Source organism: Passer montanus, unplaced genomic scaffold (assembly GCF_014805655.1).
Source record: "Passer montanus isolate IOZ18808 unplaced genomic scaffold, ASM1480565v1 scaffold13, whole genome shotgun sequence".
Taxonomy (NCBI): domain Eukaryota; kingdom Metazoa; phylum Chordata; class Aves; order Passeriformes; family Passeridae; genus Passer; species Passer montanus.
In genome coordinates this window covers 6,012,509-6,073,456 of record NW_024359832.1, presented here as the reverse complement: position 1 = coordinate 6,073,456, position 60,948 = coordinate 6,012,509, and the positions used below count along the sequence as shown (strand labels likewise).

Here is a 60,948-nt window from a genome sequence, read left to right as displayed (position 1 = left end):
CTCCATTCTGGTAATATTACTACTTTAATGTGATTTATAACAAAAGCAAAAACATACTAAAGTATTTTTACTTTAAGAAGGCAGCACTAAAGAAACTAAAATGGAAATCTGTTGCTAAAGTATTCAGTGAAGACCAGACTGAACACTTTAGCCAAACAGCACAGATTACATGCTGTATGTTCAAGCCACTCCAAGTAAAAACAAGCCAAGTGTAGACATAAGGAGAGGCAAAGGAATGGGAGAAAAAAAAAAAAAAACCAACCCAAACCAGCACATATATAACAGGTGATTATGGTATTGTTTGAAAAAGTTGTGTGAAAATTTGAAGGACACAAATACTTGAAAGAGCTTCTATTATGTGATTATAATTTTCTAATCAAAAATCCTACCTATTGAAATCAAGTCTCTCCTATTTACAGTGTTAACTGTGACAGTGAGAAATCTGCCAGTGCCCAAATTAGTCTGGTATTTTCATGGTGTCAAATGCTGTAATATGTACAACTGGCACAGAACAACATAGTTTCATGCATCAAGTGCCAGCAGCTACACCCCTCTAGCAGTGCAGTTTAATGGAGGCTATCAGACTAGAGCATACTGAAAACCTCTCTCTTCCTCTTTTTTTGGCAACCTTAAAAATACAAAGACACAGTCATTACATTGGAATTTACATGACCTATTTTTCCAAATGTATGATTAACACATTACCAGCATCACACCCTTGAAGAAAAACGATTTTGTTTTCTGATACTTGTCCAGACACTGAACACATGAAGCAAGGAAACAGTTCCTGGGACATGCATGAAACTGTCACTTGACATGACACGCACACACAAATTCCAATCAAGGCAAATTTTCCTCCAGATTTTTTGACGTGTACAATGGCAGTGTATTGAATAATTATTTATTTTGCTTTTGTGAGTCATGGCAAGAGACAGCCTTTTTGAAGTTTACGAGCACATCCTCTGGATGACTATGTATAGGCTAATATGTATTGTATTAGACATGTAAATGTTTGTCCTTGTTTATTTAAATATTGCACACTATGTATCTACAAGATAAGTACTGAAATGGCAAAGTCACAGGCAAACTAGCAATGCCTAAACCAATTTATTTCCCAAAACATTAAATGTTTTGAATATGAATTTCAAATTTACCTTACTTTTATTGAGAAATAACTACACTGAGAAAACCTACATAAAAAACCTAATTTGCCTCTTTATTGTTGTGCTACCAAATAGCCAGCACTCTGGGATTGTGATCCCTACCATCTCTAGACAAATTACCCCAAGCAGCCTTCTGCAGTTTTCACAGGACAACTGTGTTGAGCTACCCATGCATACATAGTTCACCCTAAAACCAAATATTATCTTTTGCCCTTGCTTATTCCTTATTTGCATTAAAATTAAAAGTTACATCTACAATGGAAACAATTGGGTCCTGGTAGCAGAAGGAGGCTCTCCAGCAGGCCATTAAGGAACCAGAAGTGGGAGTACCTGTGGCTGAGACACAAAGCTGGCTGTGACTTCTTGGTCTTTCTTGTGAAGCATCTAAGATCAAGTGCTAAATAAGCAGACTTTTAGTAGTCTTCTGAAGGCCACGTCTTCCATGTTTCTCTCTTTGAAGGGAAATGAAGGACAAATGAGTCTCAGTGATGCCACTTCCTTTGAATGGGATGAATCACACCATGAGGGATCTGCAGCTTGGCAGACAACCATACTCCCCTCACGGAGAACCAGGCAGAAGCATGTAAGCATGTTTTGTCTCAAACATTCTGACTGTTGTGACAGGAAAGTTGTGACTGTAAAAGAGGGTCCTGAGGAGGTGGGGCAGTGCTGTATGAAGCCAGCTTTCTTTGCTGCCTTGAGACTCACGCTCAGTGTGCCTGCATCAAGACAGGGGTGAGTCCCCCACTACAAGGCTCCTCACTACAAGGGTCACCACAGACCTGTAGTCTCTAAAGGGCTTAGTATTGCATGCATGAACAAAAGAGTGCAAAAATGTGTTTTATGTAACACATGTGCACCAGATAAACTGTACAAGAAAGTGGATTGGTCTGTCTCTTCCTTCTCTCTTACCCCCAATCCAGACCACTAGGGAACCTGAAATGTTGTTAGGATTGGGAGCATATTAAATTGTGAGTTTGTTAGCCAACACTTCTGAAACCTAAAGGTTGTTGCGTGAGTTGGGAGCTTGTTGAAGTTTGCTGTAAAAGTTAAGGGCTTGTTAGTCAACATTTTTGAGACTAAATATCAGGCTATTTGCTGGAGTTAAAATGATGATACACTATGACATAAAAGTTCCCTGACACATGGATTGGTGTGTTTGTTCAGTGTGATGAGAAGTTATAAAGAACATTGAGCACCCTACCAAGCGGGTCACGACACCCCGTTCTCTCCTTCCACACGTGTCCTGCTTCTGTTCCCCAGGAAGATCACAGTGGGTTACCTCCAGCAGATGTCCTCCTGAGGCATTGTGCCCTGATGGGAGGTGGCAGATGGCAGGGAGCTATCTCAGACAATGGGGCACAGGAATCCATCTCCTGAGAACTGGATGTACAAGCTCGAAGTAGTGGAGGCCCTACCTATAACCTTGCTGGGATGGGCAGGGAGACAGAGCCGTCGAGGATGCCTACAGCCATGTAATGAAGTCCTGTTCTCAGACTTCAGTAATGGGTAAACTTCACAGGTAATTTTCCAACTATATTTTAAAGCCCAGTCAAATTTCTCAAATCAACAAACGTCTATGAAAACTACAGAAAAGTTCTCCCAGTAAAATCTTCTTATCTTGAGTGTTGTTTGGCTTTTTGTTTGTTTGTTTTGTTTTAAAAATAATTTTATTTTAGGAAACCCTTTTGCACCTTGCGTATGAACACGTGTTGATAAATTCAAAACTCTTGTTCACTTAGTTCCTTTCACGGTGACTTCACAACAGTTCTAATTTAGGGCTACTTATCATCATTTCAGTCCATCAAGAGCACATCTCTCTTCTTTAATTTCTCCATAATCTTCCATTGTCCATCTCCATCAAGTGTCCATTGCTTATTGTAGATAATGAAGCCTCCTCCTCCTAATCGGCTGTTTCTCTATTCTGTTGCAGCTGGTAACTTCCACAGCAATCACTGATACCAGACACTCCTCAGATTCCTTAAAACTCCTTCTCCCCCGTTTACATGCCATTTCCTCTTCGGTATGAGCCTGCAGACCCACGGCGTCATTCCAGACTGTGCGACCTATCCTCAACATTAAAAACTGCTTAGTACAACTGGGCGGCAGCAGCAGCAGCAACTAAACACTCACGCTTTTTGTTACAAGTGTGAAACCTGTCACTACACGGCTGAGCGATGTCACGGCGATCCCCGCCGTTCCTGAACGCACCCCCGTGGTACCGTACCCAGCAGCCCTGCCGCTCCTCCCGCGCAGGTTTCCAGGCCGGAGCGGCCCTCAGCCCTCAGCGGGCCGGGCAGGGGAAGGGGCGGGGGCGGTGCGGCGCCTCCTCCCGGGCTGCGCTTCCGCGGGCGGCCGGGGAGCGGCGCTGTGTCCCCGCGGCGCACGCCCCGCCCGAGCCTCCCCTTCCCGCGGCCGCAGCCCCGCGCCCGCCGCCGGCGGCAGCGAGCGAGCCGAGCTGAGCTGAGCCGAGCCGAGCGAGGTAACGGCCGGCGGGGTCTGGCGGCGGGACCGGGGAGGAGCCTCGCCCTCCCCCCGCTCCCGATAGGGCGCGGAGTTGTTCGCCGCGGTCCCCCGGGGGCGGGAAGCGGGCGGCCCCCGCGACGCGTCCCGTATGGCGGCGGGCCCGGGGGACCCGTCCCCGGCGTCACTGCAGAGGAGTTGCCTGCGGCCCTTCCGCCGCCGGGCCGGGGCCGCCGCTCGGGCCTGCTCTCGCCGGGGCCTTCGTGTGGCCTCGGCGCTCCCCGGCGCCGTGGTGAGCGCCGCGGTGCCGGCGGCCTGCCCCCCTCTGCCCGTCACGGAATTGCCCGGCCTTCTGCGGTAGTCGCAGTGCTGCCCTGCGTGCAGCTGTGGCCGCTGAAGGAAGCGTCAGGGCCGGGAAAGGCTTCGGCCGCCAGCCCCGCAGCAGGCAGTGCGGAGTGTGGTGAACTTCGTCTCGCGAAGATAAACTCACCCCGTTCAAAATGAAATCAAAAGATTCTAAGTACTCTGAGGGCTTGCTGGTTCTTAGCAGTCGAGAACCGCTGTTTATCGTGAGGTTGTTTGTGACCTTTGTAGCATAGTATCCCTCCGTGCTTTGGACAGGATTTGCAGTTTTGCTGATCAAGTACCATAAGGTCACTGGAGAAGCCTGGCTTCAAAAGCGAGGGAAAAAAATACATATTTACCAATACTTTTCTCAACTCGTGTACTGAAAGACTGAGGACAGTGTGACTGTTAAGAGACACTTACATGCTGTTTTATACAGTGCATTGACAAAGTTTAGTCTGCATCTTAGTCTTGCAGGAGAATCTTACAGTGAAAAGTTGAGAGTAACTCCTTTAGAACTGCAAAGAACTCCAAAAGTAGGGAAAGTTTTGGATAACCCGTCTCTAGTTGTGATTTGAGAGCCAAAGGCTGAAATACAAATGGAGAAAATTACAGAAAGGCAGAAAAATTTACGTATGGTATAAGTTTGTAAGGTTGAATGTTTCAACCCTCATTCTTCCCGGCACAGTCACCCTGGCTGGGACTGGGCTTGCTTGTGTCACATGCTTGCAGCACGTGTGCCGTTTGGGTTCCTGTTGACTGTGTGAAGAGCTGGTGAGGAAAATTTAACAGCATCAAAGCACACGTTAAAATCCTGTATTTTATTTTTCACTAAATACAGGCTTTTTCTTACTGTCTCTTGGTTTTTGTTTTGTTTGAGCTATGGAGTTGCTCTTTATTTCTTGTTGCCTTGTTTACACTTTTTTTTTAAATTCTCTTCCTCTGTTGTAGTAATGCATTTCATCTGGGGAAGCCACTGATACAGGGGGAATATAAAAATGTTACATATGGGACTGGGGGATTTTAGGTCTGAGGTGTTGTGCTCTTGTCTTTCACTCCTGCCTGTGTACTAATTTGTAATCTAAGTGGCTGACACCGTTGAATTACTATTTCAGGAATGTTTATAGAACTAAATTTACATGCAGAAGAACTCCATTAAAAAAATTATCCTTGAATTTTAATCCTTGTGCTCTTGTCTTTCACTCCTGCCTGTGTACTAATTTGTAATCTATGCTAAGTGGCTGACACCATTGAATTACTATTTCAGGAATGTTTATAGAACTAAATTTACATGCAGAAGAACTCAATTAAAAAAAATTATCCTTGAATTTTAAGAGGTTGCTGTCTTAGTTTTTTTCACAGAGGCTCTGCTACTATAAAAAATGCCAGTAGGGCATTAATTAGCTGTCAGTTATACTGCCTGTCAGAACTGAGTAAGGCTGAGTTTTGCATAGTCTCTGGAAGCATGATGTGGGCAAGTTGCAGCTCCAGGACTTCAGGAGTTCTCTTTCCTCTTTCCAAATACCTCTTTGTGACTTGTAGTGGGGAGTTGGAATAAAATCTTAAGCAGTAGTACTGATGGCAGGTGTGGAATTGCAGAAGCACCAACGTTACCACAAGATTCATCTTTGTTTCAGCCTGCAGCATGGCTTTGGAGGCTGGGCATAAGTCACAGTAACACAGCTGGGCTGTGTGGAGTCTGCACTGGGGACAGCCCAGGTAGCCCAAGAGCTCAGCATATCCTGCAAGGTCTCCCCTCAAAGCCAAATTTGCCATGGGAAATCCTTCTTTCAGCGTGCTTTAGAGGGCTGTGAGCTGTATGGGAGAAGGACCTAGAAGGCAAGTTCTAAAATAATCAAATATCTCTAAACACCCCTAGAATTGGTAGGTATTTTGCAGATACTCTTACTATTTTCTGAAAAAAAGAACTCCACAAACTCAAAACAAACAAAAAAAAAAACCACCCAAGCAACAACCTTGTCCACCTAAACAAGGAGAATAACTGGTTGTTCATTTATTTTTTTGTCATGCTGCATACCTGCACTCTTCATAATACTAAGGTCACTTGCATTTTTTTTGGCCAAAATCGAAGCTTTGTCCTTCAGTGCACAGCAAAAGGAAGTTCCTTTCAAGCAGACCTGGTGGTGGAGAACACACTCACTGGTGGCTTTCCTCCTCCCACATCACTGCTTTAATCGTATACATCCAGCAGATTTGACTGTCCCTTTCTGGGAGCTCCATGGAAAGGCTCTAGCAAGAGCAGCTTTGTGTTTTGGTAGGAAACTGCACAATGTGGAGTTTCACAGCTTCTGTCACCTGTGAAACACTAGGTGACTTCCACTGCAGGTTGACTTCTCATGGCATGGCATGTGCAGCAGTTTTTGAATCCTTCCTAAGAAACACGGCTCTGTTCTTCCTGCAGGCTGTGTTTGCTTCATAAGTGTCTATCTCATCTGAGTTTGTGCTGGCTTTGTACTCTTTAACATTGTGTGTAGTTGGATGAAGCTTTTGTTTTGTTCTCAAAGGGATACTTATTTTTTGCAGCAGCTTCCAAAGAATCTGTCTGACCTGGAACAGACTTAAAAATCACAAAAGTGGAAAAAAATCCTAGCAGAACAGATTGCATAAAGCAGGTGTATGCAGGTTAGTTAGGAATTAGACCTATTTGTCAGTGTATTGCACTTTGACAGAAATTGATATGACAAAGGAGGACCTTTGTTAAAACTGTTGAACAAGACCTTGGAACAGCCAGTGGGAATGACACAGAGTGGAAGAAGAGTAGAAAAGATCCTTGAAGTGTTTCCAGAAGCACTGTCTTTAGCTGGGTATAGATTTTCACATTCAGTAACAAAGTGGCTTATTCTCTTGCTGACTGCTGGCAGAAATGGAGGACAGCAAACTATCCAAACTATCCCAAACTATCTCTTTTGCTACTCCTACACTTAGTGAGAAAAATCTGCTGGAAGGCATTTCCTGGTTTTTTCTTTCCTTTTTTACCTTCAGGTTTTTAGAGAGGTGACTCTAACATTGTCCAAAAAAGAAAAGCTTCTTATTTTATAAATACTAGAAAGTAAAATGGATTCCCGTCAGTTTGATTTCATCAGCTGCTTTTCCTCTTGTGCTTGTATATAAATACGTAATAGTTTTTCTCCACTCAGGAAACGTCAAAGTGCAAATGAACAAATGTGAAAATTACCTTTGTTGAAAGGTTGTTCTGTAAAATAATTGAATGGCTTTTCAGCTTTTCCTGATATGGTTTTTCTGAAGCCACTTTGTTGAGCCTTCAGAAAATAACTTTCTATGTCTGCAACATGTCCTTTGTTTTGTAAATTTGGATTCGCATCAAGTTCGTGCTTAAGTGAAGTGCTTTGTGTGTTTTGATAGCAGTTTTTAATTCTTTGTAGCAGTGGAATGAAGTTAGATGTAAAATGTGAGATGGGTATCTCCATTTCTTGTGAAGAGTATTTAGGCCATCAACTTGTCATCGTTGTTTCAAATTCTTTACCTAATTTAGGTGTACATGTTCAGTTTGGTTTTGGTGGTTTTTTGTGTGTTTGGGGTTTTTTTGTTTTTGTTTTGTTTTTTGGGTTTTTGTTTTGTTTTTGTTTTTTTTTTGTTGATGTTTATTCTTTATTATATTTTGCGTGGTGGTTCTGTTGCTGTTTGGGGGTTTTTTTAAAGTTTGTTTGGAAGCACAAGACTTGTGAGGAGCTCCAGGCTAATATGTAAACTGGAATTGTCAGACTTTGAGTAGACCTAACATCTCTGGTATGTACACAATGGATTAGGAGTTGGCAGTCGCTTTGATGAACGATGTGAGGTTCTTTAGCATTAGTAGGACTTTACAAATAAGCTGTGTAAGTAACATAATCTTATTTTGATGTGCCAGATTTTATTTGCCTAATTTCCCACATGATGGAATCAATCTAGTCTTCACCAGCATGGATATGTAAGCCTTTTCAAGATGGTTAAGAGCTGTGGCGAAGAACCAAGTGGAATGACAAGTGAGGAAACTTACATTTATTTCTAGCTAATTCTTCTGCTATGTTATTTCATTACCTGATGTAAGTCAGATTTTTTAGATAAGAAGTCACGTAAAAACTGAAATCAGGTAGATGTTGTTATCCTTAGGAAAACTTACAGTTGAGTTCAGCTTGAAATGTTGGGTACTTATTTAAGATATTAGCTGTACTTAATCTACTCAAACCTATTAAGTGTATTGCTCAGTGTTAAAACTCCTTGAAGTGAGCAAAATAGAAATTTTAATTTGTATTCTGATTATTCCTTTGTCAGGAGGAAGCAGCCACTTCTGCTGACATCTGATTTGTATATTAGAAAGTATGGTTTCCTGACAGAAGAGTGCATTATAGTTTTTAACAGCAGATCTTTATTAAATGTGCCGTCAGTGGTGGTTTTGGAAAGATGAGAAAGAACCCACTGTGGGGCAACTCTGTGAAGCTAAAGATGTAAGTTCTGTGCCATTGCTATTATATGTATTACAAATACAATTTTTTTTTCTCGTTCCAGCTTGTAAGTATATGTGTGCATGTGTTTATTTGTTTGGTTTTTTTTTAAAAGCCAGAAAGTTCACATGGACATAACATGATTAATTAATTAAGAAATAGTTCAAAAACCCCCAAAGTAAACCAGACTAAAAAGCTGTCACCACCACCACCACCCAACCAAAACCAAGCCAACCTCTTTTATGTGTGTGGAGGTGACTATCTTAAAGTATTCAGAGAAATTTAAAAATATATACAAATTGGGCAGCTTCGCTCATATTGTTTGGCTCTTGTGTTGTGTCAAGGCTAGAGGCTTCCTCTGTCCTTAAAAAATGAAGAGAAGTAATACTGATAAATTATTTGCCATTTGAACTTGGTCACAGTTAAACCAAAAGTGTCTCATGCTGCTTAATGCTTTTAGTAAACATTCAGTAGTGGTTAGAACACTTCTCTGATCTGTTTGCTTAAAAAATAAGGCTTTGTAATGACCTCGAAAAACTTTATTTACTGCTGATGGTTTCCTAATACAACCTCTTTGATTCAAAGAGTTTTGTGAATACTTTTGGTATCAATTATAACTCAGTTAGAAAGTGGTTTAGTATTTTTCTTCCTCTATTCTATGTGTTCTGCCTGCTCTCGAATACTACCTGTTTGCTTCTTTTCCTATACTTGAGACGTTATGTGTAATAGGAATTGCAGTCAGAGCATGTTTTTCAGCAGCATGTTCTTACAGGATTGATCATTATAAGAGAGCTGGATTCAAACACTGACAACACTTGAAGTGTTCTGCTTAAAGTCTGTTGCTGCACAGTAATGTCAAGGTGCATGAATAGCTTTCTCCCTTGCAGGATCTTTCCTTTTTCAGTGAACCTCTTTGAGGAACAATCACATTTTTTATCACTGGCAACATTGTTTAAGTTAGGACAACCTTTTCTGCTGGCTACAGCATGAATCAATTAGACACAGAAGTTTGAAAAACAAGACCTGCTGTAACTTTTTTTGTGATTGTTGAATACTTCTTAATGACAGTGAAGAATGGTATAAGGATGGCTAATCAGAGAGGTGAACCAAAAAAAAGTGTGATAAAAAAACCAGCTGCAGTTGTCCCAGCTCAGTCTGGCCAATTAGTATTTTCCACTATGGTTTCTCCTTTATTTTTTGGAGGTCTGCTTCTTCCTTTTCCTGTGTATTGTTTTCCTTGTCATGCATTTCAGATTTCCTTGACCTTGTTATTGTTTCAGACATCCGTCTGGTTTGTCTGTCTAAAGTCCATACACACATAAGAGAAACTCCTGGGATCCTAGAGTTGTCTGTTTTGCTTTTGTAAATTTTTATGACATGAGAACATAACAGTCAACATTCTACTAAATGTTCAATCTCTTGGTTGTTGGAAGAGATTGATAGAGGATAATGGAGAAGTGCTGTTTGAATCTGGTACTAAGCTGGCATTGTCATTTGTGTGCCAATGATCCAGGGAGGGAAGGACTAAGTGAAAATGGAAGTTCTGCCATTGATTTATCTGCACATATTGGTCATCACTGGCAAAATACCTGTTTTATATAAAACCAGGTATTTTATGGCCTTCTCAGTAATTGTTATTGGTAAATAGTGAGTCTCTGCTGTAATTTCAGATTTCTGAGCCTTACTAAGGTTTGCTTCTGAATAATTATTTGTAAAAAACATAAATTAGTTTATTATGATCATCACAAGAACTACACAGAGCTTTGATACTGATACAAAGAAAAAAGGAAGACTATGCTGTACTCCATGCTTGTATTTCAATTAATAAATGCTTTCCTTTTCTATACAAGATTAATGCAGTAATTGCATTTATTATAGATGCTGTAATGTTGTAACAAGATGTGTTCAAAGGCTTCACAACAAAAGTGTGAGGGGTGGACAGAAGCCTCTTCTTGCTTTATGGTTTATACAGTTGTAAAGTGTTTTTAACAGTTGAAAAAAACTCCACACAGGCTGAGGCACTTCTGGATGTCACTTGGTTCAACCCAGCAATCAAGTCAAGCAGGAGTGAGGCATGCCTGAAGCGTGCTGCCCAAGCCCTGACACAGCCTGGTTCAAGCAGGGCTGTTTGGCCAGGTTTTGAGAATATGTGGGGCTGCAGATTCCACAACCTCTCTGCCAGTGTTTGAACACTGAAGAACTCCTGTTTATTCTTAAAATATCATGGGTGGGGGGAAGTCAAGAAAGACTTTTGAAGGATTTGGAAACATGCTTCCAGTAAAACATCTTCCAGTACTTTCATAAGAGTAGTTTCTGAATGTTAACTGAATGTAGATGTTCCATAATGTTAACTGATTCTCAGTAGCAGAGGAATATTTGTGAACTGGCCACCTGGCATTGCAAACTTTACTTCTCTAGATTTCTCTTCTAAGCTACATTTTATTTGTTCTCTCTTCCAGATGCAGATTCAGTGTCTAGTAAACTGGAAAATAAGGCTGCTCTAGCATTTGAAAAGAAATAAGGCAGACATTCAGAAAATGCTTTCCTGTATGCTTATGTATATTTTTGATCTTTTATCTGCTTAAATAGAAGACATGGAAATGTGATTATGTATTTTATTAAATTTTTTTTCTGTTTTTTTTTTTTTTTTTTTTTTTTAATTTCAGGTCTGCAATTTCTGTTTGGGCTGTTCCAGTTAGGAGAGCTTTTTTTGTGATTTTTAAGCTTGGTGCTGTCAGCCCCATGTGAACAAACCAGAAAGAAAGCACGCCGGGTATTAAAAAACAAAATGCCACGGAAGAGGAAAACTGGTGGGAGTCCTTCTCAGAGGAATGGCAATTCTGACAGAACTGCTGTTGCTGTATCCCAGGGGGACCCAAGCCACTTAGTGGCACAAGCAATGCATTATGTCAATAAGGAAGAGCTCCTCAACAGCATGTCAGAGATGTTTTCTGACCTAGATCCTAGTGTGGTTTATATGGTTCTGTCTGAATGTGATTTTAAAGGTAAATAATATGCAGCTGACATTACAGTTTTGTTTCATGTGCAGATAGCTCTTAACTGGTGCAACTCCAGGAAAGTTGGTGTGGGTGTTGCAATCATATTTGTGGGTTTAACTTTTTATAAGTAGGTGAGTAATAATGTTTTGAAATTTTATAACCATGTAAGATTCTCCAAATTTAACAATGTTCTGTGAGCCTGGTAAATGGAGCAGTGTGCTCCATAAATGGAGGTACTGTTTAAAGTTGATTGTTGTGTGACACAGAGCAGGCAGTGGTGGAGTTGTGAGGAGAATCTAGTTTTTGCAGTTAGTTTCTGTGCCATATCTGCAAGATGCCTAAGCTGTTTCTGCAGGAGGGGTATTTTATGTTCTAGATCACAATTTTTTGATGGTATGCCATACGTGGTCCTGACAGCATTTGCTTTTCCTTAAATACTTGAACTGAGCTTTTGTTTTACATTTATTTTGCATTGTCATCTTGTTGTGTCCACTAAGGATTAGTTTCTGCAGGACAAATTCTGTTTGTCATGTTTAGTTCTCTGCAGCCTTGCTGGAACTAAAAAAAGGAACGACTTTCTTTCCCTACGCTCTCCTGACCTACATACCCAACTCTCCTGGCATACTATTTTCATATTTATGCCCAGTCCCTCCCAATCTTCTGTGGTTTTAAAATTCCTCTGTATGCAAGGTCATTTGCCTATGATAAAAGTACTGCATGAGGTGCAGGGGAATAAGCCATATATAGAGCATTTTAATCAATTTGTATTCATATGATCAGATGTGATTAGCTGAGATTATTGTAAGAATGTGTGCTAAGAAAGCAGATTTTGGCATTTTTTTATATGTATGAAAGATAGGTAGCCATTAAAAGGACTGTTTTTATTACCTAAATTGTGCAGAGTTTATAACTTAAGAACAAATGGGAGACTGCTGTTAAAATTGTTGTTCATTTTAAAATGGAATTTGATGGAATTACTGATTCATGCTTCGAACTCTTAATAAGATTCAACCTTTACCATAATAACAGTTTTATCTAAAGCTTATTGGAGAATGCAGTAAACATGTAGAGTTCATAGCCTTGTACTGTAAACAGTAGTTTAAAAATGGAAAGGTTAACATATTTGAGTGCTAATAAGTTGTTTTCATACAGTAGAGAAGCTGGAAGGATGACAAAGATTTTATTTAATGAGCGCAGACAGACTTAAATGAGCTTAAAGTTTTTGCTAAGCTGTCTTTCAGGAAAACAGAAGCTTGGCTTTAGGGCTCAGATGATGTTTGTGCCTGCTTTTCATTTTGTTCATGTTGATCACTGGCACCCTCTACTCAATTTATGTATTAATGAATTAATGCAGATGCTGGATTTTTCAGGCTGTATTAGATAGGACATTTTAAAGTGGGCCATAGTGAATGTACTTTGCATACTTATATCTCTTTCATCCTTTGTAGAGTTTTTTGTTCATTTTACACTATTTCAGCTGTATGAGATAGATTAAAAATAAGTATCCATTTAAACATCCAGCTCTGATACTTTTCAAGTTGAAATTTGTAATTTTTAGACAGCATTTCCATAGTAATTTTTAAGTTTATTAGGTTGTTGTTTTTCAATATGTCCATATTGAATTCTGCCTTTACTTCTAATGAGAAATAGATCGAGGGAGTTTCAGAAGCTATGTTTAAAAGTGAATTACTGAACTGTCTTTTGATTGTTTCTTTCGTTGTAATAAATGCTTCCTCGAGTAAAAAACTGCCCGTGCATCAGCTTGGGTTGGTTTAGTTGACCATGCTTTATTCTGTTTATCTTACCCAACAGTAGAAAACGCTATGGATCATCTTCTAGAGCTGTCCACCCATGCCACAGGAGTAGCATCTTCAAAAACCTTGGGTTTTGATTTAGCAGCATCATCATTACATCATGTTAATCAGCAAAGATCTATTGCAAATGAAAGAATGGGGGAAGGTACTGCAGCACATAGTTATTCTGGAGCAGCAATAGAAGAGGTCCTGTCACCTGGTGTGCAGCTGACTGGAGAACTGGATTCCCTACTAGAAAATGCCTTTCAGAGTTACAGCTTGAGTGAGGAATTGCCTAATTCTGCAAATGACCAAATAGTACATGAGCACCCTGTGGAACAGGATGGTTTTACCAAATTTCCTGAGTGGGAAAAACCTGATTCGGTTTGCAATGTCCTACCTTTTCCACAGCAAGCAGAGGCAAATAATGAGGTTTTAGAAAACTTCTGCTGTTCTCAGCCACCAGTGAATCAACTGAGCATCCAGACAAGCTCACCATCTACATCAGACAGTTTTGCAGAGATACTGGAAGATTCTGATATGTTGGAAACACATGTTCAGCATGATGTGGCTTCAGAAGTATACAAACTATCAAATGGAGAAATATCATGTGAAAATTCTGATCAGACACAAGATACTGTTTTGGATCAAAGTAGTGTGACTGTTGCTTCTTGTGGGTCCTCCCAAAGGCCTATGGAACTTGGAGTAGCTGTTTCTGGAGATCCTAATTCAAGGCACCTGGAACAACATGAAGATGCAGTGATTGCCTTTAGCAGCTACCAGAGTGCTTCTCTTCCAGAGGCGTATATCCCTCCTGAAACATCCAGTTTCAAACCACAAAAACCTGCAGATACTCAGCAAATTCAGCAGGGTTATAACTTAAATTTTCCTGCACCATCAGGTCAATCTCAACAACACTGGAATCTCATGGCTCCCGTATTTTACCCATCCAGTGGAAGTCACAGCTTTGTAATTCCTGTGGCTGCCAGTCCAGCGCAGTGGAGACCTGTTTCTTACTGTAGAACTTCGGAAAAAGGACTTTTTCTTTCCTCCCCAGTGGTTTCAAATGCCTGGGATGGCAGCTCTTCTCTGAAGGTATGGGGAAATCAAGATAGAAACTCAAAATTGAGCCTCCCGCAAGCACAGCAACCACGTGTTTGTCACATGATGAGAAAAAAGATGCAACTAATAGGTCAAGTACTTGTTCTTCTCAGAGGTGTTCCAGGATCAGGAAAATCATATTTGGCAAGGTAGAACATTTATATTGTGAGCTTCAAAAAAAAAAATTGCTTAATCGTGTACAGGATTTGGCATAGGCAGAGACAGTTTTTTGACATTTGTAAATAGTAATGCGTAAACCCTAATTGCAAGCTACACAGTACATGCAGTGTGATGGATAACAATAATTGCTGAGAGCAGAGCTGCTTGCAGGTCCTTTCCTAGTGGAAATTGAAATAGGAATGATGAGCTTTAACTTCTATCACTGAACAAAGAAGCTTGTCAGCAGAGTATCATTGTTGTAGTGTTAGGTCTGCTGTATTCTTTAAGTCCCAGTTTATTTTGAGTGTTTTCTTGGAATAACACTGATGGAATATGCCAGGTCTTTACAGGCAGAAATTCCCCTTCCACTGTGCGACTTCTGTGGTGTAAGTAGTATATGTGAAGCTTCTTGGGGGGGGGGTGAATTTTTCATTCCTTTTCTTATTCTCTGAAAACCTAGATTGACCCAAGACTCCTTTTGACTGACACCTGAAACATGTGATGCAGTTAAGACAGGATATTTGTCAGTGTGAAAGTATGTCACTACGTGTAGATGGAAGAATACCTCCCTTGATGTTTTGAAATGAGAGACTTGTAGGGAAACTATATCAGCTCTTTCCCTTAGATAATCCTCAGCCTTTGGAAAAAACAAAGGAGGGAAATTAGTATAGATCGTATTTGCTTGGAGGTTGATTTTTTTTTTTCCTCTTACCTACATTTGCTGCTTCCATTCCAAGTAATTTTAGTTTTGTGCAAGAAAAAAAAGTATTTGAGGTAGTAGACATTGGAGCTTGGAGGAGACGGGAAAAAGCTGTTTATTTCTTGATCTTTCACAGGAATTTGCTTGAGGATAATCCAGGTGGAATCATTCTTAGTACTGATGATTACTTTTACAAAGATGGACAATACCATTATGATCCTGATTGCTTAGGGGAAGCACATGAATGGAACAGGAAACGAGGTGAGATATAAATAAGGGATTAGCTTGCTCACTTACAGTTCAGTGCTTGTGTGCTGTTTAAAAATCTGCCTGGCTTGTTACGTGACAAGCATTTATCCCATCATAGAAGTATTTTGTAATATGTGTGGAAAAAGAATATGAGCACAAACTCAGAAGTCATCTGTTCATTGTGTGTATTGCAATTAGAAATGCCACTGTCTTTATCAAGAGTATGTTTTGTGCTCAGATTTTGTCATGGTGTGTTTTTTGGGTAGTCTCCCATTTCTAGAGTTGTTACCTACACCATCTCCCAGAAATATTTCTTCTGAGATGATGCATAATATGTATATGCAGTAAGTAATAAGGATACAAATAATACACAGATAATCTTCCTGCTCTTAGTTATCCTTTTTTTTCCTCTTGTACACAAAATCATTGTCAAATTTAAACAAAATTATAAGAGCAAGGCAGAATAAATTATTTTTCCCCATTTCATAATTGGGTGGGGTTTTTTTGACAGTGACCATAGAAGAATTTTGACTTACCATAGAAGAATTCTTTTTAAGCTTTTACTTGCTAAATTTGAATCATGATCCCTTTTCTGCTGTCAAATTTCTGCTAGTGGAGAAATGAAACAAATGTGGGATTCAGCAAGAACTGTGATTGTTCAGACACATTGTAACATGGCTACAGAAACATGGTGCTGTGTCTCAAAGTTAGTGGTTCTATACATTTCATTAATGTGTACTTAAATTACAATAATTCTTTTGGTTTTTCATATTTTATACAGTTTACAGAGTGGACTAATCTTAAGACTGTTTAAAGCCAAGAATTTTGTATGCAACAAAGAAGTCCACTTTAAGGTGATCATGTAGTTTTTTTTAGTTTAATTTACTGATTGATTAGTCATCTTGATGCATTTTACATCTGCATTTTCATTCCTTGATTATCATACATACATTAATTCAAAAGCTAATGCCATATCTCAGTAGCTTTACATGTGAGGGGGGATTTCTGAAATAAAGGGCCTTGAAACAGATCAAGTTATGGCAAGAGTTCTTTACACAGTGGTTAATCATTATGGATTATCTGCGTAAAAATAGAACAAATTTAGAGAATGAGTATTAATATGTTCACCCTACTGTAATGAAATTAACTGTATTGCATTGTTTTGTACATATGTATTTTTCAGCCAAAGAAGCATTTGAAATGCGACTCTCTCCTATAATAATTGACAACACAAACATACAAGCATGGGAGATGAAGCCTTATGTTGCTTTGGTTAGTATTACAATTTGACCAATGTGAAAAGAGATTATTGTCTAGCATGGCAACAACATGTTTTAAAATGGGCATGTTTTTCACAGTCTAGCTGCTATTCCACAAGGAAGTCTGGAGTAAAAAAGCCAGTGTTGCATGGAGTCATATTGCCCAGTGTCATGTTGTGTTGACGTGACTCAGTGTCATGTGGTATATGAGCATTAACCTGGCCTAGTAACCAAAAGCCAAAGCTAAGTGCTTTGTTCTTGGGGCCAAAAGCAAATGTCGTTGAAGAAACTGGATTTTGTTCCTTTTTTATATGATCAGGAAAATTAGAAGCTGCTTTAAAAATGCAATCAACACTAATGACCAGGTGGTGTGTGAGGTTCTGTAAAACTTGAAAACTCAGTTCCATCCTAAATATAACATAGAGGCAGATGCCAGTTGGAGGCTAGAGTTACCAAAATTTCTAGCTTGCTTGAAGTTATGCAGATTTACTTAATACTTTTCGTTGAAGTGATCCCACCTTTCCACATAATAGTTTTTAAATGGACATCACCACTTTTAGAGTCTAGAGTGTATCTTGCTAGTAATCATTGACCATATTGGTTGGTATTATTATAACAGCATTATTTTATGAAATTGGTTCTGGTTAACTGAAATAATACATTGCAAAAAAGTATTATAATGTAGATCTGGGGTTTCTCCTTGCCTGTTACAGAAACACAGCTGAGAGTGTAGTTCATATAATTGACAGCTTTTGAGTGGATACCTTACATATGCTGCATGTGCTAATGGCTTAATGAACAGTGAGACTTTGACACACATAATTTTTGTTAATAAAATGTTTATTTTATTATCCTTGCATTTATTAGCAACTGTCAGATTAGCAGTTCTTTTGTAAGTTAGGTCTTTCATTTTGCTGTATACTGAAATCAAGATGCAACAAGAGTTCTTGCAGAAGTGCAGTGTTTGGTACAGTGATAAGAATATTTTCTGAGATCAGGAATGGGGAGAGACAGTACAGTACTTGCAGTGTTTCTTCTGATTAGACTTTAGGCTTCTTTTCTGTCATGATGAGACTGAGCTATATAGAAACCATTTACTTGCACCTTGGTCAAGTTTCCCATGTGGCCCCAATAGCTGTGCTAATGTAACTGAATTACTTGTCTTGGAGCTGGTTCGCATCTGGTCAGCTCTGAATGTAAGCTGTGCACTTTCCTCTGTCTTGGAGAGGCTGTGTAGATATGTGCATGCTGTATCTGGAAAGAGATGGTGTTTTGCAGTATTGTCTAAGAGAAGACACATCATGGCACACATTTAATTTTAGGGTAAGACTACATACACATTTTTTTTTAAAAAATCAGTTTATATAAACCAAAGTGCAACACTGAACAAAAATGTTTATTCCAAATGTTTTATTCCATAAGTATCAAAAATACAAAAATCAGCTTTGAAAGAAGCAAGCTATGCATATAGTGTGCTTTGTCATAGACATAAGAAATGGGTGATGTGGCATGTTCTGTTTTATATTATATCTCTTTTATTCAGGCTCAGCAGTTCAAATACAAAGTAATGTTCCGAGAACCAGACACTTGGTGGAAGTTTAAACCAAAAGAACTTGAAAGGTAAGAATGTAAAGGAAAATAACATACTGGACAGTACAAGCTATTATTTTTAAAAAGGTGCCATTTAGTACAATGGCTAATGAAGCTATCTGTCAAAATTTTTGTGATAATAAGTAGCTTTTTTAATGGTATTTTTTGGACTTTTTGGTGTATGTATGTATTATAAGATCTGTCACTTCAATTACATGCAAAAGATACTGTTAGCAGTAGACGCTGTCGTGTTTTCATTATTAGAGTTCTTTGCCTGTAAGGATTAGTGACTGTTCCTTTGGGTCACTGAGGTTGCAAAAATTATATCATGTTTGGGCTGTTTTTGCATCCTGGTCCGTTGCTTTAGTTGAAGTGTTTCTGCTGTCATTGAATTTAGGGCAGTCAGCACCTTGTGGCCTAAGAGGGCCAGACCTCTGTGCATCATCATTGTTGTTTACTTCTTCTTTAGCAGGACCTTCTATTACTTAGGGCTGAAATCAGCAAGACATAAACCCTATGTAAGTGAATAATAAAACATAAGAAAACATAATGAGAAAATTGGCTAGATGCCAGGTTCAAATGTTGTGTGTCCAAAGTGAAGGCTTATGTCCCTCTGGGGAGGGACTACAGCTCTTTGATGTCCTTGTTATGACTTGGATGCTGGGATAGAGTGCACTCTTAGCAAATTCACAGGTGATACGGAACTGAGCAAGAGTAGTTTATTCAGCCTTAAGCACAGATCATTGAAGAAGAATAATTTTGTTGTTTTCAGCTACCTTCTGAAACATTATAAAGACTAAAAAGAATTGTGCAGGGATAGGACAAACCAAACATCATCAAGTTGCAGCTCAAGATTACATAAAAGAGAAAAGCCCAACATTTACTTTAAAGGTGGTTAGGTACTGAAAGAGTTTGCCCGTAGAGTTCATAGGCTTTCAGTTATTTCGGATATTCAAAATCAGACAAAAAGCTCTAGGCAACCTGATCTAGCTGTACTTCCTCTGAGAAGGAGACTGAAGTATGGAACTTCAAGAGGTCCCTTCCAACAGAAGTTATTTTGTGATTTTTGTTATTTTGTGATTGTCATCTGAATTTGCATGTTTAGCTGAACGTTGGCTGTTTTTTAAGTTAGGTAAGGTAGATTACTTTCCTTCTTAAAATAAAAGTTAAACTTTTTCTTCTATTTTTTCAATTTCTCTTTTACTGTCCTTGGCAAGATTCCCTTGTTCTAGGTGGCACTGCAGCAGAACACAGTGCTAATTGGTGCCTAACAGAGTTAGTGAAATTTCTGGCCAAAGGGTGTCTGGAATAATAGGTGAATAGGTTTTCTTCAAGGATCAGTGAGTTCTTTATTTAGCAAAACCAAGGAAAGAAGGCTGAATTCAGAAGTCTTTTGTACACAGTTTAGTATCCTGCATCACTGTCAGGATCTGATATAGTGTGTTTTCTGAAACTTATTTGAGGAAGATGCATTACTAGAGCAGTTTTAGGTTTTAGTATTATGCAAAGCATCCAGCTGCAGTACAGAGACCAGATGGGTGGAGAAGTGGAGCAGCAATCTGTCTTGTGTCCTGTTTGCAACGCCTTAGTGCACTGATATGGACAGAATTGCTTTTTCACAGCTTTTCATCTGGCTCCCTGAATTCTTTGGTTAGTCTTGCTGTAAATTTATTAAATTATTCTCCTTTGTCATTGTAATACAGAAATCTAAAATGGCTTTATTTTTGTTGGTTTTCAATTCATAGGAGAAACATTCATGGTGTATCTAAAGAAAAGATCAAAAGAATGTTGGAACGGTATGAACGCTGCCTTACTGTTAGATCAATATTGGACTCTTCAGTTCCAGACAAATCAGAAGCTGCTGGTTGGAGCGAAGATCCTCAGGAGGAAAGCCAGAGGTTAGATAATCCCTACATAATTTTTTAATTTTTAAGAATTTCAGGATTTTCAGAAATGAGTAGTCAAGTGATCTAGTCAACTTTCCAATGCTTTTGAAAGCCTCCCATTATGGCAGTGTTACTTTTCACAGAAAAAGAAGCCAATCTTGACTGACTTTCTATTATTTCAGAAATGTGTTGTTGGATGTATGCTATAGATACAAAGCACTTAAAATCTAAAAATTGTTTTTTAGAAAATGTTGTCCCAAATAAGAACAAAATACAATTTCCAAGTTCGTATGTTGATGTTAGATTATATCTTGGTGGTAGAAGGTGGATTCTTTGTGCAGTAGTAACAGGTTTTACTTGCTCTTCAGTATACTTGATTTAGACTTGCCTAGGTTTCTGTTGGCTGTATCCAGGACTGTTCTGTAGTTGCCAGTGTGGATTGTGGTAGTGTAGTGCACAGTGTCCTGCTCAGGAATGGCACTCCCCAGTTCAGTGCCCCCACTGAGACTCCCAAACCATGCACTGCTCATTTGCTCCCCCTTCCTCTTCCTGTTCCTGCTCCAGCAGCCACGTGAGGTGGTATAGAATAACCTCTGTGTTCTGGCCAAAACTAGGACACCAAGGAAATCAGATTTGATTTCAGTTATTATTTCACTTGGGTTTTGCATGCGTGATGTATTTGAAATGGTAATTAATGGTGAGGTGGTATAGAATAACCTCTGTGTTCTGGCCAAAACTAGGACACCAAGGATTTGATTTCATTTATTATTTCACTTGGGTTTTGCATGTGTGATGTATTTGAAATGGTAATTAATAGAATGTAGTTGATTGTGAAAAATGGTTTGACAAGAAAAGGCACATTCTCTCCTAGTTAATGTCTAGACTGTCTTTAGGATTAAGCCAACAGGAGAGAGCAACAGTCATTAGATAAAAGTACACATACCAGACTTGCTGATCTGAATGTCTGTCAGCAAAGTGCTTTGATACAAAACTGAATGCTGGAAATGGGATGGGGGGGAGATTGACTCCTGAGTAAGTGTTCTTAGCCCTGTGCTCTAGTAAGAAGGGGATACTTACTAAAGAAAGTTCGTCTTTGCTTAGCTCCTTTTTGTTGAGGAGTGTTGGAGTTACAGCTAGTTATAAATTTGTTTTGCTTTCACTAGAAGTTGAACTAGGTTAAACTCTATAACTGGAGTTAAAAATGTGGACAAATGCTTTAAGGAGGTTTGAAATGGGTTTATATTTCATTGCAATTTGTCTTTCAGAGAGAGAGAGGCACATTCTGAAGCAAAGGAAGAAGAATGTTTTGCTTCTGGGGTGGAGCCTATTGAGTTAGCTGAAGCTGATAAAACTTCTCCCGGTATTTCTCTAACATTAGAAAGTAGTTGTGACCCCGAGCATTTTCATAAAGAGGAAAAAGAAATTGAAAATATCTCAGCGGAACACAATTCTGAGAACAGCACTGTTCAAGATGACTTGGAAATTAATTTGTCAGATTGTGCCAAAAGAGAGCTGTCCTTGGAGAAGAAAGAAGAAAAGGGATTAAAAACAGAAGAAAATACTGAAGCAGAAATGGATGAGGTTGATGTGATTCCAGCTGAAGAGACTGTGAACTTACACACAGGTGGAGCTGAGGAACACAGTGATAACAACAGTCTCAAAGTTCAAACTGCAGTTGAACAATTGGGCAAAATATGTATGGAACCAAAATCAACACAAATGAGTAACACGGTGGAACCAAGCAGTTTGGCTTTTGATGCATCAGAAAAATCAGAACTACTAAACTTTCTGGGTGACTGGCCCATGGAACACACAATGGGACAGAGAGTCAAAAGATCTAGAAGACTAGAAAAATCTACTCTGAAGAGTGATAAGGAAGGTGAAACTCCCAGTCAGCAGCATTCTGAGATAGGCAAAGAGCAAGTGGGCCTGCCTGAGACATGTACTGTTGAGAAAGGACATGAGGACAAAAATCTACCCTGTAGCTGTTACTCTGTTAGTTCAGATAAAGATACACCAGAATTGCAAATGTTAGGATATTGGCCTGTCTCAGCCTCGTTAGAACAGAGACAGCAAAGGTCAAGGAGAATGAGAAAGACGAATTTAAATCCGTGTGATGAAGACAGAAATATTGAAGAGGACACTAATATGAATGATCTTGAAACTGTACATGTGATTCATGGGTCGCCTGTGAACACTGAAGAGCAACCAGATACAAGGAGTTTGCCTGTGCACCAAGATGAAATAGTAGCTAGTGAAACAGTAAGTGAGGAAAAATCCCAGGAAAGTAAGAAAGCAAGGAAACATCACAAATTAGCCCTCACTTTTACAAACAGCAGCTTGCCACATCCCAGAGAAGAGGACCGCTTGTCTAAGCTTAACCTGGCAGAAGAGAAACAGGAAACAAACTCACATAGGCAAAAAAGTAGCCATTCACAGACTGAATCACAGGACTTTGCTCTCCTGTGGAGATTAGAAAAGAAAATGCTTTTTCCTGAGACAACAAAAATATTGCATGGCAGGTTAGATGGCTTCAAACCCAAAGACATAGGTAATGTCTCAGATTCTCAGGAAAAAATACCCTATCGAGTTACATATGATAAAAGTACTTTTGTGGAGGAAAGTGAGCTTATCAATATTGATGAATCTGAAAAACTAGATACACTCTGTAAGCTCTTTGAGTCTGTTTCATTTGAAGCTCTGAAAGATCTGTATGAAAGATGTAACAAAGACATAGACTGGGCCACAGGTCTGCTGTTAGACTCTGATGAGAAGTTACGTAAAGCTGTTGATACTGAAAGCTTTCAGGTAACCGAGGCTGAGCCAGTGGTCACAGACCTTGATTTAAAGGCAAATATAAACTATGATGAGAATCTCAAAGACTGCAAACAAACCCCACAAGTACTTGGGGCTGGTGATACCTTGGAGACTTTAGAAGGCAAGGACTCATCACTCAGCACTGCAGAAAGTAGGGCTGCCAAGACAGAGGTGACAAGTGCTGGTGTTTCTGACTTGTTCACTGCTACCTCATTGGATAATTCAGTGGAACTGAAAAATTCTGTGGATTCAGGCCCTAGAACTAACACAAGCAACTCAGCAGCAGGTGTCATTGAGCTGTCTGTTTCAGGAAAGCAGAAGGGAGGGAGTGAGAGTCCTCTTGAAGAAACTGTAAATAAGCCATCACTTTTACAACTTGATGCAGGTTTGCCTCATGATCCTAACACAACTTCTACCAATTTGAAATCTGAATTAAACAATGAAAGTGACAGTAAGCCTTCAGAAAGCAATGCTGAAAATTCCCAAGGGACTGGTTTGTCACTGGAAATAGATCGTGCATCTCTTGTTGGTCCTTGGAGCAATAAAGAACTGGAGATGGATAAAGAAACTTGCGAGAATTCCAAGGAGATATGTGGTAAAGAAGAAATTGACACTCCAAGCTGGGCTGCAGCTAAAGCCAAGAGACAAAGCCCTCTACCAGCATCACATGCAGCCTTCAGTATAGATTGCCTAGAACTAACATTGCCTCCTGAACTGGCACTCCAGCTGAAAGAGATATTTGGACCTGTTGGCATTGATGCAGGTATGATATAATTATATACATGTTTTTATGAAAAAAAATATTTTAGTAGGAAACCTTTCTTTCTTTGTCTGTGCTTTTTTCCCCTTCATGCTTGATTTTTAGGGAATAGATTCCTGTAATTCTTCGTGATACTGGTGGTTGATGTTGTTAATGTAGAAATGAAACTGAACTAAGCATGGCATAAAATACAAGTGCAGTAGTGCTACCTTCTGCCTTTGTCTTTTTGTACATGCATATACTTCAAAGTAAAAGGAAAATACATTGGCTTATTTGCATTCTGTGCAACAGGCCTTTGAGCTTATATTCAAACTCTGAAGAGATATTCAGATGATAAGGAATATGCAAATTGTGGCTGATTAGGAAAGAAGGGAAAAAAACCTTTTGGCATCAGTTAAGTTGGGGAACAAGAAGATGGATGGTTAAGGAAGATGAAGTGTGGCTGTGTACTTAAAAGATGACAACAGACCTGTCTGCTGGCAGATTATGGTTAAGGAAGCCATAAACAGATTGAACATGCATCTCAAAAGTTAGAGTGATAGAAAAAGTAGAAAAGAAAATAGGAGGAATGTACAGCTTGATGTTTTTCTCTCTTTTTTCCCCACACTTTTTCTCTTTTTTTCTTGTTTCCATCCTTCATCCTGAAGATTGCTTTATGTGAAACCCTGGATACCTGATTTGTTGGTGGGTTTGACTGCTGGCCTCTTTGCCTTGCATGAGTACCTCCTTAAAAAAAAAGAAGTTTGTTCTTTATAGCAGAAAAGTGTTTTATTGTGCCTGAAGTATGCCCAGAATTTTCATTTGACGCATACATACTTGTTGCGTTTTTTATTTTTGAAAGGGTGAGAAATACCCTTTTAGGAAAAAGAGCTTTTGTTATGATGCCATGATAATTTCTGCTGTTTCCTTTAGAGTTTGGGGGGATGCTTGGAGTTTGTTTCTCTGAGTTTGTGTTGGAAAGGAGGGATGTGACTGCTGTTGGGCTGTGGTGGGTGTGTTGTACAGAAAAGCAGTTGCCATGTGGATTGCAGTGGAACAGGGAATCACAGTTTAGTGGATGAAGCTGTTGTTTACAATTAACAATGGCTTTGTAAAGGAAGGGTCTGCTAGAAAAACTGAAAAGAGGAAGAAAAATATTGTTGTCCAGCTAGTCATATTTCAACAATATGTTGTTAATGTTGTTTCTTTCCTACCCTTTTAGAGTGTTTAACACCTGAAAACAATTTCTGTGGAATGCATTTTTTTGTTCAGAAGTTTTTTCAGGCATTACCAGTTTATGTAGATTCTCTAAAGTTAAAATTCATAAGTCTAGGATACTGTACCTTAAGTGCTTACTTAAGTTTTTATAGAATGCTTTAAATGAATATATTCTCTTTGTTTCCCCCAGGATCACTAACTGTTGAGGATTGTGTGGTTCATATTGATCTGAATTTGGCAAAAGTGATTCATGAAAAATGGAAAGAATCTATTCTGGTCAGTAGATTTCTTGCTTATGATACATTGTGGCATGCCTGTATTTTTTCAGACCATTTGTCTGCATATGTCTTGGTCTAAAGGTGTTATCTTTGCAAGAACAGTGATAAAATGCAATAGTAGTTTGTAAAATGTGTGGAGTGTATCAGTATGTCATAATCATTGGAGCTACTGAAAGATGTTTTAAGGATGTCATGAATGCCTCATTGTGAAAACAAGATTCTTAAAAAAGAAGGATGATAGTGCACAATTTCACTACGGGACTGATGAAAAATTCCACTGGCCAAAAATCCTTATCCTTTTTTGACCTGTAAAAACAATTCTTTTATTAATTATTCTCTATACAAAACATCTCCATGTGCAATAATTGAGATAAGCTCTCTAACCTGTGTTCCTTTACAGCTCTGTGAAACTTGGAATGCCTTTTGGCAAAATTTTTGTTTTGTTTATATAATTAAGGCTGTAGAGTCTTAGCAGTGGGGCATGGTTCTATGGTTTGATGTGTTTTTAGAAAGATAATTCTATCTTACAAATTTCACTTCAGAATTATTTTTCCTGAATCTATTTCTTTTAAAAATACTGAATCTTTGAGGATTATTGTGACACCTTATTTTGAAACTGCTTTAATTAGAAGCTAATACTTGCAAAGTTTTCCTGCAAAATTAATAACTTATAACATTCATGATTTTACTGTTTTTATTTAGAAGCGTCAGAGGAGAGATGAATCATGTAAGTTGTCTGCAGAAGGTATGTCATGTATTTCTTTTCATTGTAAAAATTCTTAATGTTCATTATAAAGGTATTTAATTATTTGAAAATTAAGGTTGCAAATACTCCATTCGTTGAAAAATGATGACTTTATTAGGCTAAATTTCATTGCCTTTGGATCCATTTACCAGCCTCTTGTTATGGTATGGGGGAGGGGAGAGGAGTTAATTATAAGCAGAAGCACTAGTTCCAGATAAAGCCTATAATTTTGTGTCGTTCAGAACACTTTGAGAAGCTCTGGTTGAAGCAGACAGCTGGTTGGTAGGAATTCTCTGTGGCAAGAAAAGGAACAGCCAGAGAATTACTATCAGAGTAAGATTTCTGCAGGTGAGGAAAGGAGGTCAGGAATACAGCACAGCCATGTTGTCTGTCAGAGGTGTTTTTAGCAGGAAGATGGATGCCTTGTTCAAAAAGTGTTAATATCTCTTGCAATCCAGTTTTCATTCTGCTCCCAGAAGAAATGTCCCTCTATGGCAGAACCCCACTGCAGACTTGGACTGCAATGTGGGTGCAAACTAGTGACCAAACAATGCTGTTGCCATTAACTTGTAGAAGTAGAAAACCAGATTGTTAAGCGTCTGTCCTTAAGTTGTAGAAGAAAGGCAGGTAAACATACTAGTCAGTAATTCTTTTATAAAAGCAAACAACTCCCCACTTAATGTATGTGCAAGGTGATTTGCAGCTGTGAGATACATCTTAGCACTTGAAAATTTGGTGAGGAAGTCTGATGGTTTTCTTTTGTGTCACAAAATAAATAATGATCAGACAGTCTTTGGAAAATGGAAGTGAAGAAGGTGAAAGCAATGTATTGGTTTCTATTTTAGCATTAATAGTCTTGTTTTAACAAAACTCAAACTGTATAGGTTGAAAAACTTGTCAATTATTTTGGCATTGCATGTATATATAACCTAATAAGTGTTTTGTCACCCTACTTTTACTGCTTTTGAATGTCCTACAGTGTTTCAGCAGATAGATGCAGATGACTCAGAAGTGCTGTTATCTCAGAATGAAGACAACAAAATACAGAAGAAAAAATCGAGCTCAGCTGTAGACACATCTAATGATATACAGACAAAAACCCCAGCAACATCAGACGTTTTTCCATTTATGGATCACTGGAATGCTCAGATTCAGAAAGTTTCTCTCAGGCAAATAATTTCTGAAGAAATAGCGATGCAGGAGAGAGAGGACCTGGTATGGATAGCACCATTTTTTTAATGTGGTTTGGATTCATTACTGTTAGTGAAATAGAGTATGTCTTATTTGGTGACTCATCCCTGTGCTGCTGATTACAGCTTGAATTTGTGAGACAAATGCATGCCAGTTAGTATTTTTGATAACTGTGATACAGGAGTTTGCTTGAGGAAGATGGTTCTGTTTGAAAAATACAGTCTTATTTAGAATATAATATTTTGGTTGTTTCACAAACAGATCATGTTGCATGTCACTATCCAGGTTAGCATTTGTGTTTGCTTGAATTGTTTTTTTGGTTGCTCAGCTAAAACCAAAGATCAGTGTGATCTTCCATGTTTTTTATTGTGACAGCAATATGAAAAAAAGTTCTTAGTTGGTTCCATGCCTTGTTTAGAAGTGTACTGAATTAGTTGTAAAGATGTAAACATTACTAACAGATGAGACATTAAAATAAGTACTTGAGGTTAATCTTCAACAAGTTTCTGTACCCATTTCTAAAGTAACTCTTTAATAGACTTCTACTAGTTCTTTGTTTTCCACACAGAATTCCTGTACCCTGCCTGTTTGGCTTGTGCCTGATACTGCCCTCTACTGCCCCACTGGTGTTCAGAACAGGCGTTCTTATTTGTAATAGTCTCTGATAAGCAGCTGTCCTAAAGTATAGGAGCTCTCAACTGGTGTAGAAAGTTGTGTGAATTACCCTGTACTTGGAAAATGGCTTGTGGATTCTTTCTTTGAACTGCATGTATGTACCCTACTGATAACAGCTAGTGTCATGTCCACAGCTTTACTTTCAGTTTGAATTCATGGAGCTTGGCCTTATTTTGACCACTTTTTTCCTTTTTTGAAAAAAAATCTGATTATTGGAACAATCAGTCCAGTTGATTCTAGGCTATAATTATGTCATCTTCTCAGATGACTTCACAAGTAGGAATATTTATTACAGACATCTTCAGATACATCAAACAAATATTGTTTATGCTGCTCAATAATAAAGTGTTGTTTCAACCCCAGGCCCTCAGTACAGAGAAAAGAGGTGGACTTTGCACAAGTTTAGCACTGGACTGAGTGGACTGGCAGGGAATAAATTCCAAAACCTAAATCCCTCCTAAAAATCCTCATTTTACTTTGTCCAAATTGTGAGTGAGCTCCAGCTGCATTACTTCAAAAGACTGCAGAGTTACTGCAGTGGTGTATGATACAACTCACCTGTCCTTACTTTATGCTGATCAGTGTGGCAGGCTGATATGGCACATTGTCATTGCTGTGGGTGCATACCAACTGAGTAGATACTTTTTAAATCATAACAAATAATGGCAAAGTTGGATTGGCTCCACCTTTACTTAATTCTTTCTAATTAAGAACTGGTAATTTATTTCTTCTGTCTTCTGGGTAGAATCGTGTTCCTTCTACAGCTAGAAAAGACTGTGCTGCTAAACTGAAGGAGAAGCAACTTTTTGAGATGTTTCCAACTATTAATCAAAATTTCTTAATGGATGTCTTCAGGGACAACAAGTAAGAAATCCTTTTACTTCTTTGTAGAAATGGTACTCACTTGCAGTCATAAATATTGAGAGTTTAGATACTGCTAAAGAATGGCTTTTTCCAAAGTTGCACTTTCTGCTAATCTAAATAAAAGCTAGCTAGTCTTAAAGGCAGAAAGGGTATAAAAACTCTCAGTTTAGACACATTTCTTTTTAGGGCAGTATAGACAGTTTCTTTCACTGGGAGAAGAATGTCTCTTGCTATTGACCACTGCCTGACTATCAGTGGAACTGCATATTTTCTCAAGAGCTGGGGTTTAAATCTAGTGGGAGAAATTAGTGGGTGTGGTAATAGTAGGATTGCAGGAAATGGCATCTGCCCAAGGGGAAAACACAACCATCACCTGGTGTTACTTGTGACTACTTTCCTGGTTACTACATCTGCTCTGAGGGAATGAGCCATCTCTCTGTGCCTTCCTGCTGACATTCTCTTTCTCTCTTCTACATTATGTTTCTGGGATATTTGTCTACCTTCTTAAATCCAAGTTTCTGAGAAGTAAATTATTTTTTCAAGAGAAACATATTTTTTCATCCTTGGCCATTTGAATGTCTGTCTCTACATATGGGTTTGCATACCTACTTGTCAGTCATGCTGCTTGTCCAGGTTGTTATAAAAATCTTTCCTGTTTAGAATATATCCTTCATCCATTTTTATAATTCAAACATTTCACCATCTCATTTTTCACATTCAAAATTGTCCTCATAGTGTTGCCTTTCCTAAAATCTGTCTTTACTTTTGATCAGTCTGTTCTTGTTAGCTTACTAAAGAGCAAGAATAAAGAAGAAAAAGGGCTTATTAGAAAGCTGTTGGCAACTGATGACTTACTTAATTAAATTTGATAGCAAAGTTTGACTAAAAATACAAGGATTTTCCCTCATTAGGGTTTCAGAAAACTGAGCTAGTATTAAATTAGTTTGAGCTATCTAACCCTGACCAGAGAAGATTTAAGATGAACTACCTTACTCAGCCCAAAGAGCAGCATTTATTAATATCTCTTTGATTAAGGTAGGATGCAATTTATTTCAGTTCTGTCATTTTCCTTTTAATGTTCAAGTGCCCCTCAGTCATGTTTCAAGTCGACCAAGACTGCATCTGTGTGGATGCCAGTAATGCCCTACAAGGAATCTGCAAGCCTTTCTTTAATAAGCTGGAATATTCCATTCCAATGTTTATTTTCATTGTAATCTAGTTCTGTAACAATATCAGTGTTTGTTATAATGCATTTAGATAAATACAACAGCTATTAATATATATTTATAAAGTCACAGATTTTATTAATCATTTTCAGCTACTCTTTAGAACAAACTGAACAGTTTCTGAACTGTGTTCTGGAGGCAGATCCTGTACAAACAGTTATAGCTCAAGAAACTGCTCAGCAAAATGAAGTTGTTTCTTCCTACAGTGCTGCAAAGAACCGTGAGAAGAAGGTATTTATATATTTCTTAACCATAGTTACAAACAGCCAAAACTATGCTAATGAAAACACCCCACAATGCACCCCTAACTTCAACAATGCAAATTCCTACAGGCAAAAAAAAGCAAGGAAGAGGATGATTCTTTATGTGAAATGTTTCAAGACTTTGAGTATCCACAGTATGAGGATTTAAGAGCAGAAGCTTTTTGTCACCAGCAAAAGAGACAGGAATGTTTGAAGAAGGCTGGAGAGGCCTATCGCATGGGTATGAAGCCTGTGGCGGCATTTTATGCACATCAGGTAAACAAAGATCTTGTGCTTTTTGTCTGAACTTAGGCAGGTATTTAAACCCTGAGTTGGAAGTGATAAGGAAAACATCATGTCTGCTAGAGTTGATGAATTTGGTCACTGTTCCCTGTGTGTTATATTGACAATCACAAGTAAATTTGCTTCCACTAGTAATGATACTGGCACAGGAAGCTAACATAACCAAATCTGATGTGAGACCTCATGAAAGGTGATATCTAGTGCTTAGTCACACATGCTCCTTTGTCTTAGATCTCTCTCACATCATATCACATCCTTGTAAACACCAGGATTTGTGTCCAAGTGGTCTGGCTAGGTTCACTGGAGTGTGACATGGACTGCAACAAACAAAATTTTTTGAATCCTCTGTATATGTTGGTGCTGAACTGTTCTTAGACACATCTTCTGTACTTTATAAGAGTCAGACAGGTGTTAAGATGTCATCTTTTGCCACAGAATCTTGTTTGCTTCATCCTCCATAAATCTTGGGCAAGATTGCTGCCTGCTGTCTTCGCTTCCTCATTCTGACTATCTTTATGGCTACAGTCTGTCTTGGGTTGAGATGAATGAGGTGTGTATGTCATGCTTTTCACGATGCATCTGGTTATGGACTGTAGATCTGCTGCTGATCAGTCTTGCATGCTGTGGCCTTGGGCACAAGCTCTTTGGTCTTGATTCAGGCACATTTCGTAGTATGTACCAGTTTGAGTACTGCTGATCAGCGCTGTTGATCATACTCTTGGTTTTAAGTCTCATCTTTTCTTGTAACCAAAGTTCCTCTACACTGACTTCTTGGTGCCTTCACAGGAGACCCCTCCCTTGACATCACCCTTAAAAAATATGTTATAAAGATCTTCAAAGGCTGTAATTTTCCCCTGATCTAATAGTATATAAAAATTTGGTAAGAATTCACATTATAGAAGCATTTAAATCTAAACTTTGGATTGTATTATGACAGAACAAAAATGTAATAATAAATCACTTGAATTTGTTTATTCAGAAAGCTTTCATGCAAGTGGTATAACTCTAAATGTTTAGATTGTTACTGTGCATGTAGGAAGTACAGATTAGTATAATGAACTTTTTATGGTTTTGATGTGTTATACCCTATTTCATATATTCTTGAAGTTTTGAGACAAAGACATACAGGATTTTAAATAGAAATGTAATTTCAAAGTACTGTCTTACTTTTGTTCTTATCCAAAATAACAAATACAATCTATTGTAAATCTATTGAAATTTATTTATTATATACTTTCCTTTAGGTAATAAAAAGGCAAACTAAGCTGCCTTTATTAATAAAAAAATACTTTCTGCTTGGTGGCCTTTGTCTTGGGAATCCTTTGCTAGTGGGTTACAGAGCTGCTGTCTTGGGTCTGACACTAACACACTTCAGGTGACTCATTTTAAGAAAGTGTAAGACAGATTTTCACTTTTGTTCTCTTGAGCCTTTGTCAGTCCAATACCTGGAGGTCCTTCCATTCCTTTTTAGACTGTGCCTTATAGGTCTTCAAGGACATAATTTGTTGCTTTGATCTCTCAGATATTACCATTGCAAGGTTCATGGGAAGGAGTTGGTACTTGTTCACTCTGTAGTAAGGTGACTAACTGTACTGCTCCTTGCCCTCATTCCAGAAGAGACTTACTGACCTTGTCAGTCATAGAAGATGTCAAAACGTATTAGGAGAGATGATAGACTTGATAATGATGATGATGATTATTATTATTATTATTATTGCTTACCCTTGGCTTGTCTGAAATTTTGGGAATGCATTTTGCAGAATTAACCTCAAATACAATAGTCAGCAGTCTTTTCCTAATCTGTTGGGCCGTTTCTCTGATACTCTTTCATTATAATTTTATCAAAATACTTGCAGGAAATAGAAATCTCTTGTTAGGAAAATAAATCTGCAACTCACTATGGAGTGTAACATTTTAGCTTATGTACAGACCTTATGATTTTATGCCTTTTCTGCCTTTTTTTTCCTCCTTGTAAGGCTTTTGTTATAATGTCGTCTTTGTGCCAGCTTTGAGTAGTTTCTCACAAACAGATTTAATAAAATCTTCTTGTGAGTAGGTCTCACTGAGCATCTTGCAGAAGTTCTGCTAGAATTATAAATTTTACTAGCTCAAACTTGAACTAAAAGCACCCTGCCAGTGCTGTCATTTTGAAACCACTGACCAGTGTGGAGCTTAAATTATTTCTCGGTGTGTAATAGTCACTGTGCTTATGAATAAAGGGTCGCCTTCATGAGCAGAAGATGAAAGAAGCTAACCATGCTGCTGCTGTGCAAATCTTTGAGAGAGTAAATACTTCCTTGCTGCCTATGAATGTGTTGGATTTGCATGGTCTCCATGTGGATGAAGCTGTGAATCAGTTGTCCAGAGTACTGCAGGAAAAAAGTGAAGGTAGGGTTTAGGTAATAATTCTTACCACTAAAAATGATTCTCATTTTCTATTAAGAAATCATGATACATGGCAATATTAGAGGGAATGAATGTGCTTTAATAACATGGCTTTGTGCTGTCTTGTGTTCAAAGTACCCCAGTGGAATTGTTTTTCTTTGACATGAAAATGATTCTTGTTGCTTTCCATCTTGTCCCCCTCCCCCTGCTTCTTTGTAAATCTTCTTCCTTGTGTTTTATCCCTTTTTATTACTACTATTGGATACTTGGTCTGTCCTTCATGACATTTTTTACTGAGGTGATGATGCAAACATATGTGTCCCCATTGCATTGCTTTGTCACAACTATGTTGCTTTTATAATCTTAAAAGAAAAATTACTGCATTGGAATTCCAACAACAGTGATGATATTGTCTTCAACTTCTACATGAAAGTATGAGATTTGAGTTACCTTTCAGAAACTTCTGTATCAGTTTGTTGGCAGCATAGCTTGAGATCAGAATACTGCTGCTTCCAGAAATGTCATTTTATGCAGTTTTGCTTGAGAGCTCATTTTTTCTTGTAGTGGAGAGTTCAAGTACTTCATGAGTGTCCATGCTGAAAAAAATAAATTTTCTGCATTACTAGTTTACCCTCTAAGTTTAAGCACACTGGGAATGCTTCTGCAAGGTATTGCCACACAAACCTGATTTTTTGAAACAGCTACACCACAGAGTATAAATAAAAGTATTCAGTGGGGCTTTAGATATCTCTTGTCTTTCAATATGTGTCAGAGATAATTAAATTCCATTTTCTTGTGCAATTCCTGCAATGACATTTGTGTAATTTGAACTGTAACCTAATGCCTTTTAGAACTAAATTTCCAGAACTGTACTTAAATCAGGAATGCTGAAATTGTTAGTAGGGGCTCTCTGTTCAATCTATTCACCTAAATCTGAAAATAAAGAAGTTAATTTCACTATACATACATAGGAAAAGGATCAATACTGTGAACTTCTAATAAATAAATACATAAATAAATATAAACCTTTATATATAAAATATAAAACCTAAATGAAGTTACAGTGTGGGGAGAGTAGTTGAAAAAACTACTGATAATTCCAAACTGGCAAATCTTGACTAGTTGTGAGAATCCAGTTTAATTTTGTTTTCCTCTTTTTCAAATTCTTCATCAATTTAGATTGCTGTTATCTCTGGGAAGAGAACAATTTCTTTTGTTATCGGGGCTAAGTGCCCTAATAAAACTCATGGATTGTGTTAATCTGTTCATTTCCATGCTCCAACATAGCAGAAGATAGTCCAAATAATGTGACATAAGTGTCAAAAGCTGGATTTATGTTTTCTTCTTAATGTCTTTATTCAATAAAATGTTATTTCTTTATTCACATTAATTTAAGATAAAACATGAAACAACACAGAAGCACCACTTAAAAATGCAGTGAATGACACCCACCTCTTTTTAATTTTGCAATTTAAATTTGTATCACTGAATGTAAATTCCAGTTGAATATTAGATGACAGAAACAGTAAAGCTTCTATGAAATTGGAAGGATTTTGTGAGGATCATAATATGAATTTTGCAACCAATCTAGATTACAAAAGTTTGACTTTTTCAAAATGGGGGGAAATTGCTATTTGTATCTAAAATATGCATATCATCATGGGAAAACAAAGCTCTAAATGAGTAGTGAGAGTTTTCAGAAGAATGCATGGAAGGCTTACACTGCATGCCAAGTGTCTGCTGAGAAGCCTTTAACCGTTGCAATCCCTGCTGTGCAGAGTACCAGCAGAGTGGTGGTAAACCATACCTCAGTGTTATCACGGGAAGAGGAAGCCATAGTCAGGGAGGAGTTGCTCGCATCAGACCAGCAGCCATCCGATACCTCACAAGCCACAACTTCAGGTGAGTTTAGATTTTTGTTACTGATAATTTTTTTTTTCTTAACCCACATTTAAATAACTGAAATTTGAAGTGTAGTTTTAGAATGCTGTTAAACTACTACACAGATTAGGGCAGGTCTGCTGTTTCAGATTAAATTAAGCCAGTTGTTTACAAATCTGATGCAGTTGTGTAACACCTATTAAATGTTAGATCCTTTCCTCTGAGATAGTTTAATTCCGTATTTCCATTCAAGATTGCTAGCTTTGCTGTGAAAGTTGTTAATCCTGCTTTTTATTTGTTCCCAATACTTGCATTTGTGTTCAGTTTAAGAGGGATAGCAATTTAGTAAGTCTGGGCTGGCACCAGTGTGTTTGCTGCTTTTTATATAGAGCAGTGTAGGAAGGTGAGACTCAAAAACAGCAATGACTTCCCATTTCCTTCTTGGCTTCTACAAAATAGAAGGATGAACATCCATTTTGAAAGAAGAGGGAATGAAAGGGGAACAGGAATAGAGGAACAGAATGAATATAACCAGGAATATTGGGCAGTTTTTTCTTTTCTCAAATCTTCATCTTAGTTTCTGCTTTTTCCAGGTTCTCATATCTCCAGACACTGAAAAATCCTCCTTCAGTGTCACATCTGAGGACATAATACTGATTTCTTGACTCTCACATACACATATACTTGACTGAGGACTTTAGCACTTTCCATATGTTTGATGAGAATTAAAGGTGATGGCATTGCATATAGTTTACATGTTGAAGCTTCTTTTTTTCTTGTTTCATAGGTTCACAGAAATAAAACCAGGCTTCCTGAAAGTCATGCTGAATTGAGGAGTTGTGGAAAGAGGAATATAGAAACTGAGGTGTCAGATGACCACCGGGTAACAGAAAAAATCCCCCATGTTTTGAACAACTGCACTGGTATTTTTTAGTCCGTTTTAAAGGATGGTATTTTATAAGAACTGGTCTCAATTTACAGTAAGTGGATTTGTCAATATGTTTCCAATAAATTTTTGTGTGGACTAGAACCTTTTTTGAACCTGCAAAAGGAAGATACTTAAAAGGATTTGAAGTCTCAGAAATGCAGATTAAGATTTTTGATGAGAAATAAATGATGGTTTTAACAGAAGTTAAGGTACAGTTTTTAATATAACTATCTTCTTAGCATACCTAATCTGCTTTTGACCCTTGTACATCTTGATTGCTGTGGCTTCTGTACTTCTAAAACATATTATCTTGAAAAAAGTTATTTTGTAATTCAGAACTTTGTGCTAAACCCTTCAGAAGAGCAAAAGAGGCTGAAACTGAACAACTGCTGGTATTTCAAATCCAGTTACATACGAGTGCTGAATATTTCCAGGTTTCTTTTAAAATCTTGTGTCTTTTTAGCGGTTATGTTATAATGAGTTGACCAGTTCTGTTAACCTTACTTTGTTCTAAACTTCTCCAAATACTGAAGGAAGTTGCGTATAAGGCTTGTGCATTAAGGCCAGCTGTGTGTTTGGTAATTTGGCAGATTTAGTGTGATCTCTTAAAGGAAAACCACAATGCTGTTATTCAATTTCTTTTGGAGATCCACCTACTGGATTAAAATTGTATCTTTCTTTGTGGCTTTTTAAGTGCAACAAGCAGATTAAGATTTTTGATGAGAAATAAATGATGGTTTTAACAGAAGTTAAGGTACAGTTTTTAATATAACTATCTTCTTAGCATACCTAATCTGCTTTTGACCCTTGTACATCTTGATTGCTGTGGCTTCTGTACTTCTAAAACATATTATCTTGAAAAAAGTTATTTTGTAATTCAGAACTTTGTGCTAAACCCTTCAGAAGAACGAAAGAGGCTGAAACTGAACAACTGCTGGTATTTCAAATCCAGTTACACACGAGTGCTGAATATTTCCAGGTTTCTTTTAAAATCTAGTGTCTTTTTAGCGGTTATGTTATAATGAGTTGACCAGTTCTGTTAACCTTACTTTGTTCTAAACTTCTCCAAATACTGAAGGAAGTTGCGTATAAGGCTTGTGCATTAAGGCCAGCTGTGTGTTTGGTAATTTGGCAGATTTAGTGTGATCTCTTAAAGGAAAACCACAATGCTGTTATTCAATTTCTTTTGGAGATCCACCTACTGGTTAAAATGGTATCTTTCTTTGTGGCTTTTTAAGTGCAGCACATGCTGTTTTACTTTACAAGTGTCTAATAATGATGTCTTCATTCTCTGTGTATTGTTTGGTGATTTCCTTGTAGAAAATATGATTATGAGACATTTTAAATGTATTTTTAACATCAAAGTGAATGCTAATATTGCAGAAGTAATTGCCTAACTGGAAAATCTGGGAGTACAAAAGTTACTCTGATTTTGGTGGTGTTGCATCAGCGTCTAGAAATATCTCTGTAAAAAACCAAAACAACATAAAAAGACCCCAAACAAAACCCTTCAAAAATGAAATATAAACATCTCCACTTATGCAAGTGTTTCCAGTAAACAATCAAAACACTTTTTCAATAAAAGTATCTTCTAGAATACACCACTATTTTTATTTATATCTTTGCCTCCTGAGAGGCATTTGAATTTTTGTTGTACGGCTTTTTCAGAACAGGTGTGAGTTGTGTATTAGGAATAATATTAATAGGTTAAGGATTAATGTGAGGTATTTTTAAATTTTTAACCACTTTGCAGTAAATTTTATCAAGGAACTACATGCACATAGAGTTTGTGTATGAATCCATATGTGTGTGCAAGTTCTGCAATTTGCATGCATAAGTACTAATAAATGAAGAACTTCTGTGAGAAAAGCTGTCCACAGAAATAGGTTTCACTTGAAAATGTGTCTGTCTAAGTTGCTGACAGGCTGAAAGACATGTTTCCTGAATATATCTGTATTTACTCTAATATATACACAGTGACTGATGCATGGTAGACTTTAAAATGAGTTTGTCGTGCTTCAACAGAAACAGTAATCTTTTCTTGGTGATTTCAAGTGGAAGAATAGCTTGAGTAATACTTAATCAAAGGGACTCTTTCTATAATAATAGACTGCCGTAATAAGTTCTGTATTTTTTGTGGATACTTAGTTCACCTGAATTGTGTCCTTTCTCTGTTTCCTTCTCTCTGCACTGCTCTGGGAATCAGTGAGTGAAACACAAAAGATCTGTTTGGTCCCCAAACAGCACTAGCAGAGCTGTTTCTGCACTGCATGATGTCCTGTGTGAAGCCCACACTTCATCCTCTGTGAGAGTGCCAAAAATGGACTGAGATGCTGTTTAGGCACTCGGCCTCAAGACACTAATTCAGACTATCAGCTGTACAGGGTTGCAAATGCTAGAATTCTCTCAGCAGAGCCAAAATCTTGGTTTTGGACCAAGGGACTTTCTTCTGTTCCTGAACAGGTTTTCCTTAGTGCTGCTGTTTATAACAAATGGAGTTGCTCTCTGGGACAGCTCTTTGCAGTATAGTCCCTGTTGGTTGGCCTGGGTGGCTGTTGTGTGTTGAACTGCTTGGGTGCCCAAGCCCTACAAAGATGTGCCTGTAAACAAGGAAGTGCCAACACTTCTGGTTGTTTTGGGAGGCAGCCTGATTCACTCAGCATATTCACACCATTCCTGACATGGACAAAGACAGCTTAGATTTTAGTTCAAAAGACAAGCAGAAAAAGTTGTTGTCTTGCCCATCTGTTCGTCATAATCTAGTTGACAACTTTACCCTAGAGATGAGAAATACAGCTTTTTGCCTTCTTCTGGCTTAGCAAGTGGATGATAATGATTGCACTTGACTCTCACTTCCCCAGAAAATGCTCTGACCGATGTGCTCAGGAATATTTTTGAAGTAGCCACTTCCTGAGCCTCTTTCAAAATTACCACTGCATGCTAAAGGTGCAAGCTTAAGGGGACAAAAGAGATTAAAGAATTAAAAGTGCATAAACAGTCTCTGGGAGTGGACTAAGACTTTTCAGAAAGAATCTGTTCCTGGTGAGCTTCAGTGTCCTTTCATACTATTTTTTCATACTTTAGTCCTATTTGGATAAACACATTAAAAATGTTCAGGGTAAAATCAGCTCTACCCAGTGCTAGGAGAATTTTTCTTCAATCTGTCAATCAGCAGAGAAATACACAGCTCAAGAGCAGTTTGGAATACTTTTCTCTCTTCCTCTCTTCACTGGCTTTCATTGTGGTGCAGGTACTCTGAATGCCCTGCCTGGAGTAGACTGGTCATTTGCCTAGCATGTGTTATTTGACTACCAGCTGAACTTTGGAGATGATGACTTAAAATCATAACACTGGCAGAACCAATCTTGCCTCAATCACCTTCACAGCTCAAAATGAGGCATTGCAGTTCTGACTCAGAGAAAATGTAATGATCCTCTGAAGGATCTCAAGCACTTGCTTAAAAGCTGTGCTGAGCTGGATACAGAATAGGTCCGAAGATCAGTGCACAGAGTAAAAATAAGTAAGGTTTTATCAGTAAGGATCTCCATGCCTTCAACTACTTGCCAATATTCCAGAAAAGCAACACTGAAGTTCCTGTATTTCTCTGAATGACTTTATAATGTATTCTGGGATTAATTCTTTGAAATATAATTATTTCAAAATGGTATTTCAAAGTAGGATACATTGTAGAAGTTCCAGCTATTCTGATGTCTCTTGCAGTGAGAATCCATGAGAAATCTGAGATATTGTGTAAATTCTGTATCATTTTAAAATTGAAATAGCAGTATTGCCACCAGCACTCTGAAATAATGTACAGCTGTTTGTGTAGCACTTTCTATTCTATTCTTCAACAGCATGTGATGGTGATGAATGATAACCTTTAATATGTGACTTTTTGTGTCTTCTTTTTCAAAACATTTTAATAGTTATCCCAAGTTTTAATTTAGGAAAATTACCATTTTTTAATATACAAAATTAATACTTGTGCTAACATTGATGAGTGATCTTAGAGTAAAATGAAAAAAAAAACAAAAAGGCCAGAGGTGCAGTGAGGAAAGTTGTCTGAAGTAATGTGACTGTTGAAAACCACTTCAGTTGAATGTAAAAGTAGTAGGGTAAACATTTATTTTTTTAAAATATTTCAGGATACCTTGACAATACTTAATGACTTTGGATTTTGCTTTTAATATCATGTGGTGCATCCCCCCTCAAAACCCAACCAAAGCCCAACTGTTCATGCTGTTTCAGCTAAGTAAACTCTGCAGAGGATTAAATGAGTAGATGTGAATATGCATGTGAAAACACCTAGTATTGCAGCTACCAATTGTAAAAGCTGTTAGGACCAGTACATTGGAAGATACAAATTTCTATTTTTAAATTAAAATAAAAAATGATTTTTTATTTGTATAAAGTTGTACTTTTGCTGTTAACTATAATTTTGTTTTTTACTGAAATAGTTTTATAATTTGCATTTAGAATTTCTAATATTAAATGGAATTTACAGAATCTAGTTTAATAAAGGATTTTTGTCACAAGTATACCCTTCTGTCTTTCCTTGGGAAACTATGTTGCAGCTTGTATCAAATTTTTTCAAACAGTACTCCTGGAGTTCTGCATGAAAGCCACTGCTTGGCTTCAGGATACCATCTGTAAGGAGATGAAGCAACCATCTGCAGGCATAAAAAGGAACAGATTTGCGGCCTGAATTTCAGTGTTGTGAGTGCGAGCTGAATGCTCAAATTACTGAAAATGAGGGTCATGGTTTCAGATTTTTTTTGGCCTGAAGTAGCTGAAGAGATGCTATTCCAGGCTGGCTTACTCATGGCAGAGTGAGAGCTGCAGTGTCCAGCAAGGGGAGAGGTGGTCTGAGCACTACAACAATGGGGGTTTGAGGGAGGGAAATGTTCTGCAGGGGCCTCATTTAGCAGGAGTCTGTAGGTCAGGGGCAGTGAGAGGCTGATCCTGGAGGGAGCCCAACACTGTACCATGGTGGTTACAGAGCTAGGAAGCCTGGCTTTTCCCAAGCCTGCCCTGTTCTGGTCAGGTGCAGGTATTTTCCTGTGTATTGTCCTGGAAGTGTGGAATGGCAACAGAGACCAAAGTGCTGACTGGAGTCTAACCTGTTTTATTAGCTCAATTTGAGGACAACTTGCTGTGACCCAAGATGACTCCTGCAGAATCATTCCCATGGCTTCATTGCCTTGCAGCTTGGGTTGTGCATTTCCACAGCAAAGCCCTAACTCATAAGCTGCTCAAGAGAGCAGGGAAAACAGGTTTGGGAAGCCGAGGAAGCTTGGCAGATGCTGGTTTAAATGTGACGTGGCTGATCCTGAGCCAGGGTTATTAGACCACAGCATTGGTAGATGTCTTGTTGGTTGTGTCTCCTTACTTACAGGGCTCCCTGCTCTAGCAGTGTGGCTGAAGGTCCAGCTTGGGCATTGGTCTCTCAAATTGAAGTTTTAAAGTGGAGGTACCACTGTTGGACTTGCTCTCTATCTTGAGGCAGCTTAACTCCTACCTTTGCTGAAACATTCCATCCTGACTGACCAGTTTCTGTTTCAGTTCATGCCCTTTTTTATTCCTGAGTGCTGGGATAGTCTTGAGCACCTCTCTGCTTCCAGATGGGAGTTTGTTCTTCCAAAGCAACCCTATGCACTTCTGAGAGTCTGTCTCCCTATTTAAATAAGAGTAATAGGGTATTGTAGTCTGTTCTTACTTAGGAAAATTATTGGAACTTTAGGACTGAAAACTGTACTGTGGTAAAATAAAAATACTGCTTGAGACAAACAAGCCGTGGAAGCTTGGCAGATGCTGGTTTAAATGTGACGTGGCTGATCCTGAGCCAGGGTTATTAGACCACAGCATTGGTAAATGTCTCGGTGGTTGTGTCTCCTTACTTACAGGGCTCCTGCTCTAGCAGTGTGGCTGAAGGTCCAGCTTGGGCATTGGTCTCTCAAATTGAAGTTTTAAAGTGGAGGTACCACTGTTGGACTTGCTCTCTATCTTGAGGCAGCTTAACTCCTACCTTTGCTGAAACATTCCATCCTGACTGACCAGTTTCTGTTTCAGTTCATGCCCTTTTTTATTCCTGAGTGCTGGGATAGTCTTGAGCACCTCTCTGCTTTCAGATGGAGTTTGTTCTTCTAAAGAAACCCTATGCACTTCTGAGAGTCTGTCTCCCTATTTAAATAAGAGTAATAGGGTATTGTAGTCTGTTCTTACTTAGGAAAATTATTGGAACTTTAGGACTGAAAACTGTACTGTGGTAAAATAAAAATACTGCTTGAGACAAACAGTTTGTCAGCTCAAACTATTAAAGCATAATTAAATGTCTGCTGGTGGAACGTGTCAGGTAGCCTGACAATAGGTGGTGCCCTTGCCAATGGCATAGAGTGATGGTGGCAGCAGTTCTTGCTGTGCCCCTGCCAGAGCAGAGTTGTTTCTCTGTATGACAGGTGCTGAAGGATGTTATTACACAATCACGTGCTGTTCATTTGTTCCTCAGAGGGAGATACTGTATTTGGAGTATTATTTTGGTGAATTTTTTTGTTCTTTACAGATGGGTGGGGTAGAGTTGGTTTTCAAAATATACTTGCTGCTCTGGGCTAGAGATGGGCAAGATGAGTTCATTTTTGCACACAGGTTTGAAGATGGTAGTGTCAAGGTTTCTCCATCAGCTACCCTGGGTTAGTTTTTGCAGGTTGGATGCTTGGACACATCAGTCTGCTTGGAAACTGACATAAAGGCATTGTGCTGTTGGTGAAGTTCTGTGCCACTGTGGATATTACTGGTGGCAGTCTTCTTGCAAACCATGATGGGGAAGGTCCGCCTTGATGTTGATTGACTTTGCATCTTGGGGCCTGCTGGGCTAGCAGTGGCTTCTCATTAGTTGTCACTTATTGGTAAGCAACTGCATGGATCAGTGTTACATTTTCATTATCTTGAGAAACAACACTCTCCTTCATAGACATCTGTGGCTAGTCATGCACACTGGCCAGGAAAGCAAGCAGTGGAAATTCTCTGCCAGAGTCACAGATTTAATCAGTTTGGTCTGTAAATGGGGAAGTGGTAGCCCAGGGAAGTTGGTGTGTGGGAGCTCTCCATAATAGTGTTTGCTCCATGTCAGCTAACTCACAAGGCATTGCCTTGGATTCCTGTCTCGAAATCAGAGTAAAAGTAGGCTTCTTCACCTTCTTGCCCTTCCAGATTATCTCCTTTTACTGTCTTGCACTGCCATATAGACAGCTTTGGGCATTTATCATGATAAACATGTAAAGTAGCTACTCTGATATGCTGTAGACAGCAGAACATCCTTGGAGGGATGATGCACTCTGGCTGGCAGGGGGCTTCCCTTTGGGAGCAGGTCAGGGCACCTATGTTAGGCTTCTGTTCTGAGTCTTCTTTTGGCCTAACATCTCCATGTTTACAGACTAGAAAGGAGAAACTACCTGGGGAACCAGAGCCTGAGACTGAGCAGTGTAACTATCACTGTCTCCTTTGAAGCAGCAGCAAGTGGGAAAAGCACGTTCAAAACAAAACCAGCTGCTGCCTTCAGATTGCTGAATTTCCCAAGGGGAACCTCAGTGGCTTCTCCCATAGCTGGGGCAGGGGGCCTGGTTTGTTTTCTTTCCTGACAAGACGAATGTAGTCAGCAGCACCAACGGGGCAGGGCAAGGCCGCGGGTGTGGGGATGGAGCAGGGAGCAGGGTGTCTGCTCCCTCTGCGGGCGCCGGGGCGGTGCGTGCTTGGCGAGGCGGTGGGGCTGGGGCTGGAGCAGGCTCTAGGGAGCAGGGAGCAGGGTGTCTGCTCCCTCTGTGGGGCAGCCTGATTCACTCAGCATATTCACACCATTCCTGACATGGACAAAGACAGCTTAGATTTTAGTTCAAAAGACAAGCAGAAAAAGTTGTTGTCTTGCCCATCTGTTCGTCATAATCTAGTTGACAACTTTACCCTAGAGATGAGAAATACAGCTTTTTGCCTTCTTCTGGCTTAGCAAGTGGATGATAATGATTGCACTTGACTCTCACTTCCCCAGAAAATGCTCTGACCGATGTGCTCAGGAATATTTTTGAAGTAGCCACTTCCTGAGCCTCTTTCAAAATTACCACTGCATGCTAAAGGTGCAAGCTTAAGGGGACAAAAGAGATTAAAGAATTAAAAGTGCATAAACAGTCTCTGGGAGTGGACTAAGACTTTTCAGAAAGAATCTGTTCCTGGTGAGCTTCAGTGTCCTTTCATACTATTTTTTCATACTTTAGTCCTATTTGGATAAACACATTAAAAATGTTCAGGGTAAAATCAGCTCTACCCAGTGCTAGGAGAATTTTTCTTCAATCTGTCAGTCAGCAGAGAAATACACAGCTCAAGAGCAGTTTGGAATACTTTTCTCTCTTCCTCTCTTCACTGGCTTTCATTGTGGTGCAGGTACTCTGAATGCCCTGCCTGGGGTAGACTGGTCATTTGCCTAGCATGTGTTATTTGACTACCAGCTGAACTTTGATGGAGATGATGACTTAAAATCATAACACTGGCAGAACCAATCTTGCCTCAATCACCTTCACAGCTCAAAATGAGGCATTGCAGTTCTGACTCAGAGAAAATGTAATGATCCTCTGAAGGATCTCAAGCACTTGCTTAAAAGCTGTGCTGAGCTGGATACAGAATAGGTCCGAAGATCAGTGCACAGAGTAAAAATAAGTAAGGTTTTATCAGTAAGGATCTCCATGCCTTCAACTACTTGCCAATATTCCAGAAAAGCAACACTGAAGTTCCTGTATTTCTCTGAATGACTTTATAATGTATTCTGGGATTAATTCTTTGAAATATAATTATTTCAAAATGGTATTTCAAAGTAGGATACATTGTAGAAGTTCCAGCTATTCTGATGTCTCTTGCAGTGAGAATCCATGAGAAATCTGAGATATTGTGTAAATTCTGTATCATTTTAAAATTGAAATAGCAGTATTGCCACCAGCACTCTGAAATAATGTACAGCTGTTTGTGTAGCACTTTCTATTCTATTCTTCAACAGCATGTGATGGTGATGAATGATAACCTTTAATATGTGACTTTTTGTGTCTTCTTTTTCAAAACATTTTAATAGTTATCCCAAGTTTTAATTTAGGAAAATTACCATTTTTTAATATACAAAATTAATACTTGTGCTAACATTGATGAGTGATCTTAGAGTAAAATGAAAAAAAAAACAAAAAGGCCAGAGGTGCAGTGAGGAAAGTTGTCTGAAGTAATGTGACTGTTGAAAACCACTTCAGTTGAATGTAAAAGTAGTAGGGTAAACATTTATTTTTTTAAAATATTTCAGGATACCTTGACAATACTTAATGACTTTGGATTTTGCTTTTAATATCATGTGGTGCATCCCCCCTCAAAACCCAACCAAAGCCCCTGTTCATGCTGTTTCAGCTAAGTAAACTCTGCAGAGGATTAAATGAGTAGATGTGAATATGCATGTGAAAACACCTAGTATTGCAGCTACCAATTGTAAAAGCTGTTAGGACCAGTACATTGGAAGATACAAATTTCTATTTTTAAATTAAAATAAAAAATGATTTTTTATTTGTATAAAGTTGTACTTTTGCTGTTAACTATAATTTTGTTTTTTACTGAAATAGTTTTATAATTTGCATTTAGAATTTCTAATATTAAATGGAATTTACAGAATCTAGTTTAATAAAGGATTTTTGTCACAAGTATACCCTTCTGTCTTTCCTTGGGAAACTATGTTGCAGCTTGTATCAAATTTTTTCAAACAGTACTCCTGGAGTTCTGCATGAAAGCCACTGCTTGGCTTCAGGATACCATCTGTAAGGAGATGAAGCAACCATCTGCAGGCATAAAAAGGAACAGATTTGCGGCCTGAATTTCAGTGTTGTGAGTGCGAGCTGAATGCTCAAATTACTGAAAACGAGGGTCATGGTTTCAGATTTTTTTTGGCCTGAAGTAGCTGAAGAGATGCTATTCCAGGCTGGCTTACTCATGGCAGAGTGAGAGCTGTAGTGTCCAGCAAGGGGAGAGGTGGTCTGAGCACTACAACAATGGGGGTTTGGGGGAGGGAAATGTTTTGCAGGGGCCTCATTTAGCAGGAGTCTGTAGGTCAGGGGCAGTGAGAGGCTGATCCTGGAGGGAGCCCAACACTGTACCATGGTGGTTACAGAGCTAGGAAGCCTGGCTTTTCCCAAGCCTGCCCTGTTCTGGTCAGGTGCAGGTATTTTCCTGTGTATTGTCCTGGAAGTGTGGAATGGCAACAGAGACCAAAGTGCTGACTGGAGTCTAACCTGTTTTATTAGCTCAATTTGAGGACAACTTGCTGTGACCCAAGATGACTCCTGCAGAATCATTCCCATGGCTTCATTGCCTTGCAGCTTGGGTTGTGCATTTCCACAGCAAAGCCCTAACTCATAAGCTGCTCAAGAGAGCAGGGAAAACAGGTTTGGGAAGCCGAGGAAGCTTGGCAGATGCTGGTTTAAATGTGACGTGGCTGATCCTGAGCCAGGGTTATTAGACCACAGCATTGGTAGATGTCTTGTTGGTTGTGTCTCCTTACTTACAGGGCTCCCTGCTCTAGCAGTGTGGCTGAAGGTCCAGCTTGGGCATTGGTCTCTCAAATTGATGTTTTAAAGTGGAGGTACCACTGCTGGACTTGCCCTCTATCTTGAGTCAGCTTAACTCCTACCCTTGCTGAAACATTCCATCCTGACTGACCAGTTTCTGTTTCAGTTCATGCCCTTTTTTATTCCTGAGTGCTGGGATAGTCTTGAGCACCTCTCTGCTTCCAGATGGGAGTTTGTTCTTCCAAAGCAACCCTATGCACTTCTGAGAGTCTGTCTCCCTATTTAAATAAGAGTAATAGGGTATTGTAGTCTGTCCTTACTTAGGAAAATTATTTGAACTTTAGGACTGAAAACTGTACTGTGGTAAAATAAAAATACTGCTTGAGACAAACAGTTTGTCAGCTCAAACTATTAAAGCATAATTAAATGTCTGCTGGTGGAACGTGTCAGGTAGCCTGACAATAGGTGGTGCCCTTGCCAATGGCATAGAGTGATGGTGGCAGCAGTTCTTGCTGTGCCCCTGCCAGAGCAGAGTTGTTTCTCTGTATGACAGGTGCTGAAGGATGTTATTACACAATCACGTGCTGTTCATTTGTTCCTCAGAGGGAGATACTGTATTTGGAGTATTATTTTGGTGAATTTTTTTGTTCTTTACAGATGGGTGGGGTAGAGTTGGTTTTCAAAATATACTTGCTGCTCTGGGCTAGAGATGGGCAAGATGAGTTCATTTTTGCACACAGGTTTGAAGATGGTAGTGTCAAGGTTTCTCCATCAGCTACCCTGGGTTAGTTTTTGCAGGTTGGATGCTTGGACACATCAGTCTGCTTGGAAACTGACATAAAGGCATTGTGCTGTTGGTGAAGTTCTGTGCCACTGTGGATATTACTGGTGGCAGTCTTCTTGCAAACCATGATGGGGAAGGTCCGCCTTGATGTTGATTGACTTTGCATCTTGGGGCCTGCTGGGCTAGCAGTGGCTTCTCATTAGTTGTCACTTATTGGTAAGCAACTGCATGGATCAGTGTTACATTTTCATTATCTTGAGAAACAACACTCTCCTTCATAGACATCTGTGGCTAGTCATGCACACTGGAAAGCAAGCAGTGGAAATTCTCTGCCAGAGTCACAGATTTAATCAGTTTGGTCTGTAAATGGGGAAGTGGTAGCCCAGGGAAGTTGGTGTGTGGGAGCTCTCCATAATAGTGTTTGCTCCATGTCAGCTAACTCACAAGGCATTGCCTTGGATTCCTGTCTCGAAATCAGAGTAAAAGTAGGCTTCTTCACCTTCTTGCCCTTCCAGATTATCTCCTTTTACTGTCTTGCACTGCCATATAGACAGCTTTGGGCATTTATCATGATAAACATGTAAAGTAGCTACTCTGATATGCTGTAGACAGCAGAACATCCTTGGAGGGATGATGCACTCTGGCTGGCAGGGGGCTTCCCTTTGGGAGCAGGTCAGGGCACCTATGTTAGGCTTCTGTTCTGAGTCTTCTTTTGGCCTAACATCTCCATGTTTACAGACTAGAAAGGAGAAACTACCTGGGGAACCAGAGCCTGAGACTGAGCAGTGTAACTATCACTGTCTCCTTTGAAGCAGCAGCAAGTGGGAAAAGCACGTTCAAAACAAAACCAGCTGCTGCCTTCAGATTGCTGAATTTCCCAAGGGGAACCTCAGTGGCTTCTCCCATAGCTGGGGCAGGGGGCCTGGTTTGTTTTCTTTCCTGACAAGACGAATGTAGTCAGCAGCACCAACGGGGCAGGGCAAGGCCGCGGGTGTGGGGATGGAGCAGGGAGCAGGGTGTCTGCTCCCTCTGTGGGCGCCGGGGCGGTGCGTGCTTGGCGATCCCGCCGGGCCCTGAGGCGGGAGCCGCCCGGAGCCGCCGCTTCCGGGGCGCGGAGCCAGGGAAGGGGGAGCCCCAGGGCGGCTGCAGCGGGGCTCCTGAGGGAAGAGGCTCCCTGCGGCACCTCCCTGCTGTGACACGGCGCAGCCCGGCGTTTCCTGGGCAGAGCCAAAGGAGGAGCCAGCCTTTCCCGAGGCAGCTCTCCGCAGGCCCGGCCGCCGCGCCGGGAGCGCCTCGGCGGCTCTGAGCCCTGGGTCGGGCCGCGGGCTCGCCCCGCAGCCGGGACAGCCTCGGGTGAGGGGTGGTTTCACAGGGAGACAACTAGCGCCGCCTCCACGCTCACAGCAAAGCCACTGGCGTTAGGTTTGCGTTAGATCCGCGTGGGGGAAGGAAGTGTCAATGTCCCCCCGGGAGAGAGAAAATGGCAAAAGTCAGAGTTTAGAGAAACAGATGTGGGTTTGCACGTTCTGCACGTTGTCCCTTTGAAAATTTAAGAAAAAAAATTAAATTAGTCTCCTTTAAAACAGAATAAGCACACATTTTATGTGTTGCTTATATCTCTATTGCTAGACATAAGCAGCTACTAGCTTTTTTTAATAATGATCATCTAGGACAGGAGAAAGGCTTGTAGCGTTAAATACAGTCCGTATCAAGATTTACTTCCAGAGCATTGCACACACCACACCCTGTGAGGCAGACCAAAATCAGAGCTGAGCGAATCTGAAAACAAAAAGGAAATCAGGCAGGGGGGACAGGAGCAGCTTCTGCCAGTCAGAGAGGTCTGCTCTTAGCCCCAGGTCTGCTCCCTGAGGTGGAAATGTCCTCCCAGAGTGCCAACAAAAAAAAAAACCCCGCAACCAGGCAAACACAGAAAGAATCATTTTCCTTCAGTAGGGCAGATGGGTATTTTGGAAATTGTACCTGATTTGGGGGAAGAAGATTGAGTTAGTTGTTAGACACTGGAACAGGTTGCTGGGGGGGCTCTTGGACACCCCAAGACTGGCATTGTTCAAAGCCAGGTTGGATAAGGCCTGGAGCAGGCTGGTCTCGTGGGAGGTGTCTCTGCCCATGGCCTGGGAGGCTGGGACTGGATGATCTTTAATGTCCATTCTAACCCTTAAACATACTATGATTATATGACGTGACTGCTTTTATGCTAGGCTTTCTCAGAATGAGAGACGGGAGAGTAAAGTAACCCTCAGTGCAGTTCCTAAGCACGCTTCACTTTCAAGAAAGGGGATGTAGGTTTTCATGTCACTCAGGAGGAAATCACTTCCTGTATATTGTCCACTAGTTCTGCGCTGACATCACGGGAGGAATTGTGCTAGGAAGTTAGGACACCAGAGTCTGTGTATCAGATTCCAAGAAAACTTTCAGTATGTAAATGTTTTGTCACATAGCCCATGTTCCTGACAACCTGATCTCAAGAGAACTATCCCAGAAAAATAACTAATTAGTGACCTCTACACAGTGGGGAAACATGAAAGTAATAAAGAATAGTTCTGTAGTTGAGATAGCAGAAAGCTGTGGTCCCAGAAAGTGGGGAAATCTCTGCCTGCCTTCCCTCAGAAGTGTATGGGTTTAATGCACGGAGCTGCATCAGTCTTCAAAAGAGGCTGGATGAATGGAGATGACCGCACCCAAATCTTGGCACCAAACCTGTGTTTGATCATTGTTTGCACAGCTCAGGGTTTTCGGTTTTGGTCCTGAGAGGTCTGTGCTGCTCAGGCATGCCCAGGTCTGCTTTGCACCTTGTGTCCATCTCAGCACTGCACCCAGAAACTAGGAAGCTCAGGGCCAAATCCTGCAGAGCAGGAGTAGCTGGAGGGCTGCTCTGTGCCACCTGAAGCACAGGGCAAGCCTGTCACTGAAGAGGAAGAGGCAATGGCACGGGAAGGGGCTCGGAAGCTGAGCTGAGTTGGAAGTTGAACTTAGCAACTCAGGAAGGAGGCAAGAGAGTCCACAGAGAAGAGGTGGCATTTCAAGCATGTTCCTTCATTTAGGCTTCTCTGGAGGGCTTTGACTCACCTTCTGAAGGCCTCTAGTTCTGCCCACACAATGTGTCAGGAACCTGCCTTATGCTAGATTTTGGGTTCTGCTTTATCAGGCTTCAGTTTGTGCCCCTTCACTACCAAACCTGAGGGGTATCTAACCCACAGTGTCGGGTTCCTGAGGAGCTAAAGCCTAAACTCATGAAGGCGTAGTAAATAACGTGTGAGAGTTTTACCAAAATCCGTATAGGAAGTGCTTGTGAGACTGCGTTTTCATTTCCTCTTTCAGATTGCGTGCTCTCGCAATGCGTAATGCAGAAGTTACTGTGCCTGGTTTGCTTCAGAGACTCCCTTAGCAATGCTCTCTGCCATGCCGTGAGGAAGCCTCCCTTTTGCTGAGGTATCTGTTCCTGGGAGGAGAATTACTTCACTTCCAGGCTGAAATGTGTCTGGGCGACCTACCTGATTTCCCCTATACTGCCCAGGAACTTAGGGGAAAGCAAATAGGCACATCCCAGTTTTCCCAACACACAGCTGGCATCTTGACCACATGCATTTTTCCTGCCTCCCTTTGAAAATTATACCAAAAGAGAATCAGGCTCAAAAGAGCACGTCACAATACACTTCACAAAATAAGTGTATTTCTTCTTGTATTTTGTTTATATGTCTGTTGCGGTGGCTGGACATGAGCAATAATTAGCTTTGTTTTGTGTAATTTAATGATCATCTAGGACAAGAGAAAGGCTTGTAGGGTTAAAGAGTGTCATAGTTTACTTCCTGAGCATTGCACATACCACGCTATCCCTATCCAATGCAGACCAAAATCTCAGGTGAGTGAATCTGAGAACTAAAAGAAAATCAGGCAGAGGGGACAGGAACAGCATCCTTCCTTAATCTCAACCCCATCCTTCAACACCAGCAGCTTTCTCTTTTCTCCAAGAGGGACAAAAAGCAGTGGATTAAGAGGAAATGTGACTTTTCTTGTAGACTGACCCATGTCAAGACTGTGGGTAATGTTATTTTGCATAATTTCTTATAAACCCTTAGTTGCTTGTGGTTTAAGACTTTATTTTTGCTCACAGGCTACTTCTCGATGCAAAAATAAATTGCAAGCCTTTGCTCCGCCCCCATAAATATTTTCTGCAACAAGGTGTTTGTTTCTGAAAGTCACAGATAATGACTCATAATGAGTTTTTTAAAAAGGAGAAGCAATGTATTTTTAATGTATTCACTATTTTCTCACAGCCAGATGTTCTGCTTCATTGCACAGCATGAAGAGGTGGAAAGGAGCAGAAAAACTGCAGTAAGAAAGACAAAAAACTCCCAAAAGCCAATCCAACAAACAACCAAGGATCAAGAGAAACAGGTCAGATGTCAATTTTGCATCTAACTTTGGAATTACCTACATATGCATGGAGCTGAGGGTCTTTTGTTGGAGTTCCAGGTCTTTTAGAAGTGAAATAATGGATCAAATGCATGAAGCACTTGTATTACTGGGAAAGGTCTCAAATAAATAAACTATTTTTGGGAAATTATTGGGTCAAGATAATTCAGGAAATGTAGTGGAGGGAAATGGTGGAAATCAAGACGTGTTACAGCATGTCTGTTACTCTACAGTTTTTTTTCTTTGCTGAGTTCACTCAGTTCAAAAGTTGTTTATGAAGTATTTTACAGATGGATGCACTCTTTCCCAAATGCAAACTACTTAGCCAGATGGCTTCACATCTGGATTAATCTCAGCATGAAACAGAGAAGAGTAGTTGCATTTTTAAATATCTGCTCTCTGTACCAGACCTAAAATTGGTGATGATCACCAAAGACATTTATATCAGTATAATTTGCAAATAGTATTTATTTCTCTACTTCTGACAGTTCTGAATAGTTCTGATGGAAACATTTCAACATGTTTGGGTGTCTGATTTGCTTTATCACAATTGCAATGGAAACTTACTGCCTGATTGCTTATGCTGGTATTGGGAAACCCAAACCCAGTTAAAAACAGATGAATAGATGCTTAATGTGAAAATGAAGAAACACAAGTTCTCACATAAACTGGTGAAGCGCAAAAGCCCCTTATTAAAAATCTTGTCTCAAACTAAGAGGAAGATTGAAGATTTTAAGAAGATAGTATTCCCAAAATGCCTTCTGTTAGCCTTCCTTAACTTCATCGCTTTTGATAATCAACTGAATTAATTTCATTTTGTAGGGAAAAGAAACAAATTGATTTGCCAGCCTAACTGTGCAGCACTGCTCTACAAGCTTTGCATTAGCAGGTTTACAGCATGTTTACATAGGCTATATTCTTTTTATATTTTTGGCACAAGCTGCCTTTCTTCTACACATAAATTGTCTTTTTGTTTCCTATTTGCTTTATCTTGTAAATTATTCAGTTGGTTTTTAATCTTTCTTGGAACCAGTGTGACTTTATCTTGGAATGCATTGTACAGTCATAATGTTAATGTGGACCAATTCATTAGCTGTCTTCAGAAAGTTTCCATCCTGCAATGAACATAAAATGCATGGCAATAGATCTGGATCAGGCAGTCTGTTGCTACTGCTTCTTGGTTAGACGTGGTTAGAGATAATTTCACTGAGCCCAAAATACTTGCTGAAAAGGACTTGCTTTCCACTCTGTACCTCTGGGTTTCAAGGCTGCTTGGGAAGCCAGTGCTCGTGCCTCTGCCTGAGGACCAGACATTCCACCACACTGGTCATCCAGGCTCTTTGCCTTCAGCTCAGGGGCAGCTCTCCTGCTGTGCCAGTGCACTTGGGCTGCTTCAGGAGAATGCGACAGGAGTGCCCTCCCTGCAGTCTGATCATACAAAGTGGACAACCTCTTGTACTGATGGATCCTGAAGTATAGACCATAGACACTTGAAATCCTGAACCTACCATCACAGTTTTGCTTTCAGTGTTGTGGGATCTGGCCAGCTCAATTTGTCTGTGCTGAGAAAGGTGAGAGTCTCAATGTCTGTGGTGCCTCCACCTGCTCAGCCTCATTGTGCTGGTAAAAGAGAGGACATATATGCTGATAAAATGATACTACTGATCAGTTTTGACCAGAACTTCAGAGGGATCCTCACTGAATTACAACAAAGCCGTGTACACCAATGCTGAATCAGCCCAAAGTGCCTGCCTTGCATTTTTGCACAAAGTCAGTTAAACATGCACACTCTTCTCTGTAAAGGCAGGGCCATATTCCAGGCAGGGCCGTATTCCAGGTTGCAGAAAAATCCCAAATGTCATTCTGCTACCGGAGCGTGAATTACACGTAGCCATGCCGGGCAGTTGTGGATCTGCACCTTTTCTCCTTGACTTGTTGTGCTGTGACATTAGCCCCTGTAGCGGGGAGGAGGCAGCTGTAGGAGCAGCAGAGTACAAAGAGAAAGCTTTCTGCAGCCTGGAGGGTTTGCCTCCCTCCCCCACCGACAAGGTTTTTACATCTGCTCCCATAGTCACCAAAGAGAGAAAGATACACCAGCCCACAACAAACCCACAGAGGCAGAGCTGTGAAGCTCTCCCCAGAAAGCTGACTTACGCTAAACCTCTCCACCGCTTCTCGTCACACCGCGTCTGGGTCTGCTGTGACTGCTGCCTCCAGATGAACTAGACCCAGTTGCCAGGACTGCTTTGGCCTGTATGTGCAGCTGTCTCTGGTTACCTTTACAGCTTTTGGATTTTTTGTGTTCTCAATTATATAATTGTTCTAATGTGCTGAAAAAGAAGTCTATCTGAAAAAGCCAGGAACACAGAACACAGCTCTTCTTTTTTTCTTCCTTTGTCTTGTCTAGGATAATTGACTTCTTTAGCATTTATTTTCAACAGCCTGTTTCAGCTTCCTGCCTCTGGTGAGTTCATTGCATTTTTTTTCCTAGGAGTCTTAATGTGAATTGATATTCTGAATCAAATTCGATATATTTTGGTTTACTTTTGTTAATTACTTTTATTAATAAGTTTGTGAAATTGGTTCACATAATCAGTTTTACTTTTCTGCTAAATACCATCTGTTAAATGCTTGGTGTTGAGATATACGATTACACACTGGCCTACATCTTGCATTTTCTGTATTTTCATTTGTTCCAGAGTTTTTTCCTACCTTGGTGTAAAAGGCCTTATATAAAGTAGAAAAAGAGGTGTGAAAAGTTTCTTCTGTGTTAACTGATATAAGAAAAAAGAAAAAATGGGAGTTAGTCTCAAGATGGTGGAGTGGTTCTGACGCTCTTTTCTGTTGTATGAACTATGAACGCAGGAGTGATAGGCATGTATAAATCTGCAACATTTCAAATTATGGTCTTTTTCCCCATTTGTGAATTACATTATGCTCGTGAGGAAACTATTCTGATTCATCTTAAATATTTCCAAACAAATTTAGGTGAAGATTTTATTGTGAGAATTTGAGAAACACATTCCTAGTACTGGAGCGAGAGTCAAAGTATTTTTAATTTGACACAGCATATCTGTGGCTGGCTCTGGGTCCAGCAGCTGCCTGGCCCTGCTGGGTCTAACAAATGCCTGTGCCACCTTTTGAGATGGAAGATTTCCATCTAAATGGCCACGTCTGTAACTCTGTGTTCAGGTCACTCCCATGGCTTCTCTGCTTTCTAATCGAACTGTGACATGCTTAGGGTGTGGAGTCCCCTTACAGAGCAGTATGTGTGTATGTGCATGTGTGCACTTCTGTGCACACCCATGTCCAGATTCTCCTCACAAACCCTGCATCTTCTGATGCTCTAGTGTGATGGAATGGTCTTGTCACATTGCCAATGAGATGCAGTTAATCTGAAAGGTGAATGAGGATAAAGCACACTGAGGCTGGAACCATCTCTCTGACAAAAGTCCCCACAAAAAATCTGAATGTGGATTTAAGATTTTCTAACTTCTCCTTTCAGCTGTGTTTCCACCTTTGGATGGGGCAGGAGTTGAGCTGTGGCATCTGGCAGAAGCCAGCTTTAACGTGGGATTTATCCTGAATAAAATACTTGCAGAAGAAAAAGGTAGGGTAAATGAGATAAGTTACTTGTTAACAGGCATATCTGTCAGGAAATTTTGGTGTCTGTTGCTGTTGGAATAAGGTGGGATTGTGCTTTATATTGTGCTGCTTCATATTCCACATTTTCAACCCCACCATTTATGTCAGTGTGTGGTGTGTATGTGGTTTTCCAGCAGGAAGGACCATATGTGTGTACTTACTTGACTTTAGAATGGGGATTGATGTAGTTTTTCTGAGACTGGTCTGAAGATCTATCATACAAATGGAGTCAAATCCAGCAGAGAAAGTGGGTACAGACTTCATGTGAATACCATGTTTGAGATTTGGGCAGTAACTGCAGGGTCAAAAAGACACATGTGCACTTGCTTCCTGCTAAGTTTAGAGAGTAGGCCTTAGTGAGGCATAATGCCAAGTTTTACATTCCCCAGATTAGGTGCTGCAAACCAGGAAAATCTGTAGGTTTGTAATTATAGAGAGTCAGCGTTTTTATAAGTAATCTGTACTTACTAAGTTCCAGAGCAAAGAATTAAATTTAAAATGGGTTTGATTTTCATGAGTAGCAAGATTCATAGGCCATCAGCAGGGCAACATGGCTGTAAATTACTGTAATTTAATCCCATTGTAAGGTCATTTTACTGTGCCAAAGCAGTGTGAAATAATCTCCTAGCAGAAGAGTATCAGGCTTCAAAATAGAGAGACTGATGCTAAAGTCACATTGCTGGTAACTGCTAGTGCCAGTGATGTTAGGGAAGTAATCTCTTGTACAGTGAGGCAAGCCATAGAAATCCTCAAAGAGGTGGGTGGGTGGTCTGCAGCACACCCGGAGCACGCAGGAAATGAGCAGCCAGCATGGTGGCAGTCTCACAGGCTGCGCCCCTTTTGTAGAGCAGTGGGTCTGTACCAGCGGAAGCTCCGAGGAGCTTTTCTCGGTGACGTTTTCTCATAACCAGCCAGGAGGACACCCAGGCAGGGAGATGAAATTCTGCTGCTGTTTCTCCTCTTGCTTTTGCTGTGCCATTCTAGATGTATAGCAGCAGGTGGGTTAGGCACTTTAATGTAAAAGATTTTCTGTGAAAATTACCTCTTAACCCCCCATTTTCTTATGAAATGTTGGTGCTGTGATTCAATATTTTCCTTAAGAAACACTAGAATGTTACTGAATGCACCATTCAAGTGATTAATTTGATTGACATTGACCATAAAATGAAAAATTGGAGTTTTTTCTAGAGTGCTTTTGATTATCGTTTCAAAAGACATAAAATAAGTAACTGTAAAACTTGCCTTTTTCAACGTCTTGGTGTAACATTTTGGACATCACACCACACAGCTTAACATCATTCCCAAATCACGTTCTCCTGTTTTTGGCTAGTGGTGTGTGGTTTTATTAAATCTGCAGTTTTCAAATGTTTCAATGCTATGACACAACGTACAGCTGAAAAATATTTTGAGATAACCCCAGCACAACAATTAAGAAAGGAAGTTGGCTGCAGCTGTCTCAAGCCTACTGTTATGGCCTTAAGATGCTGGGCAAGATCACACAAACACAACAAAGCAATGTAACAACAAAATTTGTGAGCTGTAGCCTGCCATTAGCTCTTCTCCACAAAACCAAGTAGAGTTTCATATTTGCTTAGCAGGATTTAGTTGTCCTTCAATTTTTATGTCAGTGAAGAACTGGAAAACCTTTCCAATCCACCAGAAGGATCAGTGTACAGTGGTAGGGGAGACTAATGGAGCCTGAGACACCTCTGTAATGCAGAGTGTGAGTACTGGAAATCATGGTTACAAACCTTGGTGTATCAGGTCTAATGTGAGCAGGTGGCACAGTGGCAGGGAGCAATAGTCCCAGCAGTCACAGTCTGTCACTGCTGACAAGGTGGCTGGAGGATAGGGGGGAGCATGGTCTGAGCACTTTGTGCGCGCATGCATTTCCTGCAGAGCGGGTATGGGAGTGGTTTGTGCCCAGCCTGGCTTGTGGCTGTGCCCTGTGTTTATCACAGACCCTTTATCCTCCCTCCTGCACAGCTGCCTGCTGCTGCATCTGCGCCGTGTTGCTTTTGCACGAGCGATTGCATTTGCTTTTTGGTTACAGAAACCAAGGAGAAGTGTAAATTGCTAAGGGATGGAGGTGGGGCTGAACTTGGCATGCTTCTCTTTACCTGACAAAACATATGAACCTGCTGGAAACCACATGAGCATTCTGCTATGGTTTGGGGATTTCTCTGCGGGGAGCCATGGTGACCTGTCACGTAGGAAAGACCCAGCATGTGCTGGAAAAGGAGCAAACAGCTCTCCTGGCAGAAGCTGGCACAGTGGGCTGTGGTTACATACTGTGCATGATGCTGCTTCTCACACACAAGCGTGAGTACCAGTAACTGACACTTGCCAGCTTGAGGTTGCTGTACCATCTGGTGATACCACTTCTCCTCATGAGTGACAGTGTGTTGCTTTTGAAGGTTAGACTGATTTGTGTCAAAATATAGGTATAACTGGCTCTCCTAATATAAAAGCATGAGACCAAGACCCCTGTGTAGCTGGGGGTCTCTTTTGGTTGTTTCCTATGCCATGGTAATTGGAAGAATATGAAACCTTTCCAACTTGCAAGAAAACTGTTCTTTCCTTTCATTGATAGGCACACGTCTTCAGCTTGCCTCTTTTTTTTCCAATCAAATGACTGTGCTTAAAAACTGGTAAAGACTTTGGAGTTTGAAATTACTGAGCTACTGATATACTCAAATATCTATTAATTAACCTATATATTAATTATCTATCTAATTATCTGTGTGCTTTTGTTTTACTCACTATAAAAATATATTATGAAACAGCTGTCATAAAACCCCTTAATGCAATTTCTTTATTTTCCATAAATTTAAATGCGAGTTTTTTAATTCCCTTCTCTTTCAGTAGAGTTTTAATTCTGGATGAAAAGCTGTTGGGTAATGTATCTCTGAGTTTGAATCAAGTCCATCAGGATTCAAAAATAAAGCATGGGAAATGTTCTCATAATGTTCAAACATCTCTCTCCTAAAATATCTCTCTTTTCATATGTGTGATCATTTTCATTCAGAATATGTAAAAATCAAGAAAATCAAGGAAAACTTTCTATGGTTCCCACTGAAGAACTCTGCAGTAAGATTTACCGTAGCATGGGGATTTTCATGATCTTTAAACTGACTGAAAGACAAGTAGCTATAATTATATGAAATGGCTTCTCAAAATACTCAGCTGAAGAATGAGTGAGAAGGATTTATGTTTGGTTGCAGTCTTTTCTCCTCTTAACCTATTCCGTATGACCCGCTGCTGTCTACAGTATCATGTGTTTTATATAAAGGTGGCAAGAGATCAAGATTGTAATGGAATCAGAGGAAAGTAAAGGAAAACAGGCACTAAAATATATATTCAGCTCTTGCATATGGTTGGTGTAAGATATAAATCAATATAAAATCTGAGCTACCATGTATAACTTGTGCTAATTCCAGAAAAAAAAAAAAAAAGAAAGCATGTTCCTTTGAAATTGGGTTTTAATCATAACTATGCATGGAACGTAGGCAGTTTGACGAAGGCAAGTATGCATGCCCATTTTTTTAATCTAATTTTATCTGCTTCAATTAAGGAATTCTAGAGAGGCTGCATGGTAAGAAAAAAAAAGTCCTGCTTGTATAATGGATACGTATTATTTCTTATTTTATCTGTGTGTGGATATAGTGTATGAATACTAAGTCATGGCATAGATTGTGGAAGACAACTCCTTTTTAAAAATTTATTTTAAAAAATGAAAACTATAAAAATCATAAATCAACAAATGCAGGACATGTTATGATAATTGTATGTTTTATATCACATCTGCTACTTGAAAAGTAATTGAAATTATTTCAAAGCAAGCTCTTCAAATTTTTAACATTTTTATGTACATGTGTGCACACAAAATTTAAGAACGATATTAAAGCTGGCAGATTCCCTGCTATGTGAAATCTGGACTATGATTTTAAACACTCTGTTATATACAGAGACAAGAAAAAGGTTTTTGTTGCTGGCAATCCTAAGGGGAAAAATCTAAAATTATCAGGGAGTTTCTGTTTTATAAAATAAATACCCAAAAATTATTGTTGCTTTTTTTGCTAGCTTTGCTCATGAACGTCCAAAGTTTGAGGTTCATCACAGCAAAACGAATGATGACATGCAGTAAATATTAGTTCTTCCTAAATTAAAAACAAATAATTATGTTTTAGCAAGAGGTCATTATTGTGTAATGTTTGATCAACATTATTACTACTCAAAACACTTGTACATCCAACACTTTATTTGTCTCACAAAATTTACAAATTCCATGTTCCATGGAACACTGGCTAATTATGTTCTAATATTTTCCTTCTCCGACTTTACCTCCTACTTAAATCAAACCTGTGCAAATACATAACTTAATGAACATGGAGATCCTCCTTCTTCTCCCGCTGATAATAGGGGGAGAAGACATAGGCTTGAGAATCTCCTTATTTTGTGCTAGGCATTTTATAAAATCAGAGCAAAGTTAAACCTGAAGAGACTTCTGAAAGTAAAGTTGGAGACCTTACAAGGGATCGATCCATTGAGGAAAATGGAGAAATGGTAGGGCAATTTTTAAAGACATTTTAACATTGAGGAGCATGTTATATCACCTGTAGCATTCAGGTATTAGCTTTTAGCTATACTATTACTGTTGATTACTTCATAGATTTAAGGGAGCCAGTCAAGAAGATCAAGTGGTGTGTGAATGAGGGAGAGGAGTGCAGTCCTACCACAGGTTAGAGCCAAAACACGCAGAAGTCAGCCTTCTCCACTGCAGTGGGCTTGGCACAGGCTCTGAAAGAGGGGAAGCCCTTTTGACTGCAAATGCAAGTGTGTACATGGAGATGCCAGTTTGTTTTAATAATTTATCATGTCACACATCTGCGGGATTTAGTATAAATCCATGCATCTCCTTAACAAGAAGTCATTGTAACTTATTGTAAAGCTTATTTATGGGGATTTTCATGATCTTTAAACTGACTGAAAGACAAGTAGCTTGTGTTATTGTGTTTAATAAATGTATTATTGTGTCTAATAAATGTAATGGCTGCATAGACAGCAGAAATATAACAGTTTACAATGGGTGACTATGTAATCTTACATGTAAAACTCTATCAATTAAATACCTAGGTTATTGCAAATCCCCATTTAGCACAGCAGTAATCTCTGTTCGTGTGCATACAAATACATATGTACTTGTATGTAGACCAAGGTCATTTCAATAATGGATCCATCTGATGCAAAATATGTAGGTTTTCAAATGATGTTAGGATATCTTGCCCATAATACTTTGTTTCCTACAGCAATCTGTAGCAATGTCTTTTGTAATGAATTAATATCAAAGTGTCTATATATGTATATATGTATATATGTATATATGTATATGGACACACACATATGCATGTAATTATGGATGTGATTTTTTTGTACATGAATGTATTGATTCATCACTGAAATACTTAATATATATATATATATATATGTATGTATATGGACATACACATATGCATGTACATATGGATGTGATTTTTTGTATACTTTGATTTTAAATATGCACAGATTTATTTTCAATATTTTTGTGTATTATATATGTGCATGTACACTTCTATGCATCCACTCTAGCAAATAATACATCATTCTCTGAGAAATTATGAAAGATTATTTAAAGGTAAGAAATGTTAGTTGTGTATGAAGGAGAAATGGATATCTGTGTCTGCAGATGGTAAAAATAAAGAACAAGCAGAAATAGGCGTAGGGTTAGGCTCACTGGAAAGAAAACACAATAATTGTTGAAAGTTGTAAATAAAAGGGTACTTCAGCAGCTAAAGAATACTTCAACAGCC

The 60,948-nt window shown here is 39.5% G+C and overlaps 2 protein-coding genes across 6 annotated transcripts in view; both read left to right on the top strand.

The window, feature by feature from the left end:
* The first annotated feature begins 3,589 nt into the window (after positions 1–3,589).
* On the top strand, positions 3,590–36,358 carry N4BP2 (NEDD4 binding protein 2). Of its 4 annotated transcripts, XM_039698785.1 has the most exons (20): positions 3,590–3,645; positions 7,861–7,975; positions 8,265–8,437; positions 10,894–10,981; positions 11,101–11,439; positions 13,246–14,476; positions 15,323–15,447; positions 16,619–16,707; positions 18,238–18,314; positions 20,030–20,182; positions 21,436–23,750; positions 25,135–25,220; positions 25,925–25,967; positions 26,947–27,182; positions 28,579–28,697; positions 30,016–30,154; positions 30,256–30,441; positions 32,688–32,856; positions 34,632–34,755; positions 35,522–36,358. In XM_039698785.1, the coding sequence occupies exons 5-20, from the start codon at positions 11,223–11,225 to the stop codon at positions 35,565–35,567; spliced, it is 5,355 nt and encodes a 1,784-aa protein (XP_039554719.1). In that variant the 5' UTR covers positions 3,590–3,645; positions 7,861–7,975; positions 8,265–8,437; positions 10,894–10,981; positions 11,101–11,222; the 3' UTR covers positions 35,568–36,358. The 4 variants fall into 4 exon arrangements, with proteins under 4 accessions (XP_039554719.1, XP_039554721.1, XP_039554718.1 ...); XM_039698787.1 differs by lacking the exon at positions 10,894–10,981 and having other exon boundaries at positions 25,925–25,949; XM_039698784.1 differs by lacking the exon at positions 10,894–10,981.
* A 17,199-nt stretch (positions 36,359–53,557) lies between these two features.
* Positions 53,558–60,948, top strand: part of RHOH (ras homolog family member H) — an 18,143-nt gene continuing 10,752 nt past the window's right edge. The window contains exons 1-2 of one of the 2 annotated variants that reach the window (XM_039698948.1): positions 53,558–53,918; positions 54,960–55,064. The gene's annotated coding sequence lies outside the window, so the exon portion shown is untranslated. Of the gene's footprint in view, positions 53,919–54,959; positions 55,065–57,137; positions 57,422–60,948 lie in introns of those variants that run through there. The other variant, XM_039698950.1, reaches the window with a different exon arrangement.

What these genes read in the sequence shown, in the direction of transcription:
- N4BP2 (XM_039698784.1), top strand. Translation starts at nt 11,223, where the DNA reads ATGCCACGGAAGAGGAAAACTGGTGGGAGTCCTTCTCAGAGGAATGGC. An exon ending in CCTCAGGAGGAAAGCCAGAG is followed by an intron (nt 20,183 to 21,435) that starts GTTAGATAATCC and finishes TTTGTCTTTCAG; the next exon opens with AGAGAGAGAGGCACATTCTG. An exon ending in ACCTGTTGGCATTGATGCAG is followed by an intron (nt 23,751 to 25,134) that starts GTATGATATAAT and finishes TGTTTCCCCCAG; the next exon opens with GATCACTAACTGTTGAGGAT.